The 67,258-nt window shown below is 42.9% G+C and overlaps 1 protein-coding gene across 2 annotated transcripts; it reads left to right on the forward strand.

The window, feature by feature from the left end:
• Positions 1–1,265: 1,265 nt before the first annotated feature.
• LOC139557778 (carbohydrate sulfotransferase 11-like) lies at positions 1,266–22,108 on the forward strand. 2 transcript variants are annotated; one of them, XM_071372952.1, is made up of 3 exons: positions 1,266–1,792; positions 15,585–15,667; positions 18,178–22,108. In XM_071372952.1, the coding sequence occupies exons 1-3, from the start codon at positions 1,699–1,701 to the stop codon at positions 19,021–19,023; spliced, it is 1,023 nt and encodes a 340-aa protein (XP_071229053.1). In that variant the 5' UTR covers positions 1,266–1,698; the 3' UTR covers positions 19,024–22,108. The 2 variants fall into 2 exon arrangements, with proteins under 2 accessions (XP_071229053.1, XP_071229054.1); XM_071372953.1 differs by lacking the exon at positions 15,585–15,667.
• The last annotated feature ends 45,150 nt before the right edge of the window (positions 22,109–67,258 follow it).

Here is a 67,258-nt window from a genome sequence, read left to right on the forward strand (position 1 = left end):
GAGCGTTCATGTGTAAAGGATTAGCATTTCAATTAATATAATTATCAACTGTGTAGTGATTCCTTTTTTGTCTTTCCCGCTGTTCTCAGTCCACACCCACTTCCCTTTGTCCACCAAGCCGTCATATCGACTTAGCCCACTAGGGAACCTCCCCTATCATTTCCTTGTAACCATATCTACTGTGCTGTTTGCTTATGCATTTCTGTGATTATTTAGTTAGTAAATAAATGATTAAGAGAATTGATGTATGGGTGATTCATAGTAAAGGCTGGGTTCGTGCAGATAACCAACAATTTACGATGTTTGGAATGAGACTAACACGAGGTAAAGAATAATTCATCCATTAGAAGACTAATTGATCAGATATTCAAATATCTGAAGAGTTATATTAGGAAAATTATAACTTTGTAATCTGAAGATTTTCCTTGGTGCCTCAACTTCCTAGTTAATTACATTTACATGATTAGTTTAATGATGCCAAAGACACGACAAACTATAGAATGACTAATCATACTAGACAAGTGCTTCAATGGTAAAATTGAAAAAAGATACAACTTGAAAAAGACAAAAAGGTAGATACCTCACCATCTTGCTCCATAATGGGACTACCTCCCACCTGCCTCCCTGACCCTGCCACCCCATTGCCAGAACCACAGATCAGGCCTGGGACTCTGAAGAGGATCAGCCTTACAGGTAAGAGACAGTGGCCACAAGGCCATGAGATGCACATTCTATCACCTACTGTGATAAACATGTCAAATGGAATTAATGGAAGTGAATGTGTTACACAGCCTAGAGTGGCTTCAACATTCTAACGGGGTAATATGGTATATGTACTTACTTCATTAAAGATGTGTGTACAGTGTCAACAGACAGTGTTTCTGTGTGCTAAAGTCCTATTGTAGGTTCCGGATGTCTCACCTCTCTCTCCCCCCGGGGAGATGATCAATGATCAATTACATGTGCTTTTCTTTCAAAAACAAGGACATTTCTAAGTGACCCAAAACTTTTGACTGGTATATATATATATATATATATATATATATATATATTTCTCAGATTACCAGTTGGGGAACCCTGACCTATATTATTGGATACATTTGTCAGGGAAGATTGGGGTCATCACTAGTTACCACAGCCACAAAGTCATCATCATGGCTAAACCCCACCTATTATACAATTTTGACTTTGTGGCTGTAGTAACTAGTGACAACCTTCAGATGGGTGACGGTGACAGTCACCGCAAGAAAGTATTAGGGGTGGGTGTGACGTCATAGCACAGTGCCGCTGACCATGTTTCGGGAAGTTTGACTGGGTTGAATAAATTGACGAAACGAAAACTGTTGAACGATGGGGATTATCAGAGAACTCCGAAACAATCTGTCTTTCTCGGGACTTGTATGCGATGAGAGATTTCAGCGCAACGTAAAATATGATTGAAATATATAATTGATCTGAACTCCAACAAAGGCAACCGACTTTCGCGCGTTCCAATATTTTCGCGGCTATTCATAGGCATTTTTTTCCGGCGAATAGAATAATTGAGAAGTAGACTGATATAACGGTGCCACTGCCAAGTTATTCCACGTGAAGGTCCATTCTTTCCCTTCTATCGTTAAGTCGCATCAGACGAGCTGCCTCGCATGAGACACCTCGGGGAGAGGGTTCTGCTCTACTCTGCCAGCTCGGGGAATCAGGATGACAAAACCCAAAGTTGGACGAATTTTTCTGGCGACATGCGTTGGGTCACTTTTCATGGTCATATTGTACTTTCAGAACATCACAAGGCCAGGTAAGTGTGTCGACCATCATCTGTCGACCATCATCATACATCAGCCATGGATGGTGTCCCTGATGCACCTGTAGAGGGACGTTTTGGGGGTATTAAGTATAACACGTTGTAAGCTGTTGTTCATTAGCCTAGTTGTCTAGATCACAAACATCATGTCTAACTGAAACGAACTGTAGGTTTGTGCCACGATGCTACCAAAGAGGACCAATAAAGGACCCAGGAGTGATGCAAAACTCTACCCTGCCTGTTGCACAGTGTCCCCCTCTGAATAATGGTGTGGTGTCTAAATTAGCATGTGTGTTGAGTTGGGACACAATGAAAGGGGTAAATGGCAGGGCATGAATAAGACCACTGTGAGTGTGAACCATGGAATGTTGTGATAGCCCCCTCTGAGAGACCCTGCTGCATTCCTGCTCCTTTTGGACCAGTCTCAGCTCTCATGTTCTCCACTGGGCAGAGACAGAGGAAGAGGAAGCATTTACCCTTAGTGGAGTGATACGGAGGGACATCAAAAATAGGAGAGAAGTGAAAAGAGTGGTCAACCTAACCTAGCCTCCCTCCTGGGTAATGTCTTACATTTTATTAGAGAGAGAATTCAAAATGAACTATACATTTGTATGTCACAGTGTGTATGCTGTTGTTTTACCATAGAAATGGGAAAGCAACGACGTAATAAGTCCAGGTTCTTCATTTTACAGAGCCTCCAAGACTAAGTGCAACCGAGGAAGGGACACTACTATGCTATTACATTATGTCATAAGATACTTTCTGTTTAAACATTAAAAGGTTTAAACAGAATACAATCAGAACAGAATCATCCTACCTCCAACCGTCTCCTCTTAATACCTGCACTGTCTGGGCTTGTCTATCTGCTTTACGGCAGGGCTCATACACATGTACGGTTCAATGCCAGAGGCACAGCACTGTCCGGGCTTGTCTAATTATTATTTATCCTGTACTGTAGATCTATTTTAGCCCTGCCAAATGTGACAGTCAATAGCAGGCGTCTCGTCAGAGAAGAGGCCCATGTCAGGGCTTTGCTCTTTCTCTGACCACATACTGTCGACAACATATAGTCTGTGACAGTCCTTCCTTTCCTCCCAAACCCTCATGTTATCAGAGAAGTTACACGAAGATACTCTATGTGATATGAGTAAAACATATGAGGAAGTCAGAAGGGTTAACTTCTAAAACCATATACGTTTCCTTATTTGTGGCTGACTTGCATAGCCGATATGTATTTCAACGCTGATGGCATTAACATGAAACCCATATGGACTGGATGATGTACGTCAATTGAGAACACACTACCCCTCTCGTAAAACACACACATGCCCTCGTTCAGCACATCACACATATCCACCTGCTCCACACACACACACACACACACACACACACACACACACACACACACACACACACACACACACACACACACACACACACACACACACACACACACACACACACACACACACACAGGAGTCCCAGTGTGTTAGTAGACAGGAAGAGAAATAGAGCTTATTGTTCTGACCCCATTGTGCATTTTGCTGAGCCTCCAACACCCAGGGAAGCACATTAGTTAGTCATTGCTTACAATAGAGTTATTATGAAAGTTGAGAATGAACAGAAGTGTGTATTTTCGTATAGCCAGCAGATGTGGGCAGATGTATTCACACCTCTGACCTAACAGTACTACCCCAGTTTGAGAGAGCTGACTCAACACGTGGGTGGGTGTCAGTACTGAAAGGTGCTAGATGCACCAAGCAGACTTTACAATTCAGCTCAATGTGACAGGTGAAAATACTGTTACGTTGAGGGTACTTTTCATACGGAACCTTCAGATATTATTTTTTATTTTTTATACTCCCTCCTGACGGTCTTCGGCTGAAGTCCAGACGTCATTTTAGGTGGAGTGGCATGAGCCCAGCACCACATGCTGAGCAGACTTTCTCAACTCTTTGGCATTTTGATTTCTTCTGGCCTTCTGGTCTTAAAAACTTCACTGTCAGATATCGTTTCTAATTATTTTGTTCTATCTAACGCCGCCACCAGACATCAGCTAAGAAAGAGGGATTTAACTATCACTAACACACACACACACACACACACACACACACACACACACACACACACACACACACACACACACACACACACACACACACACACACACACACACGTCTTCTTACTGTGGCATCATGTGGGTCTTGTCAAGTAAACAAACGAGGTTGGCATACTGTACCCTGAGTGTACAAAACATTAAGAACACCTGCTCTTTCCACGACATGGACTGACCAACATCCCTTACTGATGTCACTTGTTAAATCCACTTCAGTCAGAGTAGGCTCCCGAGTGGGGCAGCGGTCTAAGGCACTGCATCTCAGTGCATCTTGATTCCAGGCTGTATCACATCCGGCCGTGATTGGGAGTCCCATAGGGCGGCGCACAATTGGCCCAGCGTCGTCCGGGTTTGGCCCGGGTAGGCCGTCATTTTAAATAAGAATTTGTTCTTAACTGACTTGCCTAGTTCAATAAAGGTTAAATGTAAAAATGAGGAGGAGGAGACAGGTTAAAGAAGGATTTTTAAGCCTTGAGACAATTGAGCCAAGGATTGTGTGTGTGTGCCGTTCAGAGGGTGAATGGGCAAGACAAAATATTTTAAGTGCCTTTGAACGGGGTTTGGTAGTAGGTGCCATGAGCACCACTGGCGTAACTCAGTATTAGGAAGGTGTTCCTAACGTTTGGTGTACTCCGTGTATGTCCCAAACATACCCCATTCCCACGCTGGCATAGAGCTGAGTCAGCCATGCCTACACCTGCTGGCTTTGTGTTCTTGCTTAGAAGCAATTACAAGTAAATTGCTCACTATTTTCATTACATTTATATCCTGCTTACTCAGTACCTGGGGTGCATGCTATACAGATATGGTCACGAACATTACAGTGAATAATGAAACGTACATCCTGTGATCTCCACAGATATGGTCACTAACATTACAGTGAGTAATGAAACGTACATCCTGTGATCTCCACAGATATGGTCACTAACATTACAGTGAGTAATGCAACGTGCATCCTGTGATCTCCACAGATATGGTCACTAACATTACAGTGAGTAATGAAACGTGCATCCTGTGATCTCCACAGATATGGTCACTAACATTACAGTGAGTAATGAAACGTGCATCCTGTGATCTCCACAGATATGGTCACTAACATTACAGTGAGTAATGAAACGTGCATCCTGTGATCTCCACAGATATGGTCACTAACATTACAGTGAATAATGAAACGTGCATCCTGTGATCTCCACAGATATGGTCACTAACATTACAGTGAGTAATGAAACGTACATCCTGTGATCTCCACAGATATGGTCACTAACATTACAGTGAGTAATGAAACGTGCATCCTGTGATCTCCACAGATATGGTCACTAACATTACAGTGAGTAATGCAACGTGCATCCTGTGATCTCCACAGATATGGTCACTAACATTACAGTGAGTAATGCAACGTGCATCCTGTGATCTCCACAGATATGGTCACTAACATTACAGTGAGTAATGCAACGTGCATCCTGTGATCTCCACAGATATGGTCACTAACATTACAGTGAGTAATGAAACGTGCATCCTGTGATCTCCACAGATATGGTCACTAACATTACAGTGAGTAATGCAACGTGCATCCTGTGATCTCCACAGATATGGTCACTAACATTACAGTGAATAATGAAACGTGCATCCTGTGATCTCCACAGATATGGTCACTAACATTACAGTGAGTAATGAAACGTACATCCTGTGATCTCCACAGATATGGTCACTAACATTACAGTGAGTAATGAAACGTGCATCCTGTGATCTCCACAGATATGGTCACTAACATTACAGTGAGTAATGCAACGTGCATCCTGTGATCTCCACAGATATGGTCACTAACATTACAGTGAGTAATGAAACGTACATCCTGTGATCTCCACAATGAGAGGAGATACTAAAAGATTGTTATTTTTTCAAAAGCAGAAATCTTCTGATTTCAAATAAAATAATATTTGTCACATACGCCGAATACAACAGGTACCTTAATGTAAAATGCTTACTTACAAGCCCTTAACCAACAATGGAGTTCAAGAAATAGCGTTAAGAAAATAATTACTAAATAAATTAAAGTAAAAAAGAAAAGTAACACAATAAAATGACATAACAATAACGAGGCTATATACAGGGGTACCGGTACCAAGTCAATGTGGAGGCTATATACAGGGGGTACCGGTACCGAGTCAATGTGGAGGCTATATACAGGGGGTATCGGTACAGAGTCAATGTGGAGGCTATATACAGGGGGTATCGGTACAGAGTCAATGTGGAGGCTATATACAGGGGGTACCGGTACCGAGTCAATGTGGAGGCTATATACAGGGGGTATCGGTACAGAGTCAATGTGGAGGCTATATACAGGGGGTACCGGTACCGAGTCAATGTGGAGGCTATATACAGGGGGTACCGGTACCGAGTCAATGTGGAGGCTATATACAGGGGGTATCGGTACAGAGTCAATGTGGAGGCTATATACAGGGGGTACCGGTACCGAGTCAATGTGGAGGCTATATACAGGGGGTACCGGTACCGAGTCAATGTGGAGGCTATATACAGGGGTTACGGTACCGAGTCAATGTGGAGGCTATATACAGGGGGTACCGGTACCGAGTCAATGTGGAGGCTATATACAGGGGTACCGGTACCGAGTCAATGTGGAGGCTATATACAGGGGTACCGGTACCGAGTCAATGTGGAGGCTATATACAGGGGTTACGGTACCGAGTCAATGTGGAGGCTATATACATGGGGTTACGGTACCGAGTCAATGTGGAGGCTATATACAGGGGGTACCGGTACCGAGTCAATGTGGAGGCTATATACAGGGGTACCGGTACCGAGTCAATGTGGAGGCTATATACAGGGGTACCGGTACCGAGTCAGTGTGCGGGGATACAGGGGTGGGCATTTGATTAATTGTTCAACAGTCTTATAGCTTGGGGGAAGAAGTTGTTAAGGAGCCTTTTGGTCCTAGACTTGGCACTCTGGTACCGCTTGCCGTGCGGTAGTAGAGAGAACAGTCTATGACTTGGGTGACTGGAGTTTTGGGGCCTTTCCTCTGACACTGCCTAGTATATAGGTCCTGGATGGCAGGAAGATTGGCCCCAGTGATGTACTGGGATGTATTTATCTTTGGCTAGTGCATAGGCAAGGGTTTAATTTGGAATCTTGACGTTGTTTTGTAACACTGAAACTTCCCCCTCTGCACGGTGCAATTCCTCCAAAGCGGAAGTCACAGTCATTGTCACAGATATGTAGAGCAGATGAGCTGACAGAGATGTCGAAGGGGGAAGTTTTTTTTACCACTAAAATACTTAGTGAGACTGCTTTAACAAGCTGATTCATGAACTGAATTAGGATAAACTTGTTGACCTCTCTAATGCTCTGGCGTAGTGAAAGGTTGATTTCATCAAGATATGATCCTCTCTCACACATAATTGTAATGTTTATTCAGGCTGTTGGTTATTTGCTGTTGCGCCACCATGTTTGTTATGTTGAGAGTGCCTCAGCTTCAGCAGTTTACTGAGTGTGTGTATATGTATACCTCAAATGAGGCAGGAGTTGTGTTGTGGTTGTCGGCTAGAAGACCTTCCCCTTTTCCTCACCCCACCTGGTCCTCTTCTCCTTCTGTGTCTCTCTCTCTCTCTCTCTCTCTCTCTCTCTCTCTCTCTCTCTCTCTCTCTCTCTCTCTCTCTCTCTCTCTCTCTCTCTCTGTCTCTGTCTCTGTCTCTGTCTCTGTCTCTCTCTCTATCTCTCTCTCTCTCCAATCAGTTTCCTCTCACTAGTGAGGAGGGCCCGACCGCTGACATGTCTCCAGCTCTGAGGCACTGTGGCTAGGGGTGGGGGCTGGTGGGAGGGGAGGACTGGGATTCTTGAAAGGAACAGGATGTTCCTATAGAAAATGTAAATCTAGGGGAAAGGGAAGGCATTTTATGGGTGATCATCATCACATCCTGATAGATGCAGGAAAGTTGGCTCATGCATTTTTACCCAAACCTTTGGGCCTCTACAGTATAATAATTCACCCGAGATGCCAGTATCCCTGCACATTGTCAATATGGTACTGGAACTGACCCTGCATATAGTGTGATTACCCCTATACATATCTACCTCTATCACTCCAGTATCCCTGCACATTGTCAATATGGTACTGGAACTGACCCTGTATATAGTGTGATTACCCCTATACATATCTACCTCTATCACTCCAGTATCCCTGCACATTGTCAACATGGTACTGAACTCACCCTGTATATAGTATGATTACCTCTATACATATCTACCTCTATCACTCCAGTATCCCTGCACATTGTCAACATGGTACTGAACTCACCCTGTATATAGTATGATTACCCCTATACATATCTACCTCCATCACTCCAGTATCCCTGCACATTATAAACATGGTACTGGAACTGACCCTGTATATAGTATGATTATCCCTATACATATCTACCTCCATCACTCCAGTATCCCTGCACATTGTCAACATGGTACTGAACTGACCCTGTATATAGTATGATTACCCCTATACATATCTACCTCTATCACTCCAGTATCCCTGCACATTGTCAACATGGTACTGAACTGACCCTGTATATAGTATGATTACCCCTATACATATCTACCTCTATCACTCCAGTATCCCTGCACATTGTCAACATGGTACTGAACTCACCCTGTATATAGTATGATTACCCCTATACATATCTACCTCTATCACTCCAGTATCCCTGCACATTATAAACATGGTACTGAACTGACCCTGTATATAGTATGATTACCCCTATACATATCTACCTCTATCACTCCAGTATCCCTGCACATTGTCAACATGGTACTGGAACTCACCCTGTTAATTTACTTCTCCTGTTCTTCTTATTTCTTTGTGTTTTTGTTCTACTTTATGTTATTTTTTAGATCTACATCGATATTGATTACTGCCTTGTTGGGTTTAGAGCTAGCAAGAAAGGCAGTTTACTGTACTTGTGCACGTGACATTGAAACTAGAAATCTATTAGAGATGTGTTACTCATGTGAGATCGTGCACCATACAGTTAAACAGACTGACATGAGAACTAGATGGGCTACAGCAGCACTATAGCAACATATATGTTCTATATAGAGCAGGGTAAACGCTGTTCAGAACAGCTCAACCAGTAACATATATGTTCTATATAGAGCAGGGTAAACGCTGTTCAGAACAGCTCAACCAGTAACATATATGTTCTATATAGAGCAGGGTAAACGCTGTTCAGAACAGCTCAACCAGTAACATATATGTTCTATATAGAGCAGGGTAAACGCTGTACTGAACAGCTCAACCAGTAACATATATGTTCCATATAGAGCAGGGTAAACGCTGTTCAGAACAGCTCAACCAGTAACATATATGTTCTATATAGAGCAGTGTAAACGCTGTTCAGAACAGCTCAACCAGTAACATATATGTTCTATATAGAGCAGGGTAAACGCTGTTCAGAACAGCTCAACCAGTAACATATATGTTCTATATAGAGCAGGGTAAACACTGTTCAGAACAGCTCAACCAGTAACATATATGTTCTATATAGAGCAGGGTAAACGCTGTTCAGAACAGCTCAACCAGTAACATATATGTTCTATATAGAGCAGGGTAAACGCTGTTCAGAACAGCTCAACCAGTAACATATACGTTCTATATAGAGCAGGGTAAACGCTGTTCAGAACAGCTCAACCAGTAACATATATGTTCTATATAGAGCAGGGTAAACGCTGTTCAGAACAGCTCAACCAGTAACATATATGTTCTATATAGAGCAGGGTAAACGCTGTTCAGAACAGCTCAACCAGTAACATATATGTTCTATATAGAGCAGGGTAAACGCTGTTCAGAACAGCTCAACCAGTAACATATATGTTCTATATAGAGCAGGGTAAACGCTGTTCAGAACAGCTCAACCAGTAACATATATGTTCTACATAGAGCAGGGTAAACGCTGTTCAGAACAGCTCAACCAGTAACATATATGTTCTATATAGAGGAGGGTAAACACTGTTCAGAACAGCTCAACCAGTAGCATATATGTTCTATATAGAGCAGGGTAAACGATGTTCAGAACAGCTCAACCAGTAACATATATGTTCTATATAGAGCAGGGTAAACGCTGTTCAGAACAGCTCAACCAGTAACATATATGTTCTATATAGAGCAGGGTAAACGCTGTTCAGAACAGCTCAACCAGTAACATATATGTTCTATATAGAGCAGGGTAAACACCGTTCAGAACAGCTCAACCAGTAACATATATGTTCTATATAGAGCAGGGTAAACGCTGTTCAGAACAGCTCAACCAGTAACATATATGTTCTATATAGAGCAGGATAAACGCTGTTCAGAACAGCTCAACCAGTAACATATATGTTCTATATAGAGCAGGGTAAACGCTGTTCAGAACAGCTCAACCAGTAACATATATGTTCTATATAGAGGAGGGTAAACACTGTTCAGAACAGCTCAACCAGTAACATATATGTTCTATATAGAGCAGGGTAAACGATGTTCAGAACAGCTCAACCAGTAACATATATGTTCTATATAGAGCAGGGTAAACGCTGTTCAGAACAGCTCAACCAGTAACATATATGTTCTATATAGAGCAGGGTAAACGCTGTTCAGAACAGCTCAACCAGTAACATATATGTTCTATATAGAGCAGGGTAAACGCTGTTCAGAACAGCTCAACCAGTAACATATATGTTCTATATAGAGCAGGGTAAACGCTGTTCAGAACAGCTCAACCAGTAACATATATGTTCTATATAGAGCAGGGTAAACGCTGTTCAGAACAGCTCAACCAGTAACATATATGTTCTATATAGAGCAGGGTAAACGCTGTACTGAACAGCTCAACCAGTAACAAATATGTTCCATATAGAGCAGGGTAAACGCTGTTCAGAACAGCTCAACCAGTAACATATATGTTCTATATAGAGCAGGGTAAACGCTGTTCAGAACAGCTCAACCAGTAACATATATGTTCTATATAGAGCAGGGTAAACGCTGTTCAGAACAGCTCAACCAGTAACATATATGTTCTATATAGAGCAGGGTAAACGCTGTTCAGAACAGCTCAACCAGTAACATATATGTTCTATATAGAGCAGGGTAAACGCTGTTCAGAACAGCTCAACCAGTAACATATATGTTCTATATAGAGCAGGGTAAACGCTGTTCAGAACAGCTCAACCAGTAACATATATGTTCTATATAGAGCAGGGTAAACGCTGTTCAGAACAGCTCAACCAGTAACATATATGTTCTATATAGAGCAGGGTAAACACTGTTCAGAACAGCTCAACCAGTAACATATATGTTCTATATAGAGCAGGGTAAACGCTGTTCAGAACAGCTCAACCAGTAACATATATGTTCTATATAGAGCAGGGTAAACGCTGTTCAGAACAGCTCAACCAGTAACATATATGTTCTATATAGAGCAGGGTAAACGCTGTTCAGAACAGCTCAACCAGTAACATATATGTTCTATATAGAGCAGGGTAAACGCTGTTCAGAACAGCTCAACCAGTAACATATATGTTCTATATAGAGCAGGGTAAACGCTGTTCAGAACAGCTCAACCAGTAACATATATGTTCTATATAGAGCAGGGTAAACGCTGTTCAGAACAGCTCAACCAGTAACATATATGTTCTATATAGAGCAGGGTAAACGCTGTTCAGAACAGCTCACCCAGTAACATATATGTTCTATATAGAGCAGGGTAAACGCTGTTCAGAACAGCTCAACCAGTAACATATATGTTCTATATAGAGCAGGGTAAACGCTGTTCAGAACAGCTCAACCAGTAACATATATGTTCTATATAGAGCAGGGTAAACACTGTTCAGAACAGCTCAACCAGTAACATATATGTTCTACATAGAGCAGGGTAAACGCTGTTCAGAACAGCTCAACCAGTAACATATATGTTCTATATAGAGGAGCGTAAACACTGTTCAGAACAGCTCAACCAGTAACATATATGTTCTATATAGAGCAGGGTAAACGATGTTCAGAACAGCTCAACCAGTAACATATATGTTCTATATAGAGCAGGGTAAACGCTGTTCAGAACAGCTCAACCAGTAACATATATGTTCTATATAGAGCAGGGTAAACGCTGTTCAGAACAGCTCAACCAGTAACATATATGTTCTATATAGAGCAGGGTAAACGCTGTTCAGAACAGCTCAACCAGTAACATATATGTTCTATATAGAGCAGGGTAAACACTGTTCAGAACAGCTCAACCAGTAACATATATGTTCTACATAGAGCAGGGTAAACGCTGTTCAGAACAGCTCAACCAGTAACATATATGTTCTATATAGAGCAGGGTAAACGCTGTTCAGAACAGCTCAACCAGTAACATACAGTGGGGAGAACAAGTATTTGACACACTGCCGATTTTACAGGTTTTCCTACTTACAAAGCATGTAGAGGTCTGTAATTTTTATCATAGGTACACTTCAACTGTGAGAGACGGAATCTAAAACAAAAATCCAGAAAATCACATTGTATGATTTTGAAGTGATTAATTTGCATTTTATTGCATGACATAAGTATTTGATCACCTATCAACCAGTAAGAATTCCGGCTCTCACAGACCTGTTAGTTTATCTTTAAGAAGCCCTCCTGTTCTCCACTCATTACCTGTATTAACTGCACCTGTTTGAAATCGTTACCTATATAAAAGACACCTGTGCACACACTCAATCAAACAGACTCCAACCTCTCCACAATGGCCAAGACCAGAGAGCTGTGTAAGGACATCAGGGATAAAATTGTAGACCTGCACAAGGCTGGGATGGGCTACAGGACAATAGGCAAGCAGCTTGGTGAGAAGGCAATAACTGTTGGCGCAATTATTAGAAAATGGAAGAAGTTCAAGATGACGGTCAATCACCCTCGATCTGGGGCTTCATGCAAGATCTCACCTCGTGGGGCATCAATGATCATGAGGAAGGTAAGGGATCAGCCCAGAACTACACGACAGGACCTGGTCAATGACCTGAAGAGAGCTGGGACCACAGTCTCAAAGAAAACCATTAGTAACACACTACGCCGTCATGGATTAAAATCCTGCAGCGCACGCAAGGTCCCCCTGCTCAAGCCAGCGCATGTCCAGGCCCGTCTGAAGTTTGCCAATGACCATCTGGATGATCCAGAGGAGGAATGGGAGAAGGTCATGTGGTCTGATGAGACAAAAATAGAGCTTTTTGGTCTAAACTCCACTCGCCATGTTTGGAGGAAGAATAAGGATAAGTACAACCCCAAGAACACCATCCCAACCGTGAAGCATGGAGGTGGAAACATCATTCTTTGGGGATGCTTTTCTGCAAAAGGGACAGGACGACTGCACCGTATTGAGGGGGGGAAGGATGGGGTCATGTATCGCGAGATCTTGGCCAACAACCTCCTTCCCTCAGTAAGAGCCTTGAAGATGGGTCGTGGCTGGGTCTTCCAGCATGACAATGACCCGAAACACACAGCCAGGGCAACTAAGGAGTGGCTCCGTAAGAAGCATCTCAAGGTCCTGGAGTGGCCTAGCCAGTCTCGAGACCTGAACCCAATAGAAAATCTTTGGAGGGAGCTGAAAGTCCGTATTGCCCAGCGATAGCCCCAAAACCTGAAGGATCTGGAGACGGTCTGTATGGAGGAGTGGGCCAAAATCCCTGCTGTAGTGTGTGCAAACCTGGTCAAGAACTAAAGGAAACGTATGATCTCTGTAATTGCAAACAAAGGTTTCTGTACCAAATATTAAGTTCTGCTTTTCTGATGTATCAAATACTTATGTCATGCAATAAAATGCAAATTAATTACTTAAAAATCATACAATGTGATTTTCTGGATTTTTGTTTTAGATTCCGTCTCTCACAGTTGAAGTGTACCTATGATAAAAATTACAGACCTCTACATGCTTTGTAAGTAGGAAAACCTGCAAAATCGGCAGTGTATCAAATACTTGTTCTCCCCACTGTATATGTTCTATATAGAGCAGGGTAAACACTGTTCAGAACAGCTCAACCAGTAACATATATGTTCTATATAGAGCAGGGTAAACACCGTTCAGAACAGCTCAACCAGTAACATATATGTTCTATATAGAGCAGGGTAAACGCCGTTCAGAACAGCTCAACCAGTAACATATATGTTCTATATAGAGCAGGATAAACGCTGTTCAGAACAGCTCAACCAGTAACATATATGTTCTATATAGAGCAGGGTAAACGCTGTTCAGAACAGCTCAACCAGTAACATATATGTTCTATATAGAGCAGGGTAAACGCTGTTCAGAACAGCTCAACCAGTAACATATATGTTCTATATAGAGCAGGGTAAACACTGTTCAGAACAGCTCAACCAGTAACATATATGTTCTATATAGAGCAGGGTAAACGCTGTTCAGAACAGCTCAACCAGTAACATATATGTTCTATATAGAGGAGGGTAAACACTGTTCAGAACAGCTCAACCAGTAACATATATGTTCTATATAGAGCAGGGTAAACGATGTTCAGAACAGCTCAACCAGTAACATATATGTTCTATATAGAGCAGGGTAAACGCCGTTCAGAACAGCTCAACCAGTAACATATATGTTCTATATAGAGCAGGGTAAACGCTGTTCAGAACAGCTCAACCAGTAACATATATGTTCTATATAGAGCAGGGTAAACGCTGTTCAGAACAGCTCAACCAGTAACATATATGTTCTATATAGAGCAGGGTAAACGCTGTTCAGAACAGCTCAACCAGTAACATATATGTTCTATATAGAGCAGGGTAAACGCTGTTCAGAACAGCTCAACCAGTAACATATATGTTCTATATAGAGCAGGGTAAACGCTGTACTGAACAGCTCAACCAGTAACAAATATGTTCCATATAGAGCAGGGTAAACTTTGTTCAGAACAGCTCAACCAGTAACATATATGTTCTATATAGAGCAGGGTAAACGCTGTTCAGAACAGCTCAACCAGTAACATATATGTTCTATATAGAGCAGGGTAAACGCTGTTCAGAACAGCTCAACCAGTAACATATATGTTCTATATAGAGCAGGGTAAACGCTGTTCAGAACAGCTCAACCAGTAACATATATGTTCTATATAGAGCAGGGTAAACGCTGTTCAGAACAGCTCAACCAGTAACATATATGTTCTATATAGAGCAGGGTAAACGCTGTTCAGAACAGCTCAACCAGTAACATATATGTTCTATATAGAGCAGGGTAAACGCTGTTCAGAACAGCTCAACCAGTAACATATATGTTCTATATAGAGGAGGGTAAACACTTTTCAGAACAGCTCAACCAGTAACATATATGTTCTATATAGAGCAGGGTAAACGATGTTCAGAACAGCTCAACCAGTAACATATATGTTCTATATAGAGCAGGGTAAACGCTGTTCAGAACAGCTCAACCAGTAACATATATATTCTATATAGAGCAGGGTAAACGCTGTTCAGAACAGCTCAACCAGTAACATATATGTTGTTGAAATCCAAAGGCTTCCACAATGAGGCCAACGTTCCATGAACACCGAGCACCGTCACTGAACACTACAGAAAACAGCCAATACTGCCCTTTCAGATGATTCATCTGTTTCCCCTTTTCTCCCTCTCTGCCCTTGTTTCTGTAGCCGTGGAGCAGCCTGGGGGGAAGGGCATGGGCCCGGGGAAGACAAGGAGAAGTCCACTACAGACCCTCTACAACGCAGACCAGGTGACTAGTTTTAAAATGGCCCCATTCCATCATGTCTTGAGTGTGAGAACACTCGCGGTTTATACTATTTATGCGTTAGTGTTTCCAGATGTGTCACACACAGGACATGTCATTTGACAAAGTATTGATCTTCGAGAGCCACTTTGACTAATTTAATTTGCTCTACACATAGTTGATTTCTCAAACAATATTGTTTTTGGGTCGCCTTTGGTCTCTCAACTGAATGACTGCTGCTTTACATGAAATGTTATATCACACTACGTACCTTTACCTTCCTCAAAGGTCATGGCTTTAGCATCACACTACGTACCTTTACCTTCCTCAGAGGTCATGGCTTTAGCATCACACTACGTACCTTTACCTTCCTCAGAGGTCATGGCTTTAGCATCACACTACGTACCTTTACCTTCCTCAGAGGTCATGGCTTTAGCATCACACTACGTACCTTTACCTTCCTCAGAGGTCATGGCTTTAGCATCACACTACGTACCTTTACCTTCCTCAGAGGTCATGGCTTTAGCATCACACTACGTACCTTTACCTTCCTCAGAGGTCATGGCTTTAGCATCACACTACGTACCTTTACCTTCCTCAGAGGTCATGGCTTTAGCATCACACTACGTACCTTTACCTTCCTCAGAGGTCATGGCTTTAGCATCACACTACGTACCTTTACCTTCCTCAGAGGTCATGGCTTTAGCATCACACTACGTACCTTTACCTTCCTCAGAGGTCATGGCTTTAGCATCACACTACGTACCTTTACCTTCCTCAGAGGTCATGGCTTTAGCATCACACTACGTACCTTTACCTTCCTCAGAGGTCATGGCTTTAGCATCACACTACGTACCTTTACCTTCCTCAGAGGTCATGGCTTTAGCATCACACTACGTACCTTTACCTTCCTCAGAGGTCATGGCTTTAGCATCACACTACGTACCTTTACCTTCCTCAGAGGTCATGGCTTTAGCATCACACTACGTACCTTTACCTTCCTCAGAGGTCATGGCTTTAGCATCACACTACGTACCTTTACCTTCCTCAGAGGTCATGGCTTTAGCATCACACTACGTACCTTTACCTTCCTCAGAGGTCATGGCTTAAGCAATACTTCAAAGCTGAGTTGAGCTCATTTGATTTGACTTAGAAGTTAGGACTCAGATTCTTAGTGGTTACTATAAAAAATACTACCCCCTCTTCCGCAGAAAGACAAAGCTCTCATTTCCAGCTCCAATATCTCAGGAATCCAGTGAATGCTGAGTGATCTCTCCCTTTGTCTGCATCGTGCTCTCTCTCTCTCTCTCCATGTGTGTTTTCTGTGTAATCATGCTTTCTCAATGACACTGAGGATAGTCGTTTGGTGCTGCTGATGTAACTAGTCTTCTCAGTTTTGTTCTTCTCTTTGACCCAGTCCACCTGGCACTGCCTCTCTTGATCCATTTTTTTCAGGCTCAACCAGATCGGGTCAGAAACAAAGCACCATGTCCAATTAGAGGAAGTCAGAGGAAGGCCCTAAAAATGGTCAAAGACTCCAGCCACTCTAGTCATAGACTCTGCTACCGCACGGCAAGCGTTACCGGAGCGCCAAGTCTAGGTCCAAAAGGCTTCTTAACAGCTTCTACCCCCAAGCCATAAGACTCCTGAACAGCTAATCAAATGGCTACCCAGACTATTTGCATTGCCCCCCCCGCACACACACACACACCCTCTTCTACACTGCTGCTACTCTCTGTTGTCATCTATGCATAGTTACTTTAATAACTCTACCTACATGTACATATTACCTCAATTACCTCGACTAACCGGTGCCCCCTGTAAACAGCCTCGCTATTGTTATTTTACTGTTGCTCTGTAATTATTTGTTACTTTTATTTCCCTTAGCCAACTGCATTGCTGGTTAAGGGCTTGTAAGTAAGCGTTTAACTGTAAGGTCAACCTACACCTGTTGTATTCAGCATTTAACTGTAAGGTCTACCTACACCTGTTGTATTCAGCATTTAACTGTAAGGTCTACCTACACCTGTTGTATTCAGCATTTAACTGTAAGGTCTACCTACACCTGTTGTATTCAGCGTTTAACTGTAAGGTCTACCTACACCTGTTGTATTCAGCATTTAACTGTAAGGTCTACCTACACCTGTTGTATTCGGCGCATGTGACAAATAAACTTGGATTTGATTTGATTTGAATCCCTTTAGTGCTTCCTCAAACTTCAGATCAAGCCGTGTCTTCATTACAATGTGAAACACTGTTTTGCCTCTTGCAGCCTGTCTACTGGAAAACACAGTGGTTGGCCTTGATGTTATCACACCAATTCCGTTTAATCTGACTCATCCGACAAGATAGATTCAAACACTGACTGTTGGGCACAATTGTCTTAGTCAGAGGATGTGGCTAGACATTAACACTTGGATAGATGTAAATGTTATCACTTGGATAGATTGAATATTTCATCACTAATAAGTGTTTAATTGTAAATGTGAGTATTGTCTCCTTCTCTCTGTCTGTAGTTGGACATGTCTGCTGTGCAGGCGTCTCTGCGGGGTCGGCGGGAGCTGCTGGAGGAGGCGTGTCTCACCCACACCAGGAAGCGGCGGGTGTTAACCCCAGACGACCTCCGCCACCTCATAGTGGACGATAAGCACAGTCTGCTGTACTGCTACGTCCCCAAGGTGGCCTGCACAAACTGGAAACGGGTCCTCATGGTCCTGACGGGGGACGGACGCTACCACGAGCCCCTAGCCATCCCCGCCAATGAGGCCCACGTGGCAGGCAACCTGCGCACGCTGTCAGAGTACTCCACCAGCGAGATAAACCACCGCCTCCGCAGATACCTGAAGTTCCTCTTTGTTCGGGAGCCCTTCGAGAGGCTGGTGTCGGCCTACCGCAACAAGTTCACCCGCAGCTACAACACGGCCTTCCACAAGCGCTACGGCACCAAGATCATCCGCCGGCACCGGCCCCACCCTGAGCCGGAGGCGTTGGAGCAGGGCAACGACGTCTCCTTCCAGGAGTTTGTGCAGTACCTGGTTGATCCCCGCACACAGAGAGAGGAGCCCTTCAACGAGCACTGGGAGAGGATCCACTCACTGTGCCACCCCTGCTTCATCCACTACGACGTGGTGGGGAAGTATGAGACTCTGGAGCAGGACTCCCGCTCTGTGCTGCGGCTGGCCGGCGCTGACGGGGAGGTCCGCTTCCCCACCTCAGGCAAGAGCACCAGGACCAACGGGGACATGGCGGCTCAGTTCTTCCACAACATCAGTCCCTTCTACCAGAAGAAGCTGTACAACCTTTACCGCATGGACTTCCTGCTCTTCAACTACTCCAACCCAGAGTACTTGAAGTTTAGGTGAGCGCGGCTCTCTCCATGTCAACTGTGATTAAGTAATCGATCTGTTTTGGCTCTGGAATTTGTAATCAATCTGGGTAGGTGTGTAGTGGTGTTCAGATGTTATTTCTAAGTGCCTTGCCAGTGGAGGAATCCCTGTATTGTTAGATGTATGAACTGTATTATCATGGGTGACTTTGGGGGCACTGTTCATTCCTAGTACTCTTCATGTGGCCTATATAAGATAGAAGCAGGCTCTTCTTGTTGAGGGTTGTGAAGAACTGGTTGTGTGTATCACAGAATCCCCCTCCTACACCTTCCTCTTTATTTATACAATTGTAAGAGTATTTATTGTAATTATAGAGTCATGGGAGTGCGAACTGTGGGAGAACTGTGGGAGAACATTCAATTTATGCATTTCTCTCTGCTTGCACATACAGCGTGTTTTCTTGACTCTTGCACATCTTATGTAGCCAAAATGTTCCTCTGGGGACAAAGGGTGTTGTAGAACTTACATAAACCAACAAACAAAAGAAAGCAGTCTACACATTAAAAATCATGAAAAATCTGCCATTTACTCACAGAATTATGAGGTTTGCAAAGACCCAAAGTGAATGCATTTTTTAAACTAATTTAAATGGAAATGAGGTGATAAATCTAACACGATGGTAACAAATAATTGCCTCTATCTTGGTGGCCACCTGTTCGTTGATGTTATGCAAGCCACAGTTTGATAGTAAAAATGTACTGATAAACAATGTATGCTGGATATAGGAAGCCTGGCAGGCGTGATGACTTCAGATAGGAAGTTGATGACAGAAATGCCACATGCTCTGTTTGGCAGAGGCACCTCTTTATTTAGCTCACGGCAGACTGAGCAAACAGCACATAGCTGTGGTTTGGTCCAAGGCTGCCCTTCGTCAGAGAGTTCCTTGTTGAACTGTGGACAGCCACGTAGGGCTAACTATCTACACGGGCACTACAGGTTCAAACCAGGTAAGCCTTCTGGTCAAAGACAAATATTCTATTGAATTTACACCATGCTTACAAGTGCAATATTTTTCATGACTTGATATGAGCTGTATATAAAGACATTTAATATCACATGTTCATGCCTGTTGATGTTGTGCCTCAACAGTTTGCCCATAAAAATTGTATATTTACTAAAAACTGCTACAACAACATTAATTTGCATCAATTGATGCTATAGTTAAGGGTTACCCAACTGGTGGCCTGTGAGCTGAATTTGGCCCGAGGGTGATTTTATTTGGCTCCCCAAGTTTGAGCAAAAAAATAACAATAGTTTAAACAAAAAAATGTAAATAATTTGCTGAACACAAAGAAACTGTAAAAACACAAGCAAATCAGCTCCAAGTGATTTTAATTTTGGAAATCTGTTCCCAAGTATTCCCACGCATAGTAGAGAGATATATGTGATCGTCTAAAAATGTAAGCAAGGTTTGAAATGATTATGTTTTAGTCAAATATTATATTCTACAAATGATTTGTAATGATGTTCCGCCCCGCTGACCAGCCGCTCCAGAAAAGATCAGCCATTGGCTGAATCTAGTGGATGACCCCTGCTTATAGGTCATGTGTTGAGGTAGCAGTGGTGTGGAGGAAATGGTCTTTGTGTTGGAAACAACCAAATACTTTACAACTTTCAAATTGTTGCCTTGAAGTAGAAGTAGACTCTCGTCTGAATGAATTTGCTCCTAATGTTAACGAGCCATAATCAAGTTGTGTACAGCCTGTTTCAGACAAACACCCGTAGACTGTGAATCATGTCTGGAGAGAACACAGGTGTCGACCAATAGAGTTGTCTCAGTTCATGAACTCCTCTCAGCTGGGAAGTGGCTGCTCTAGAACATCCAGATACAACATTTCACCGTTGTGACAAGTCGTCTGGAAGACCTGGTGTTTAGCCTACAGAGAAGTGGGTATTTATTATACCAGTACTACAGTCTGGTTCCTGTTCTCTTAGTTTTGTCTGATATGAGAGTACTTTTATCTTTATTTTGCAAATTGTATTTTATAGTAATAATATCCACCATTTAATATAAATTATATTTTTTACACTAATTTCTCAACAACCAAGCACCCAGTAGACAGTTATGTCAGCGTGTATTGTCATTACTGTTATACTTCAAAACCGTCATAGAAGTTTCCTTTTTTTCAAGTTTCCTTCCTGATTTGCCTAGTTAAATAAATGTTAAATATTTTTTTTTTTATCCATTATGAATGACTGTTGTTCTGTGACAGAAATCTATTTTGCGGCTATGAAACTATTGCGAAGAAATTCAAGTTTGCTCCACTTTTGAAAAGTACAAAGCCCAATCTGCAATTTCTGCATGACTCATTCATTGGAGAACATTTAACACCCGCTTTAAAATGCTCTCTATGTGCTCATCATGTGATACCAACTTACTGTGAAATCATACCAACAAATGAGCTGGTACAGACCAGCGGTCAGATGTAAACCAATGGGACTGACTGACTGCTGGACAATGAGAGCTGAGAGAGAAAGAGGACAGTTTATGTTGTCACATACTTGTTTAGCATTTGTCATTACAATAGGACTGACCAGAGCCACAGAAAACAGTGATGCTTGTACATTTATCAAGTATTTGATATCATGATTTGTAAATGTCTACGAAAGGTTATTTAAATTATACAATAGTTCTGCAATTGTGTAGAAAAAGGCATGTTTAGATATGTTTAGATAACCAATGAGCAGGCAGTGAGGACACCACAGTCGTAACATACAGAAGGCATGTGAACGGGAACATTGCTGTCTAAAATAAAGCTACCTTCTCTTTGTGATTATACGCAACACAACCCGACATGTAACTTTTGCATTTAAGATTGCTGCTGAACATTAAGATGTGAAAAACATTAGTGCAACTTATACTCTATCAGGCATTTTGCAATAATATTGTTGCTCCTGTCCTGTCGTAAGATGTGGACGCCTACACCTTAAATCTGATTTCAGAACAGTTCCAATGCTTTGCCCTTACCGCATTTCACATTACTGATGCTATGTCAATGGTAACGTCATTCAAGATTCATTACGGTTTAAAATCTCCTTTAATAAAAGTAATTGAACTTAACACTGTGACAGTATGTCATGTTTTGTCTTTGATCATCATGTCTTGTCCCTGTGCTTCCCTCTGCTGGTCTTATTAGGTTCTTTCCCTCTTTCTATCCCTCTCTCTCCTCCTCCCTCTCTCCCTCTCCCGCTCTCTCTATCGTTCCGTTCCTGCTCCCAGCTGTTTCTCATTCTCCTAACGACCTCATTTACTCTTTCACACCTGTCCCCTATTTTGCCCTCTGATTAGAGTCCCTATTTCTCCCTCTGTTTTCCGCTTCTGTCCTTGTCGGATTCTTGTTTGATGTTTGCTGTTCTGTGTCCTTGTTCCGCCCTGTCGTGTTTTTGCCTTCTTCAGATGCTGCGTGTGAGCAGGTGTCTATGTCAGCTTCGGCCTGTGCCTTCCTGAAGCGACCTGCAGTCTGTGGTCGCGTCTCCAGTCGTTCCTCTCTACTGACGAGAGGATTTCAGTTTCCTGTTTTGGATTTACCTTTGATAATATCCAGGAGAATCATTGTTTGTTTAATACTGGAATAAAGACTCTGTTTCTATTACGTCGCTTTTGGGTCCTCATTCACCAGCATAACACAGTAAGCTGCTCTATCAACAGTACTAATGAATACTGATGTCCTTCAAATATGTTCCATCATTGATACATTCGCAGGTCAAGTTCTCTTCCACACCTTGGTGGTGATGTACACTACCGGTCAAAAGTTTTAGAACACCTACTCATTCAAGGGTTTTTCTTTATTTTTTACTATTTTCTACATTGTAGAATAATAGTGAAGACATCAACACTATGAAATAACACATATGGAATTATGTAGTAACCAAAAAAGTGTATTTTATATTTGAGATTCTTCAAATAGCCACCCTTTGCCTTAATGACAGCTTTGCACACTCTTGACGTTCTCTCATCCAGCTTCATGAGGTAGTCACCTGAATGCATTTCAATTAACAGGTGTGCCTTGTTAATTTGGGGATTTTCTTTTCCTTCTTAATGCATTTGAGTCAATCAGTTGTGTTGTGACAAGGTAGGGGTGGTATACAGAAGATAGCTCTATTTGGTAAAAGACCAAGTCCATATTATGGCAATAACAGCTCGAATAAGCAAAGAGAAATTACAGTCCATCATTACTTTAACTTCTTATGGCTGCAGAGGCAGTATTGAGTAGCTTGGATGAAAGGTGCACAGAGGTGCCCATAGTAAACTGCCTGCTCCTCAGTCCCAGTTGCTAATATATGCATATTATTATTCGTATTGGATAGAAAACACTCCGAAGTTTCTAAAACTGTTTGAATGATGTCTGTGAGTATAACAGAACTCATATGGCAGGCAAAAACCTGAGAAAATATCCAAATAGGAAGTGGGAATTCTGAGGTTGGTAGATTTTCCAACACAGCCCCTATTGAACAAACAGTGGGATATGGATGAGTTTGCACTTCCTACGGCTTCCACTAGATGTCAACAGTCTGTAGAACCTTGTCTGATGCCTCTACTGTGAAGAGGGGCCGAAGGAGACAGGAAATAGTCAGGTCTACCATGACCTGGCCATGCTCTGACCATGCGCGTTCACATGAGAGGGAGCTCTGTTCCATCGCATATCTGAAGTCAATGTAATTCTCCGGTTGGAACGTTACTGAAGATTTATGTTAAAAACATTCTAAAGATTGATTCAATACATCGTTTGACATGTTTCTACTGACTGTTATGGAACTTTTTGACATTTCGTCAGCTTTTAGTGAACGCGCTTTCTGACTTTGGATTTGTTTACCAAACACGCTTACAAAAATAGCTATTTGGACATAAATGATGGACATTACTGAACAAAACGAACATTTCTTGTGGAAGTGGGAGTCCTCGGAGTGCATTCCGACGAAGATCAGCAAAGGTAAGTGAAGATCTATAATGCTTTTTATGAGTTTTGTTGACTGCACAATTTGGCGGGTAACTGTATGGCTTCCTTTTGTGGCTGAACGCTGTTCTCAGATTATTGAATATTGTACTTTTGCCGTAAAGCTTTTTGAAATCTGACACAGCGGTTGCATTAAGAACAAGTGTATCTTTAATTCTTGGTAAAACATGTATCTTTCATCAAAGTTTATGATGAGTATTTATGTTTTTTGACGTGGCTCTCTGCAATTTCTCCGGATATTTTGGAGGCATTTCTGAACATGGCGCCAATGTAAACTGAGGTTTTTGGATATAAATATGAGCTTTATCGAACAAAACATATATGTATTGTGTAACATGAAGTCCTATGAGTGTCATCTGATGAAGATCATCAAAGGTTAGTGATTAATTTTATCTCTATTTCTGCTTTTTGTGACTCCTGTCTTTGGCTGGAAAAATGACTGTGTTTTCTGTGATTTTGCGGTGACCTAACATAATCATTTGTGGTGCTTTCGCTGTAAAGCCTATTTGAAATCGGACACTTTGGTGGGATTAACAACAAGATTACCTTTAAAATGGTATAAGATACATGTAATTGATTGATTATGAGATTTCTGTTGTTTGAATTTGGCGCCCTGCACGTTCACTGGCTGTCATATCATCCCGTTAACGGGATTGCAGCCATAAGAAGTTTTAAGACATGAAGGTCAGTCAATCCGGAAAATTTCAAGAACTTTGAAAGTTTCTTCAAGTGTAGTCGCAAAAACCATCAAACGCTATGATGAAACTGGCTCTCATGAGGACTGCCACAGGAAAGGAAGACTCAGCGTTACCTCTGCTGCAGAGGATAAGTTCATTAGCGTTACCAGCCTTAGAAATTGCAGCCCAAATAAATGCTTCACAGAGTTCAAGTAACAGACACATCTCAACATCAACTGTTCAGAGGAGACTGTGCGAATCAGGCCTTCATGGTCAAATTTCTGCAAGAAACTAAAACTAAAGGACACCAATAATAAGAAGAGACTTGCTTGGGCCAAGAAATGATGAGTCCAAATTGGAGATTTTTTGTTCCAACTGTCGTGTCTTTGTGAGACGTGGTGTGGGTGAACGGATGATCTCCGCATGTGTATTTCCGACCGTAAAGCATGGAGGAGGTGGTGTTATGGTGTGGGGGTGCTTTGTTGGTGACACTGTCTGTGATTTATTTAGAATTCAAAGTACACTTAACCAGCATGGCTACTGTACCACAGCATTCTGCAGCGATACGCCATCCCGTCTAGTTTGGACTTAGTGGGATTATCATTTGTTTTTCAACAGTACAATGACCAAACACACCTTCAGGCTGTTCAAGGGCTATTTGACCAATAAGGAGAGTGATGGAGTGCTGCATCAGAGGACCTGGCCTCCACAATCTCTGACCTCAACCCAATTGAGATGGTTTGGTTTGAGTTGGACCGCAGAGTGAAGGAAAAGCAGCCAACAAGTGCTCAGCATATGTGGGAACTCCGTCAAGACTGTTGGAAAAGCATTCCAGGTGAAGCTGGTTGTGAGAATGCCAAGAGTGTGCAAAGCTGTCCTCAATGCAAAGGGTGACTATTTGAAGAATTTAAAATATATTTTGATTTGTTAAAAACTTTTTGGGTTTACAAACATGATTTCATAGTTTTGATGTCTTCACTATTATTCTACAATGTAGAAAATAGTAAAAATAAAGAAAAACTCTTGAATGAGTAGGTGTTCTAAAACTTTTGCATGAAGGTGCTTCTACTTTGGTTTTTAACAGAAGGTTCCAGTAATTACCTGTCAAGTAAGTTTAAAAAAAGTCCTGTCTATGATGAGAGGGATATTGCCAAGCCCCACTATGCATCCTGCATCCAGAAATACTGTAAACAAATTCAAATTCATATTCATTCACCAACATACAATTCAAACGTTCGTGATCAATAACCGTTCCCTAATTTCAGAAAAGTTCCATTTAGTGTGTTGAGTTTGCCCCATCATCCATACCTTCTGAGGTTTTAAACATGAGGGTTTTAAACAGCTGAGTGAGTGTGTATTCAGTGAGTCATACTGCCATCCCCACGCCCAGTAGAGTAACTAACTCCCCTCCCCTCCAGTGGTGAAGTCAGAGGAGAGGCAGGGCAGGGAGACGATACAAAACCATGGTCTGGGAATACACAGCACAGGGAGGTCCGTAGGAGACCGATAACCCCCTTCCACTCAGAGTCCCAGCCCCTCCATGAGTGAGACGGAGCGGAAGACCAGAGACAGGAAGCCGGTCTCCCACGGCTGTCAGGTAGGGTATGGAGAAGTTGTCTGGGTCCAGACTCCTCCACATCAGATGGACTTTCAGATCAGCCACATAGAGAAGGATGCCCACCTAGTGGAACATCATAATCAATCAACCAATCACACCGCCGATCTGAATGAGAAGTCCTTGTAAGTCAATAATGGCCCGTATCAGACTTAGGAAATGGAAATCTTTCCTACTCATGCCTTCGTTACGCACTTCTCAGTAGTTGGTATTCAGACTTCCCTTATGCAGGTGTGTAACGGCCTTTGCAGGCGTGGTTTCCTTGCGCGCGCTGAATAAATGTAATTCAACCGCTGAAAACCCTCCCACTTGCTGACCAACAGAATTTCTTGTGATGTTTGCATTCAATAGGGTTTTCAGTACATTTATCTTAAAGCCATCCCTTTAAATTTGGTGCACCTTTAATTAGAATTTTGTCGACAGACTCCATAGAATACATGGAGAGAACGGGGATCAATGAAAGAAATCCATCTAAATATGCATATTCGTCTCAGTTTCAGCACCAACTGGTAGATTTAAAAATACTCTGATCTTGTAGATTATTTGGGAACATTTTTGGGTTAGAAAGTATGTATGAATCATAAAAAACTGTGTTGGAGAGCCTTTATGCACAAAATACATTGATTCATCAAAAATACTGTGATTTGATTCATCCTGAAAGTTGCCTTGTTCAAGTTCAATGCATGAAATATTGGAAGGTATAAAATAGGGGTTAAACAATAGTCTTATAAATCTACCCTAATCATGGAACTGTATGACAACGGTCCAGTTGTTGTGAACCGTGTGCCAGGCCAAAAGGTTTAAACTGCTATGTGTGGTCTGAGTTCCATAATGATCCTAGCCTAATGCTAGCGACCCTCAGGAACAACTACACCTATTTGACAAAGGAAAGAAAGGTAAACGGAATGGAATGATGCAAAATGTAGGCGACAAACGGAAGGAAACAAACACTACAGTGACAGTTATAAATGTAGGCGACAAACTGAAGGAAACAAACACTAAAGTGACAGTTATAAATGTAGGCTACAAACGGAAGGAAACAAACACTACAGTGACAGTTATAAATGTAGGCGACAAACTGAAGGAAACAAACACTACAGTGACAGTTATAAATGTAGGTGACAAACTGAAGGAAACAAACACTAAAGTGACAGTTATAAATGTAGGCTACAAACGGAAGGAAACAAACACTACAGTGACAGTTATAAATGTAGGCGACAAACGGAAGGAAACAAACATTAAAGTGACAGTTATAAATGTAGGCTACAAACTGAAGGAAACAAACACTAAAGTGACAGTTATAAATGTAGGCGACAAACTGAAGGAAACAAACACTAAAGTGACAGTTATAAATGTAGGCTACAAACTGAAGGAAACAAACACTAAAGTGACAGTTATAAATGTAGGCTACAAACTGAAGGAAACAAACACTAAAGTGACAGTTATAAATGTAGGCTACAAACTGAAGGAAACAAACACTAAAGTGACAGTTATAAATGTAGGCTACAAACTGAAGGAAACAAACACTAAAGTGACAGTTATAAATGTAGGCTACAAACTGAAGGAAACAAACACTAAAGTGACAGTTATAAATGTAGGCTACAAACTGAAGGAAACAAACACTAAAGTGACAGTTATTTACATTTACATTTAAGTCATTTAGCAGACGCTCTTATCCAGAGCGACTTACAAATTATAAATGTAGGCTACAAACTGAAGGAAACAAACACTAAAGTGACAGTTATAAATGTAGGCTACAAACTGAAGGAAACAAACACTAAAGTGACAGTTATAAATGTAGGCTACAAACTGAAGGAAACAAACACTACAGTGACAGTTATAAATGTAGGCTACAAACAGAAGGAAACAAACACTAAAGTGACAGTTATAAATGTAGGCGACAAACTGAAGGAAACAAACACTAAAGTGACAGTTATAAATGTAGGCGACAAACTGAAGGAAACAAACACTAAAGTGACAGTTATAAATGTAGGCTACAAACTGAAGGAAACAAACACTACAGTGACAGTTATAAATGTAGTCTACAAACGGAAGGAAACAAACACTAAAGTGACAGTTATAAATGTAGGCTACAAACGGAAGGAAACAAACACTAAAGTGACAGTTATAAATGTAGGCGACAAACTGAAGGAAACAAACACTAAAGTGACAGTTATAAATGTAGGCTACAAACTGAAGGAAACAAACACTAAAGTGACAGTTATAAATGTAGGCTACAAACTGAAGGAAACAAACACTAAAGTGACAGTTATAAATGTAGGCTACAAACTGAAGGAAACAAACACTAAAGTGACAGTTATAAATGTAGGCTACAAACTGAAGGAAACAAACACTAAAGTGACAGTTATAAATGTAGGCTACAAACTGAAGGAAACAAACACTAAAGTGACAGTTATAAATGTAGGCTACAAACTGAAGGAAACAAACACTAAAGTGACAGTTATAAATGTAGGCTACAAACTGAAGGAAACAAACACTAAAGTGACAGTTATAAATGTAGGCTACAAACTGAAGGAAACAAACACTAAAGTGACAGTTATAAATGTAGGCTACAAACTGAAGGAAACAAACACTACAGTGACAGTTATAAATGTAGGCTACAAACTGAAGGAAACAAACACTAAAGTGACAGTTATAAATGTAGGCGACAAACTGAAGGAAACAAACACTAAAGTGACAGTTATAAATGTAGGCTACAAACGGAAGGAAACAAACACTACAGTGACAGTTATAAATGTAGGCGACAAACGGAAGGAAACAAACATTAAAGTGACAGTTATAAATGTACGCTACAAACTGAAGGAAACAAACACTAAAGTGACAGTTATAAATGTAGGCTACAAACTGAAGGAAACAAACACTAAAGTGACAGTTATAAATGTAGGCTACAAACTGAAGGAAACAAACACTAAAGTGACAGTTATAAATGTAGGCTACAAACTGAAGGAAACAAACACTACAGTGACAGTTATAAATGTAGGCTACAAACTGAAGGAAACAAACACTAAAGTGACAGTTATAAATGTAGGCGACAAACTGAAGGAAACAAACACTAAAGTGACAGTTATAAATGTAGGCTACAAACGGAAGGAAACAAACACTACAGTGACAGTTATAAATGTAGGCGACAAACGGAAGGAAACAAACATTAAAGTGACAGTTATAAATGTAGGCTACAAACTGAAGGAAACAAACACTAAAGTGACAGTTATAAATGTAGGCTACAAACTGAAGGAAACAAACACTAAAGTGACAGTTATAAATGTAGGCTACAAACTGAAGGAAACAAACACTAAAGTGACAGTTATAAATGTAGGCTACAAACTGAAGGAAACAAACACTAAAGTGACAGTTATAAATGTAGGCTACAAACTGAAGGAAACAAACACTAAAGTGACAGTTATTTACATTTACATTTAAGTCATTTAGCAGACGCTCATATCCAGAGCGACTTACAAATTATAAATGTAGGCTACAAACTGAAGGAAACAAACACTAAAGTGACAGTTATAAATGTAGGCTACAAACTGAAGGAAACAAACACTAAAGTGACAGTTATAAATGTAGGCTACAAACTGAAGGAAACAAACACTACAGTGACAGTTATAAATGTAGGCTACAAACAGAAGGAAACAAACACTAAAGTGACAGTTATAAATGTAGGCGACAAACTGAAGGAAACAAACACTAAAGTGACAGTTATAAATGTAGGCTACAAACTGAAGGAAACAAACACTACAGTGACAGTTATAAATGTAGGCTACAAACGGAAGGAAACAAACACTAAAGTGACAGTTATAAATGTAGGCTACAAACGGAAGGAAACAAACACTACAGTGACAGTTATAAATGTAGGTGACAAACTGAAGGAAACAAACACTAAAATGACAGTTATAAATGTAGGCTACAAACTGAAGGAAACAAACACTACAGTGAAGGTTATAAATGTAGGCGACAAACTGAAGGAAACAAACACTAAAGTGACAGTTATAAATGTAGGTGACAAACTGAAGGAAACAAACACTACAGTGACAGTTATAAATGTAGGTGACAAACTGAAGGAAACAAACACTACAGTAACAGTTATAAATGTAGGTGACAAACTGAAGGAAACAAACACTACAGTGACAGTTATAAATGTAGGTGACAAACTGAAGGAAACAAACACTAAAGTGACAGTTATAAATGTAGGCGACAAACTGAAGGAAACAAACACTACAGTGACAGTTATTTACATTTACATTTAAGTCATTTAGCAGACGCTCTTATCCAGAGCGACTTACAAATTATAAATGTAGGCTACAAACTGAAGGAAACAAACACTAAAGTGACAGTTATAAATGTAGGCTACAAACTGAAGGAAACAAACACTACAGTGACAGTTATAAATGTAGGCTACAAACTGAAGGAAACAAACACTACAGTGACAGTTATAAATGTAGGCTACAAACAGAAGGAAACAAACACTAAAGTGACAGTTATAAATGTAGGCGACAAACTGAAGGAAACAAACACTAAAGTGACAGTTATAAATGTAGGCTACAAACTGAAGGAAACAAACACTACAGTGACAGTTATAAATGTAGGCTACAAACGGAAGGAAACAAACACTAAAGTGACAGTTATAAATGTAGGCTACAAACGGAAGGAAACAAACACTACAGTGACAGTTATAAATGTAGGTGACAAACTGAAGGAAACAAACACTAAAATGACAGTTATAAATGTAGGCTACAAACTGAAGGAAACAAACACTACAGTGAAGGTTATAAATGTAGGCGACAAACTGAAGGAAACAAACACTAAAGTGACAGTTATAAATGTAGGTGACAAACTGAAGGAAACAAACACTACAGTGACAGTTATAAATGTAGGTGACAAACTGAAGGAAACAAACACTACAGTAACAGTTATAAATGTAGGTGACAAACTGAAGGAAACAAACACTACAGTGACAGTTATAAATGTAGGTGACAAACTGAAGGAAACAAACACTAAAGTGACAGTTATAAATGTAGGCGACAAACTGAAGGAAACAAACACTACAGTGACAGTTATAAATGTAGGCGACAAACTGAAGGAAACAAACACTAAAGTGACAGTTATAAATGTAGGCTACAAACTGAAGGAAACAAACACTACAGTGACAGTTATAAATGTAGGCTACAAACGGAAGGAAACAAACACTACAGTGACAGTTATAAATGTAGGCTACAAACTGAAGGAAACAAACACTAAAGTGACAGTTATAAATGTAGGCTACAAACGGAAGGAAACAAACACTAAAGTGACAGTTATAAATGTAGGCTACAAACTGAAGGAAACAAACACTACAGTGACAGTTATAAATGTAGGCTACAAACAGAAGGAAACAAACACTAAAGTGACAGTTATAAATGTAGGCGACAAACTGAAGGAAACAAACACTAAAGTGACAGTTATAAATGTAGGCTACAAACTGAAGGAAACAAACACTACAGTGACAGTTATAAATGTAGGCTACAAACGGAAGGAAACAAACACTAAAGTGACAGTTATAAATGTAGGCTACAAACGGAAGGAAACAAACACTACAGTGACAGTTATAAATGTAGGTGACAAACTGAAGGAAACAAACACTAAAATGACAGTTATAAATGTAGGCTACAAACTGAAGGAAACAAACACTACAGTGAAGGTTATAAATGTAGGCGACAAACTGAAGGAAACAAACACTAAAGTGACAGTTATAAATGTAGGTGACAAACTGAAGGAAACAAACACTACAGTGACAGTTATAAATGTAGGTGACAAACTGAAGGAAACAAACACTACAGTAACAGTTATAAATGTAGGTGACAAACTGAAGGAAACAAACACTACAGTGACAGTTATAAATGTAGGTGACAAACTGAAGGAAACAAACACTAAAGTGACAGTTATAAATGTAGGCGACAAACTGAAGGAAACAAACACTACAGTGACAGTTATTTACATTTACATTTAAGTCATTTAGCAGACGCTCTTATCCAGAGCGACTTACAAATTATAAATGTAGGCTACAAACTGAAGGAAACAAACACTAAAGTGACAGTTATAAATGTAGGCTACAAACTGAAGGAAACAAACACTAAAGTGACAGTTATAAATGTAGGCTACAAACTGAAGGAAACAAACACTACAGTGACAGTTATAAATGTAGGCTACAAACAGAAGGAAACAAACACTAAAGTGACAGTTATAAATGTAGGCGACAAACTGAAGGAAACAAACACTAAAGTGACAGTTATAAATGTAGGCTACAAACTGAAGGAAACAAACACTACAGTGACAGTTATAAATGTAGGCTACAAACGGAAGGAAACAAACACTAAAGTGACAGTTATAAATGTAGGCTACAAACGGAAGGAAACAAACACTACAGTGACAGTTATAAATGTAGGTGACAAACTGAAGGAAACAAACACTAAAATGACAGTTATAAATGTAGGCTACAAACTGAAGGAAACAAACACTACAGTGACAGTTATAAATGTAGGCTACAAACTGAAGGAAACAAACACTACAGTGAAGGTTATAAATGTAGGCGACAAACTGAAGGAAACAAACACTAAAGTGACAGTTATAAATGTAGGTGACAAACTGAAGGAAACAAACACTACAGTGACAGTTATAAATGTAGGTGACAAACTGAAGGAAACAAACACTACAGTAACAGTTATAAATGTAGGTGACAAACTGAAGGAAACAAACACTACAGTGACAGTTATAAATGTAGGTGACAAACTGAAGGAAACAAACACTAAAGTGACAGTTATAAATGTAGGCGACAAACTGAAGGAAACAAACACTACAGTGACAGTTATAAATGTAGGCGACAAACTGAAGGAAACAAACACTAAAGTGACAGTTATAAATGTAGGCTACAAACTGAAGGAAACAAACACTACAGTGACAGTTATAAATGTAGGCTACAAACGGAAGGAAACAAACACTACAGTGACAGTTATAAATGTAGGCTACAAACTGAAGGAAACAAACACTAAAGTGACAGTTATAAATGTAGGCTACAAACGGAAGGAAACAAACACTACAGTGACAGTTATAAATGTAGGCGACAAACTGAAGGAAACAAACACTAAAGTGACAGTTATAAATGTAGGCTACAAACTGAAGGAAACAAACACTACAGTGACAGTTATAAATGTAGGCTACAAACGGAAGGAAACAAACACTACAGTGACAGTTATAAATGTAGGCTACAAACTGAAGGAAACAAACACTACAGTGACAGTTATAAATGTAGGCTACAAACTGAAGGAAACAAACACTACAGTGACAGTTATAAGTGTAGGCTACAAACTGAAGGAAACAAACACTACAGTGACAGTTATAAATGTAGGCTACAAACTGAAGGAAACAAACACTACAGTGACAGTTATAAATGTAGGCTACAAACTGAAGGAAACAAACACTAAAGTGACAGTTATAAATGTAGGCTACAAACTGAAGAAAAACAAACACTACAGTGACAGTTATAAATGTAGGCTACAAACTGAAGGAAACAAACACTACAGTGACAGTTATAAATGTAGGCTACAAACGGAAGGAAACAAACACTACAGTGACAGTTATAAATGTAGGCTACAAACTGAAGGAAACAAACACTACAGTGACAGTTATAAATGTAGGCTACAAACGGAAGGAAACAAACACTAAAGTGACAGTTATAAATGTAGGCTACAAACGGAAGGAAACAAACACTAAAGTGACAGTTATAAATGTAGGCTACAAACTGAAGGAAACAAACACTAAAGTGACAGTTATAAATGTAGGCTACAAACGGAAGGAAACAAACACTACAGTGACAGTTATAAATGTAGGCTACAAACTGAAGGAAACAAACACTAAAGTGACAGTTATAAATGTAGGCTACAAACGGAAGGAAACAATGACTACAGTGACAGTTATAAATGTAGGCGACAAACTGAAGGAAACAAACACTACAGTAACAGTTATAAATGTAGGCGACAAACTGAAGGAAACAAACACTACAGTGACAGTTATAAATGTAGGCTACAAACGGAAGGAAACAAACACTAAAGTGACAGTTATAAATGTAGGCGACAAACGGAAGGAAACAAACACTAAAGTGACAGTTATAAATGTAGGCAACAAACTGAAGGAAACAAACACTAAAGTGACAGTTATAAATGTAGGCTACAAACTGAAGGAAACAAACACTACAGTGACAGTTATAAATGTAGGCTACAAACTGAAGGAAACAAACACTAAAGTGACAGTTATAAATGTAGGCGACAAACTGAAGGAAACAAACACTAAAGTGACAGTTATAAATGTAGGCTACAAACTGAAGGAAACAAACACTACAGTGACAGTTATAAATGTAGGCTACAAACTGAAGGAAACAAACACTACAGTGACAGTTATAAATGTAGGCTACAAACGGAAGGAAACAAACACTAAAGTGACAGTTATAAATGTAGGCGACAAACTGAAGGAAACAAACACTAAAGTGACAGTTATAAATGTAGGCTACAAACTGAAGGAAACAAACACTAAAGTGACAGTTATAAATGTAGGCTACAAACTGAAGGAAACAAACACTACAGTGACAGTTATAAATGTAGGCTACAAACGGAAGGAAACAAACACTACAGTGACAGTTATAAATGTAGGCTACAAACTGAAGGAAACAAACACTACAGTGACAGTTATAAATGTAGGTGACAAACTGAAGGAAACAAACACTACAGTAACAGTTATAAATGTAGGTGACAAACTGAAGGAAACAAACACTACAGTGACAGTTATAAATGTAGGTGACAAACTGAAGGAAACAAACACTAAAGTGACAGTTATAAATGTAGGCGACAAACTGAAGGAAACAAACACTACAGTGACAGTTATAAATGTAGGCGACAAACTGAAGGAAACAAACACTAAAGTGACAGTTATAAATGTAGGCTACAAACTGAAGGAAACAAACACTACAGTGACAGTTATAAATGTAGGCTACAAACGGAAGGAAACAAACACTACAGTGACAGTTATAAATGTAGGCTACAAACTGAAGGAAACAAACACTAAAGTGACAGTTATAAATGTAGGCTACAAACGGAAGGAAACAAACACTACAGTGACAGTTATAAATGTAGGCGACAAACTGAAGGAAACAAACACTAAAGTGACAGTTATAAATGTAGGCTACAAACTGAAGGAAACAAACACTACAGTGACAGTTATAAATGTAGGCTACAAACGGAAGGAAACAAACACTACAGTGACAGTTATAAATGTAGGCTACAAACTGAAGGAAACAAACACTACAGTGACAGTTATAAATGTAGGCTAAAAACTGAAGGAAACAAACACTACAGTGACAGTTATAAGTGTAGGCTACAAACTGAAGGAAACAAACACTACAGTGACAGTTATAAATGTAGGCTACAAACTGAAGGAAACAAACACTACAGTGACAGTTATAAATGTAGGCTACAAACTGAAGGAAACAAACACTAAAGTGACAGTTATAAATGTAGGCTACAAACTGAAGAAAAACAAACACTACAGTGACAGTTATAAATGTAGGCTACAAACTGAAGGAAACAAACACTACAGTGACAGTTATAAATGTAGGCTACAAACGGAAGGAAACAAACACTACAGTGACAGTTATAAATGTAGGCTACAAACTGAAGGAAACAAACACTACAGTGACAGTTATAAATGTAGGCTACAAACGGAAGGAAACAAACACTAAAGTGACAGTTATAAATGTAGGCTACAAACGGAAGGAAACAAACACTAAAGTGACAGTTATAAATGTAGGCTACAAACTGAAGGAAACAAACACTAAAGTGACAGTTATAAATGTAGGCTACAAACGGAAGGAAACAAACACTACAGTGACAGTTATAAATGTAGGCTACAAACTGAAGGAAACAAACACTAAAGTGACAGTTATAAATGTAGGCTACAAACGGAAGGAAACAATGACTACAGTGACAGTTATAAATGTAGGCGACAAACTGAAGGAAACAAACACTACAGTAACAGTTATAAATGTAGGCGACAAACTGAAGGAAACAAACACTACAGTGACAGTTATAAATGTAGGCTACAAACGGAAGGAAACAAACACTAAAGTGACAGTTATAAATGTAGGCGACAAACGGAAGGAAACAAACACTAAAGTGACAGTTATAAATGTAGGCAACAAACTGAAGGAAACAAACACTAAAGTGACAGTTATAAATGTAGGCTACAAACTGAAGGAAACAAACACTACAGTGACAGTTATAAATGTAGGCTACAAACTGAAGGAAACAAACACTAAAGTGACAGTTATAAATGTAGGCGACAAACTGAAGGAAACAAACACTAAAGTGACAGTTATAAATGTAGGCTACAAACTGAAGGAAACAAACACTACAGTGACAGTTATAAATGTAGGCTACAAACTGAAGGAAACAAACACTACAGTGACAGTTATAAATGTAGGCTACAAACGGAAGGAAACAAACACTAAAGTGACAGTTATAAATGTAGGCGACAAACTGAAGGAAACAAACACTAAAGTGACAGTTATAAATGTAGGCGACAAACTGAAGGAAACAAACACTACAGTGACAGTTATAAATGTAGGCGACAAACGGAAGGAAACAAACACTACAGTGACAGTTATAAATGTAGGCTACAAACTGAAGGAAACAAACACTACAGTGACAGTTATAAATGTAGGCGACAAACTGAAGGAAACAAACACTACAGTAACAGTTATAAATGTAGGTGACAAACTGAAGGAAACAAACACTACAGTGACAGTTATAAATGTAGGTGACAAACTGAAGGAAACAAACACTAAAGTGACAGTTATAAATGTAGGCGACAAACTGAAGGAAACAAACACTACAGTGACAGTTATAAATGTAGGCGACAAACTGAAGGAAACAAACACTAAAGTGACAGTTATAAATGTAGGCTACAAACTGAAGGAAACAAACACTACAGTGACAGTTATAAATGTAGGCTACAAACGGAAGGAAACAAACACTACAGTGACAGTTATAAATGTAGGCTACAAACTGAAGGAAACAAACACTAAAGTGACAGTTATAAATGTAGGCTACAAACGGAAGGAAACAAACACTACAGTGACAGTTATAAATGTAGGCGACAAACTGAAGGAAACAAACACTAAAGTGACAGTTATAAATGTAGGCTACAAACTGAAGGAAACAAACACTACAGTGACAGTTATAAATGTAGGCTACAAACTGAAGGAAACAAACACTACAGTGACAGTTATAAATGTAGGCGACAAACTGAAGGAAACAAACACTAAAGTGACAGTTATAAATGTAGGCTACAAACTGAAGGAAACAAACACTACAGTGACAGTTATAAATGTAGGCTACAAACGGAAGGAAACAAACACTACAGTGACAGTTATAAATGTAGACTACAAACTGAAGGAAACAAACACTACAGTGACAGTTATAAATGTAGGCTACAAACTGAAGGAAACAAACACTACAGTGAAGGTTATAAATGTAGGCGACAAACTGAAGGAAACAAACACTAAAGTGACAGTTATAAATGTAGGCTACAAACGGAAGGAAACAAACACTACAGTGACAGTTATAAATGTAGGCGACAAACTGAAGGAAACAAACACTAAAGTGACAGTTATAAATGTAGGCTACAAACTGAAGGAAACAAACACTAAAGTGACAGTTATAAATGTAGGCTACAAACGGAAGGAAACAAACACTACAGTGACAGTTATAAATGTAGGCTACAAACTGAAGGAAACAAACACTAAAGTGACAGTTATAAATGTAGGCTACAAACGGAAGGAAACAATGACTACAGTGACAGTTATAAATGTAGGCGACAAACTGAAGGAAACAAACACTACAGTAACAGTTATAAATGTAGGCGACAAACTGAAGGAAACAAACACTACAGTGACAGTTATAAATGTAGGCTACAAACGGAAGGAAACAAACACTAAAGTGACAGTTATAAATGTAGGCGACAAACGGAAGGAAACAAACACTAAAGTGACAGTTATAAATGTAGGCAACAAACTGAAGGAAACAAACACTAAAGTGACAGTTATAAATGTAGGCTACAAACTGAAGGAAACAAACACTACAGTGACAGTTATAAATGTAGGCTACAAACTGAAGGAAACAAACACTAAAGTGACAGTTATAAATGTAGGCGACAAACTGAAGGAAACAAACACTAAAGTGACAGTTATAAATGTAGGCTACAAACTGAAGGAAACAAACACTACAGTGACAGTTATAAATGTAGGCTACAAACTGAAGGAAACAAACACTACAGTGACAGTTATAAATGTAGGCTACAAACGGAAGGAAACAAACACTAAAGTGACAGTTATAAATGTAGGCGACAAACTGAAGGAAACAAACACTAAAGTGACAGTTATAAATGTAGGCGACAAACTGAAGGAAACAAACACTACAGTGACAGTTATAAATGTAGGCGACAAACGGAAGGAAACAAACACTACAGTGACAGTTATAAATGTAGGCTACAAACTGAAGGAAACAAACACTACAGTGACAGTTATAAATGTAGGCGACAAACTGAAGGAAACAAACACTACAGTAACAGTTATAAATGTAGGTGACAAACTGAAGGAAACAAACACTACAGTGACAGTTATAAATGTAGGTGACAAACTGAAGGAAACAAACACTAAAGTGACAGTTATAAATGTAGGCGACAAACTGAAGGAAACAAACACTACAGTGACAGTTATAAATGTAGGCGACAAACTGAAGGAAACAAACACTAAAGTGACAGTTATAAATGTAGGCTACAAACTGAAGGAAACAAACACTACAGTGACAGTTATAAATGTAGGCTACAAACGGAAGGAAACAAACACTACAGTGACAGTTATAAATGTAGGCTACAAACTGAAGGAAACAAACACTAAAGTGACAGTTATAAATGTAGGCTACAAACGGAAGGAAACAAACACTACAGTGACAGTTATAAATGTAGGCGACAAACTGAAGGAAACAAACACTAAAGTGACAGTTATAAATGTAGGCTACAAACTGAAGGAAACAAACACTACAGTGACAGTTATAAATGTAGGCTACAAACTGAAGGAAACAAACACTACAGTGACAGTTATAAATGTAGGCGACAAACTGAAGGAAACAAACACTAAAGTGACAGTTATAAATGTAGGCTACAAACTGAAGGAAACAAACACTACAGTGACAGTTATAAATGTAGGCTACAAACGGAAGGAAACAAACACTACAGTGACAGTTATAAATGTAGACTACAAACTGAAGGAAACAAACACTACAGTGACAGTTATAAATGTAGGCTACAAACTGAAGGAAACAAACACTACAGTGAAGGTTATAAATGTAGGCGACAAACTGAAGGAAACAAACACTAAAGTGACAGTTATAAATGTAGGCTACAAACGGAAGGAAACAAACACTACAGTGACAGTTATAAATGTAGGCGACAAACTGAAGGAAACAAACACTAAAGTGACAGTTATAAATGTAGGCTACAAACGGAAGGAAACAATGACTACAGTGACAGTTATAAATGTAGGCGACAAACTGAAGGAAACAAACACTACAGTAACAGTTATAAATGTAGGCGACAAACTGAAGGAAACAAACACTACAGTGACAGTTATAAATGTAGGCTACAAACGGAAGGAAACAAACACTAAAGTGACAGTTATAAATGTAAGCGACAAACGGAAGGAAACAAACACTAAAGTGACAGTTATAAATGTAGGCAACAAACTGAAGGAAACAAACACTAAAGTGACAGTTATAAATGTAGGCGACAAACTGAAGGAAACAAACACTACAGTGACAGTTATAAATGTAGGCAACAAACTGAAGGAAACAAACACTAAAGTGACAGTTATAAATGTAGGCTACAAACGGAAGGAAACAAACACTAAAGTGACAGTTATAAATGTAGGCGACAAACTGAAGGAAACAAACACTAAAGTGACAGTTATAAATGTAGGCAACAAACTGAAGGAAACAAACACTAAAGTGACAGTTATAAATGTAGGCAACAAACTGAAGGAAACAAACACTAAAGTGACAGTTATAAATGTAGGCTACAAACTGAAGGAAACAAACACTACAGTGACAGTTATAAATGTAGGCTACAAACTGAAGGAAACAAACACTAAAGTGACAGTTATAAATGTAGGCGACAAACTGAAGGAAACAAACACTAAAGTGACAGTTATAAATGTAGGCTACAAACTGAAGGAAACAAACACTACAGTGACAGTTATAAATGTAGGCTACAAACTGAAGGAAACAAACACTACAGTGACAGTTATAAATGTAGGCTACAAACGGAAGGAAACAAACACTAAAGTGACAGTTATAAATGTAGGCGACAAACTGAAGGAAACAAACACTAAAGTGACAGTTATAAATGTAGGCGACAAACTGAAGGAAACAAACACTACAGTGACAGTTATAAATGTAGGCGACAAACGGAAGGAAACAAACACTACAGTGACAGTTATAAATGTAGGCTACAAACTGAAGGAAACAAACACTACAGTGACAGTTATAAATGTAGGCGACAAACTGAAGGAAACAAACACTACAGTAACAGTTATAAATGTAGGCGACAAACTGAAGGAAACAAACACTAAAGTGACAGTTATAAATGTAGGCGACAAACTGAAGGAAACAAACACTACAGTGACAGTTATAAATGTAGGCGACAAACGGAAGGAAACAAACACTACAGTGACAGTTATAAATGTAGGCTACAAACTGAAGGAAACAAACACTACAGTGACAGTTATAAATGTAGGCGACAAACTGAAGGAAACAAACACTACAGTAACAGTTATAAATGTAGGTGACAAACTGAAGGAAACAAACACTACAGTGACAGTTATAAATGTAGGTGACAAACTGAAGGAAACAAACACTAAAGTGACAGTTATAAATGTAGGCGACAAACTGAAGGAAACAAACACTACAGTGACAGTTATAAATGTAGGCGACAAACTGAAGGAAACAAACACTAAAGTGACAGTTATAAATGTAGGCTACAAACTGAAGGAAACAAACACTACAGTGACAGTTATAAATGTAGGCTACAAACGGAAGGAAACAAACACTACAGTGACAGTTATAAATGTAGGCTACAAACTGAAGGAAACAAACACTAAAGTGACAGTTATAAATGTAGGCTACAAACGGAAGGAAACAAACACTACAGTGACAGTTATAAATGTAGGCGACAAACTGAAGGAAACAAACACTAAAGTGACAGTTATAAATGTAGGCTACAAACTGAAGGAAACAAACACTACAGTGACAGTTATAAATGTAGGCTACAAACTGAAGGAAACAAACACTACAGTGACAGTTATAAATGTAGGCGACAAACTGAAGGAAACAAACACTAAAGTGACAGTTATAAATGTAGGCTACAAACTGAAGGAAACAAACACTACAGTGACAGTTATAAATGTAGGCTACAAACGGAAGGAAACAAACACTACAGTGACAGTTATAAATGTAGGCTACAAACTGAAGGAAACAAACACTACAGTGACAGTTATAAATGTAGGCTACAAACTGAAGGAAACAAACACTACAGTGACAGTTATAAATGTAGGCTACAAACTGAAGGAAACAAACACTACAGTGACAGTTATAAATGTAGGCTACAAACTGAAGGAAACAAACACTAAAGTGACAGTTATAAATGTAGGCTACAAACTGAAGAAAAACAAACACTACAGTGACAGTTATAAATGTAGGCTACAAACTGAAGGAAACAAACACTACAGTGACAGTTATAAATGTAGGCTACAAACGGAAGGAAACAAACACTACAGTGACAGTTATAAATGTAGGCTACAAACTGAAGGAAACAAACACTACAGTGACAGTTATAAATGTAGGCTACAAACGGAAGGAAACAAACACTAAAGTGACAGTTATAAATGTAGGCTACAAACGGAAGGAAACAAACACTAAAGTGACAGTTATAAATGTAGGCTACAAACTGAAGGAAACAAACACTAAAGTGACAGTTATAAATGTAGGCTACAAACGGAAGGAAACAAACACTACAGTGACAGTTATAAATGTAGGCTACAAACTGAAGGAAACAAACACTAAAGTGACAGTTATAAATGTAGGCTACAAACGGAAGGAAACAATGACTACAGTGACAGTTATAAATGTAGGCGACAAACTGAAGGAAACAAACACTACAGTAACAGTTATAAATGTAGGCGACAAACTGAAGGAAACAAACACTACAGTGACAGTTATAAATGTAGGCTACAAACGGAAGGAAACAAACACTAAAGTGACAGTTATAAATGTAGGCGACAAACGGAAGGAAACAAACACTAAAGTGACAGTTATAAATGTAGGCAACAAACTGAAGGAAACAAACACTAAAGTGACAGTTATAAATGTAGGCGACAAACTGAAGGAAACAAACACTACAGTGACAGTTATAAATGTAGGCAACAAACTGAAGGAAACAAACACTAAAGTGACAGTTATAAATGTAGGCTACAAACGGAAGGAAACAAACACTAAAGTGACAGTTATAAATGTAGGCGACAAACACTAAAGTGACAGTTATAAATGTAGGCAACAAACTGAAGGAAACAAACACTAAAGTGACAGTTATAAATGTAGGCAACAAACTGAAGGAAACAAACACTAAAGTGACAGTTATAAATGTAGGCTACAAACTGAAGGAAACAAACACTACAGTGACAGTTATAAATGTAGGCTACAAACTGAAGGAAACAAACACTAAAGTGACAGTTATAAATGTAGGCAACAAACTGAAGGAAACAAACACTAAAGTGACAGTTATAAATGTAGGCTACAAACTGAAGGAAACAAACACTACAGTGACAGTTATAAATGTAGGCTACAAACTGAAGGAAACAAACACTACAGTGACAGTTATAAATGTAGGCGACAAACTGAAGGAAACAAACACTAAAGTGACAGTTATAAATGTAGGCGACAAACTGAAGGAAACAAACACTACAGTGACAGTTATAAATGTAGGCGACAAACGGAAGGAAACAAACACTACAGTGACAGTTATAAATGTAGGCTACAAACTGAAGGAAACAAACACTACAGTGACAGTTATAAATGTAGGCTACAAACGGAAGGAAACAAACACTAAAGTGACAGTTATAAATGTAGGCTACAAACGGAAGGAAACTAACACTACAGTGACAGTTTTATGAATTTATGTGGGTATTACTGACTGTGGCTCCCAATAGTGGCTAATATTTAACATGATTCAAATAAAACTGAGAAAAGCCTGGGTTTTCCAAATTTCATCCATGCAAATATGAGGACATATCATAAAAATTCAGAATAATGGCACAGCTATTTGTAGCCTAAGTCACTGTGGACGAGGGGCCGCAATACAGCACTTCCATATGACTTGTCTTCCATATGACTGGAAAAATCATGTAAAATAATTGCAATGTGTATTTACAATCCCCTTCTCGAAATGGATTACTCATTTACCTAACTCTTATCGCTAGCTCTTATCGATTTATAAATTACAGTGTATGGAAATTCTATCAGAACAAAGAAACTTGGAACTGGTAAGTTCGCTCGACATTCATGGTTTCCTGGCGCGTAAAGGTGGTGGAATTATGAGGGAATTAAATCAAGGTCAGAATATCTGTAGACACACCTCCACCACACCTTCATTTATTCAATCTCCACCCCAAACGAATAGCTGGTGAATATCATGCTATTCTCATGCTAAAGTTCAAGGTCAGAATACGTGTAGAGAGAAAAGTGCATAAAAAGGGAATTACGCTCCATTTATGTGCTCTTAACTCAGGTCGGAATTCCCCCTTAGTACTTATAGGTCTATAACACTATAATTATAATTAGACACTATAATTAGAAGTCCTTATAAGTCTGTAGGAGACTTGACCAAACTCCATCTGTGGACCAGTGACCGAGGTGGCAGGCGAGGTGGCTGGCGAGGTGGCAGGCGAGGTGGCAGGGCGTACCTGGAGGAGGGTGTCACACTGGTAGCAGATGATAAAGGAGTCAGTGAGGGCGGAGTGGTCTCCTGGAGCAGAGAGATGAAGGAGGCAGTGTGGTCTACTGGAGCAGAGAGATGGAGGATACAGTGAGGTCTCCTGGAGCAGAGAGGTGGAGAAGACAGTGTGGTCTACTGGAGCAGAGAGATGGAGGATACAATGAGGTCTCCTGGAGCAGAGAGGTGGAGGAGACAGTGTGGTCTCCTGGAGCAGAGAGGCGGAGGAGACAGTGAGGTCTCCTGGAGCAGAGAGGTGGAGAAGACAGTGTGGTCTCCTGGAGAAGAGAGATGGAGGAGACAGTGTGGTCTCCTGGAGCAGAGAGGTGGAGGAGACAGTGTGGTCTCCTGGAGCAGAGAGGTGGAGGAGACAGTGAGGTCTCCTGGAGCAGAGAGGTGGAGGAGACAGTGTGGTCTCCTGGAGCAGAGAGGTGGAGGAGACAGTGAGATCTCCTGGAGAAGAGAGATGGAGGAGACAGTGAGGTCTCCTGGAGCAGAGAGGTGGAGGAGACAGTGTGGTCTCCTGGAGAAGAGAGATGGAGGAGACAGTGAGGTCTCCTGGAGAAGAGAGGTGGAGGAGACAGTGAGGGCAGTGTGGTCTCCTGGAGCAGAGAGATGGCAGAGGAACACCAGGTGACCAGGCACCACCAGTAGGAACAACACCCTCGCTGACTTGGAGTTTACACCTGGAGAGACAAACAGAGGCAACTAATAGATACTGCAGGTAGCTTTTCTCTCGTTAGTTAAGCACTGGCCGAAAAGTACATCTGTACAAATCCCATGACAAAATTAAGAGAGGATAAATAGAAGAGAAATGCCAAGAGTGGAGTTCCTATTTGCTAAATCACAAAGAGAGAGGAAGTCCCAAGTGTATATATATATATATATATATATATATATATATATATATATATAAAGACATACAGTATCTACGTGCAATCCCACGGACAGCCATGACCCCCCATAGAAAGACAGAGTGGACAAGCCTTACCTGAGATGAAGAAGGTGCTGAAGGGGTTGGGCCATCTCATCTTCTGGGGTAAGACTCCATCACGCTCCAGAAGCGCAGGTAGGTAGAGATCCGACTGACCTGGATGGGCACCAAGTTCCCTCTGACAACTGAGAGGAAGCACCAAGAAATGTATGGAGAGAGTATCACCACACAAGTCTCATATTATATAGTCATATGCTTTCCTTTGAAATGTTCACCACTTGCTTTTGACATAAGGATATACTCTTAGAAATGTTAGATTTATATAGTTTCTTAATTGATGTATTAATTCCACATTGACAGATTCTACTTTGTGGTTCTGCTACGGTTGCCATGGAATGGAGGAACTCTAATAAAACTAAGCTTACAATCTAATATACAGTTTTTGTCATATCTTAATCAAAACCCAATACAGCTGTGTATCTCAGACTTGCAGAGACTCGAGGGGACAGTGGTAAAAACACAAAAGTGCTACGTTATAGTCACAGAACCAGTAGAGGGGAAATTCAAACCAGATTGGACAACGTTAACATTCACTGCAAGCGATATTTCACAGAGGTCCAATGGTTATTCAATGCACTACATCAGGCTGCCAATATCAGCCTGGGACACTGCCATTTGTGACTAAGAACATCTGGTTGTGTGCTCTTAAACAGGCTCATTTTGAAAGGATCCCTCAGCATGTGCCATTTAAACACAGCTAACTGACTCTCAGCCAGACACGATAGTCTCTCAGTCTCTCTGAGTGTGGAACCTCTCTCCCCAGCATCCTCTTCACATCACACCCTCACTCAGAGGAAGAGAGTCATGCATGTTCCATGGGACAGTTAATAACTCACTCTCCCATTTCCATCCTTGTATAGTGTGTTGATAGACCATTTCACCATGAGTAGTCCACCAGTGATGACGAGTGTAATACAGCCATTCCCTTAAAGATAGGGTCGCTAACAGTCTTGTCCAAAAGTTGTCCCCCGAAACTGAACAAGGTCATGATGAAATTACCCAGTAACACATCTACTGATCAGGAACACGTATTGAATGCTAAGGTGTCCTGTGTGTCGTACCCATAGAGAGAGTTAGATAGTTCTTATGATGTAAAATGGTGAAAGTCATCAATGGCGCTGCCCATGCCAAAATGGGCTTTTGGGTGAGTTGTCTATTTACCTGCTGATGGACATGACTACAATGACAGGCTGCTAGCTAGACACGAGGACCTTCTTGTTTTGAGGGCTCTTTCGGGCCACCACCACCCACAGAGGAATCAGAGCCAGGAAGAACATACACACCAGACACAGGTACCAGACGTCTACAGTACACAGAGAAAACACAGGTTAGAATGGTCTACAATATATACAATAATACCACTATCCCACACATAGAGAATACAATTCATCTGACATAAGAGCACCTCCGAACTTGCACTGAAATTAATCAAGATATTTCCCAAACATGTTTGATATTCATTAGATATTGAAGCCATTTTACTTCTGCATGTACACATTGAGCTTCGTAGAAGTAACTAATTGTAGTCAGTGCTGACAACAGGCAACAGATGAGTTGGAACCTAACTTCTGCCTCCCTCTGCTGGTTCTGAATATTATTACCACAAAGTGGAGGTCTTCATTGGCTTAAATAGGGAGAGAGAGAGAGAGAGAGAGAAAGTGAGGGAGGGAGGGAGGGAGGGAGGGAGAGAGAGAGAGAGAGAGAGAGAGAGAGAGAGAGAGAGAGAGAGAGAGAGAGAGAGAGAGAGAGAGAGAGAGAGAGAGAGAGAGAGAGAGGGAGGGGGAGCAAAACTTAACAGATACTACTATTGAGACACTTGGCATCTCAATCCAATAAAGGGTGAACTCACCTAGAGTCAGTGCTGCCATGAATGCAGTGATGATGCTGCTGGCACAGACTACAGCAGCCTGGGTCAGCTCTACCCCACCTCTAGGCATGGACCCCAGTGCTATACCTGCAACTGCAACCAGGAAGTGGACCACTGTGGCCTGAACCTTGGGAGAGAATGGACCTTCACAACCCCTGGGTCCATCTATCCATCACATCTACTGTACCTTATGGGCTTAGCATACCTACATGATCATGCCTTGGATAATGTGTGACCAAGCGCTATCTTGACTTCCTAACCCTGGACTACTCCAACACCTGTTTTTACTGTGATCCGTTTCTCCAGTAAAGGTCAAGTTAGCCTCGGGCTTCAGTTAGTGTTGCTATCTGTCTTTCAGGCTGGGAAATTAAAGGAGAAGTTGTGGTGTGTGGCAGGTGACCTAGTTGTTAAGAGTGTTGGGCCAATAACCAAAAGGTCACTGGTTTGAGTCCCCAAGCTGACTAGGTGAAAAATCTGTCGATGTGCCCTTTAACAAGGCACTTAAGCTGAATTGCTCCTGTAAGTCACTCTGGATAAGAACATCTGCTAAATGACTAAACATAAAACATGTAAAATGCTGTGGAAGACTTGTTATCAAGAGCACATAAAGAGACCAGGCTACTTGCCTCCTACTTTGGCTAATACTACATATACAATAGGATGCTGAAGATGTGGACTCATTGCGGTGGAGTGGCGAGCAGCCACGATTTTCCCTTCAGCCCCACCAGAGCTGGGACCAGGATGAAGATCTCTGTGATGACACTTCCCAGTGCTGAAACACACAGAGATCATCTTCAACAGGAATAAACATGTACAGTGGTTCTTCCTTAAAAAGTTGCGTCGTACTGCAGCACACGTTGCGGGCTGCCGCAGATTTCTATGGCATGTCATTTATGTGTCAGCCATTGTTGCCATTAATGCTAGTTAGTGCTAGTTTGACCACCAGAGGGCAACTTTGAGAAGCGTTTGACTGTCATCAGACACAGCCATCATCCCAAAGCTCAACAATCATCTAACACCTATCTTGGGAAGTGTCCCAGTTCCTTCTGCCTCCTCTGGTGGATGGTCCAGAACCTTAGCTCCAGCTCAGAACCTTGTCTCTCTCGCTACCAGCCTTACTCATCAATCCTCCCTCTGTTACCCACACGTCCATTCTCTCTCGATTCAATTAGAGCCTCCCCAGACCACCCTTCCCTCCCCAGACCACCCTTCCCTCCCCAGTCCACCCTTCCCTCCCCAGACCACCCTTCCCTCCCCAGACCACCCTTCCCTCCCCAGTCCACCCTTCCCTCCCCAGACCACCCTTCCCTCCCCAGACCACCCTTCCCTCCCCAGTCCACCCTTCCCTCCCCAGACCACCCTTCCCTCCCCAGACCACCCTTCCCTCCCCAGTCCACCCTTCCCTCCCCAGACCACCCTTCCCTCCCCAGACCACCCTTCCCTCCCCAGTCCACCCTTCCCTCCCCAGACCACCCTTCCCTCCCCAGACCACCCTTCCCTCCCCAGTCCACCCTTCCCTCCCCAGACCACCCTTCCCTCCCCAGACCACCCTTCCCTCCCCAGACCACCCTTCCCTCCCCAGACCACCCTTCCCTCCCCAGACCACCCTTCCCTCCCCAGTCCACCCTTCCCTCCCCAGACCACCCTTCCCTCCCCAGACCACCCTTCCCTCCCCAGTCCACCCTTCCCTCCCCAGACCACCCTTCCCTCCCCAGACCACCCTTCCCTCCCCAGACCACCCTTCCCTCCCCAGTCCACCCTTCCCTCCCCAGACCACCCTTCCCTCCCCAGACCACCCTTCCCTCCCCAGTCCACCCTTCCCTCCCCAGACCACCCTTCCCTCCCCAGACCACCCTTCCCTCCCCAGACCACCCTTCCCTCCCCAGACCACCCTTCCCTCCCCAGACCACCCTTCCCTCCCCAGTCCACCCTTCCCTCCCCAGACCACCCTTCCCTCCCCAGACCACCCTTCCCTCCCCAGACCACCCTTCCCTCCCCAGACCACCTTTCCCTCCCCAGACCACCCTTTCCTCCCCAGACCACCCTTTCCTCCCCAGACCACCCTTTCCTCCCCAGAACACCCTTTCCTCCCCAGACCACCCTTCCCTCCCCAGACCACCCTTCCCTCCCCAGACCACCCTTTCCTCCCCAGACCACCCTTTCCTCCCCAGACCACCCTTTCCTCCCCAGACCACCCTTTCCTCCCCAGACCACCCTTTCCTCCCCAGACCACCCTTCCCTCCCCAGACCACCCTTTCCTCCCCAGACCACCCTTTCCTCCCCAGACCACCCTTCCCTCCCCAGACCACCCTTTCCTCCCCAGAACACCCTTTCCTCCCCAGACCACCCTTTCCTCCCCAGAACACCCTTTCCTCCCCAGACCACCCTTTCCTCCCCAGAACACCCTTTCCTCCCCAGACCACCCTTCCCTCCCCAGACCACCCTTTCCTCCCCAGACCACCCTTTCCTCCCCAGACCACCCTTCCCTCCCCAGACCACCCTTTCCTCCCCAGACCACCCTTTCCTCCCCAGAACACCCTTTCCTCCCCAGACCACCCTTTCCTCCCCAGACCACCCTTTCCTCCCCAGACCACCCTTTCCTCCCCAGACCACCCTTTCCTCCCCAGACCACCCTTTCCTCCCCAGACCACCTTTTCCTCCCCAGACCACCCTTCCCTCCCCAGACCACCCTTTCCCACATCCACATCTGATTTGTATGGAAAGAGGATAAAGGGTTAAAAATTGACATTGTAAAGAGAGAGGACATAAACAGAAACCCATTTTGGATTATCATCAAACAAACTGATTAGCCTCTGAGGAAATATAATCCATGGTGACTCCCCTGTTTCAAGTCATTGTCCATGTTTCCAACGCCCCGGTTACTAGAATGCTTTGCAAATGTCCAGAGAGTTTCAAACAGGAGAAAACCAAGTCTCAAAACCAGGTCTAACCAGGTAAGTGCTCCTGTCCCTTTTGGCCATAAATGACCTGACCATTTTGATTCCCATCAATCTTCATCAAATAGGCATATAATATGTTATACAAATGCAAGTCACACCACTCCACACTCCACACTCCATCCCACCCCATCCCACCACACCACACCATATCCCACCACACCACTCCCGATCCCATTCCACCACACCCCACCCCATCCCACCCCACCCCACCCCATCCCACCCCACCCCATCCCATCCCACCCCATCCCACCACACCACACCCCATCCCACCCCATCCCCATCCCCCCACCCCACCCCACCCCATCCCATCCCACCACCACACCCCATCCCATCCCATCCCATCCCACCACCCCACCCCACCCCACCCCACCCCACCCCATCCCATCCCATCCCACCCCATCCCACATTCACACCCCACCCCATCCCTCAGCCTCCCTCTCTCCCCTTCCATCCCACCCCATCCACACCCCATCCCATCCCACCCCATCCCACTACCACATTTCTTCGCCAGTAACCACCTCGAGCTAGTGTATATGCTGCCTACCTCACAGCTGGGAGCTCGACTTTACTACAGTGTTGCTTTTCGTGGTTCATGAAATGTCATGACAACAAAGCCGGTTACAATAAAGACGTAACAATGGACCGTTGTGCTGAAAAGTGGGTGAACTTGATTAAAGTCCTCTTGAACATGTTGTTCTTTTGCTGTCCTAGCCATATCCTTTTCCCAATAATAAATTAGGGAGATTGGAACAAACACAGAAAACCACAACAGTTGTGTTGTCCTGTGATGAATCAGTCCTGGTGAGGGGTCCAGACGTCACTAGAGTTTTCCCTCTCTCTGTCATATGATACAACCACAGCTGTTGACCACACTGCTAACAGGCTCTATCTTACTGGCACACAAACTACTCTACCAAGAGGCTTTCTCTCAATCCCTGGTCCTTGACTCGGTACCGGTACCCCCTGTATATAGCCTCGTTATTGTTATTTTATTGTTGCTCTTTAATTAAATTTTTTACTTTAGTTTATTTAGTAAATATTTTTCTTAACTCTTATTTTTCTTAGAACTGCATTGTTGGTTAAGGGCTTGTAAGTAAGCATTTCACGGTAAGGCCTATACCTGCGGCGCATAAAATGTGATTTGAGAATAGAAAGAGGCAGCAGGTACAGTTGATCCAATTAGAATCTCCTTGTTGCTCCCGTTCCATTGGTTTGATTGATTCCATGGCCCTTTGCTGGCTCACTGACAGGAGACGTGTCTCTGTGCCCTCTGAGAAAACAGAAGTGAAGAATGACTCATTCGCCGTCAGGGTAGGCCTCTGCAGGAGGTATTTTTCTTTTAAAGAATCGATATTTCAGTGTCAAGACACTTTAATTATTTTGGAAGTATGAATTATGCCCTCAAATACTAAGATAAAACACCAAGATTTTGGCATTATTATTTGATAGATGATCCAACAGAGTAAGCGTCAGTGATTGTCTATATAAGCCAGTCTACTTCATAGACTTCTAATGTATTCACTCGAACATGAGAAGGCTGGATATCAGGGTTCAAAGCAACATGGAGCACTCACTGTCCAGCACCATGGGGCGGCATTCTGTCATTCTGCCCTTGAACAAGGCAGTTAACTCACTGTCCAGCACCATGGGGCGGCATTCTGTCCTTCTGCCCCTGAACAAGGCAGTTAACTCACTGTCCAGCACCATGGGGCGGCATTCTGTCCTTCTGCCCCTGAACAAGGCAGTTAACTCACTGTCCAGCACCATGGGGCGGCATTCTGTCCTTCTGCCCCTGAACAAGGCAGTTAACTCACTGTCCAGCACCATGGGGCGGCATTCTGTCCTTCTGCCCCTGAACAAGGCAGTTAACTCACTGTCCAGCACCATGGGGCGGCATTCTGTCCTTCTGCCCCTGAACAAGGCAGTTAACCCACTGTCCAGCACCATGGGGCGGCATTCTGTCATTCTGCCCCTGAACAAGGCAGTTAACTCACTGTCCAGCACCATGGGGCGGCATTCTGTCCTTCTGCCCCTGAACAAGGCAGTTAACCCACTGTCCAGCACCATGGGGCGGCATTCTGTCATTCTGCCCCTGAACAAGGCAGTTAACTCACTGTCCAGCACCATGGGGCGGCATTCTGTCCTTCTGCCCCTGAACAAGGCAGTTAACTCACTGTCCAGCACCATGGGGCGGCATTCTGTCCATCTGCCCCTGAACAAGGCAGTTAACTCACTGTCCAGCACCATGGGGCGGCATTCTGTCCTTCTGCCACTGAACAAGGCAGTTAACTCACTGTCCAGCACCATGGGGCGGCATTCTGTCCTTCTGCTCCTGAACAAGGCAGTTAACTCACTGTCCAGCACCATGGGGCGGCATTCTGTCATTCTGCCCCTGAACAAGGCAGTTAACTCACTGTCCAGCACCATGGGGCGGCATTCTGTCCTTCTGCCCCTGAACAAGGCAGTTAACTCACTGTCCAGCACCATGGGGCGGCATTCTGTCATTCTGCCCCTGAACAAGGCAGTTAACTCACTGTCCAGGACCATGGGGCTGCATCCTGTCCTTCTGCCCCTGAACAAGGCAGTTAACTCACTGTCCAGGACCATGGGGCGGCATTCTGTCCTTCTGCCCCTGAACAAGGCAGTTAACTCACTGTCCAGGACCATGGGGCTGCATTCTGTCCTTCTGCCCCTGAACAAGGCAGTTAACTCACTGTCCAGCACCATGGGGCGGCATTCTGTCCTTCTGCCCCTGAACAAGGCAGTTAACTCACTGTCCAGCACCATGGGGCGGCATTCTGTCATTCTGCCCCTGAACAAGGCAGTTAACTCACTGTCCAGCACCATGGGGCGGCATTCTGTCATTCTGCCCCTGAACAAGGCAGTTAACTCACTGTCCAGCACCATGGGGCGGCATTCTGTCCTTCTGCCCCTGAACAAGGCAGTTAACCCACTGTTCCTAGGCTGTCATTGAAAATAAGAATTTGTTCTTAACTGACTTGTCTTGCCTAATGGTTAGAGCGTTGGACTTGTAACCGAAAGGTTGCAAGTACGAATCCCCGAGTTGACAAGGTAAAAACCTGTCATTCTGCCCCTGAACAAGGCAGTTAACCCACTGTTCCTAGGCTGTCATTGAAAATAAGAATTTGTTCTTAACTGATTTGTCTAGTTAAATAAAGGTAAAACAAAAATCCCTGTCCCAGCCAGCAGGTAGGTAGGTAGGGAAACAGCACCTGGAGACCTATGAACATGTTAGACTCCTCTTCCACCATAGCCATTGACACCTTCTTGATGAGCTGGACGGGGGGCAATAATGTCAGCTCATCTTGCACATCTAAGGTGTACGCCTTGGGGTTGGCACTGCCACCTTGGCCTGTCCCCTTGGTCTTCCCCTTCCTCTGGCATGCCTCCCCTTCTGGCGTGGTGGTGGATGTGGTGTCTTATACTGAACACGTTCCACACAAAGGTAATCAATAGTCTTACATAACACGCACCAAACCAACAACCAACCTGCTTGCTACACTAATAGGTCTTGCACTGGCATGCTCCAGCATGACAGGAACTGTCAACCCTGCGAAACATAAAACCTGATTCCTTGCCTGGTTGATAATATTGTAGCCATCTGGCTATTCAGAATCACAACAACACAGACTTTTGCTTTGTAACTGGCTATACTTATTTCCCCACTTACCATAATGATACCCAAGTTTCAATTATACTTACCACAACCAATGTTTGACCATTCTTGAAACACACGGTAAATCTGTTGAGCGTGAAAAACCCAGCAGCGTTGCAATTCTTGCCACAAATCGGTGCGCCTGGCACCTACTACCATACCCTTCTTTAACCTGTCTCCTCCCCTTCATCTACACTGATTGAAGTGGATTTAACAAGTGACATTAATACGGTTTCAGCTGGATTCACCTGGTCAATCTATGTCATGGAAAGAGCAGGTGTTGTTAATGTTTTGTACTCTCAGTGTGCATTGAGTGTTCCCACTAGGTGGTGTCATGGAATAACGAAACAGACACAACATACTGGAAAAGGAAAACCTTAAATGTCTTTATTATGCCTCAGTCAGCCATGCATGTAAACATTGATTTGAGAAGTTGTATCACTCACCACATTGCGACCAAATTCTTCGCTGACAGTTGGCTGGCAACTACAACAGTTACTAATCTCTAACAACCTACAGTTGTGCTGTTTTACAGCTGTAGGAGACACATACGGAAATGTACAACGGTATGTTGATGTATTTCAAAGGATGGCTTGCAGTAGTTTCTATCCATATTTATATTCCTGTCCAAACACCATGACTGTATGGTTTGTAGCAGTAGCAGAAGCTGTAGTACAGGGATTATTATTGTTCCCATAATCCTTGTTCATGATGTAGATTTGAGTGTAAACCCCCGAGAGGTGGAAAGCCCCAGGAGATGTCTGGGTTTTGGTTGACGGTCCACTGATGTTTACATTTACATTTACATTTAAGTCATTTAGCAGACGCTCTTATCCAGAGCGACTTACAAATTGGTGCATTCACCTTATGATATCCAGTGGATCAACCACTTTACAATAGTGCATCTAACTCTTTTAAGGGGGGGGGGGGGTTAGAAGGATTACTTTATCCTATCCTAGGTATTCCTTAAAGAGGTGGGGTGCACTATTTTTAACATCACATTTAATCAAAACCAGCAATATGCCAATACTACACCTTTTAAATGTTTTACATTTTCTTTTACTACTTTCTTTTTTAGCGTTGGGAGTTTTGGCAGCCATTCAGCCGTCTACATGAGCGGAAGTGTTTTCATCACCTCGGTAACACCTCCATGCAGACATCATACCGTTCACTATGGGCTCCACAGGAGGGCCTAGGGGGCAGAGCTGTGGGTTCCACAGGAGGACCTAGGGGGCAGCGCTGTGGGTTCCACAGGAGGGCCTAGGGGGCAGAGCTGTGGGTTCCACAGGAGGGCCTAGGGGGCAGCGCTGTGGGTTCCACAGGAGGGCCTAGGGGGCAGCGCTGTGGGTTCCACAGGAGGGCCTAGGGGGCAGCGCTGTGGGTTCCACAGGAGGGCCTAGGGGGCAGCGCTGTGGGTTCCACAGGAGGGCCTAGGGGGCAGCGCTGTGGGCTCCACAGGAGGGCCTAGGGGGCAGCGCTGTGGGTTCCACAGGAGGGCCTAGGGGGCAGCGCTGTGGGTTCCACAGGAGGGCCTAGGGGGCAGCGCTGTGGGCTCCACAGGAGGGCCTAGGGGGCAGCGCTGTGGGTTCCACAGGAGGGCCTAGGGGGCAGCGCTGTGGGTTCCACAGGAGGGCCTAGGGGGCAGCGCTGTGGGTTCCACAGGAGGGCCTAGGGGGCAGCGCTGTGGGTTCCACAGGAGGGCCTAGGGGGCAGCGCTGTGGGTTCCACAGGAGGGCCTAGGGGGCAGCGCTGTGGGTTCCACAGGAGGGCCTAGGGGGCAGCGCTGTGGGTTCCACAGGAGGGCCTAGGGGGCAGCGCTGTGGGTTCCACAGGAGGGCCTAGGGGGCAGCGCTGTGGGTTCCACAGGAGGGCCTAGGGGGCAGCGCTGTGGGTTCCACAGGAGGGCCTAGGGGGCAGCGCTGTGGGTTCCACAGGAGGGCCTAGGGGGCAGCGCTGTGGGTTCCACAGGAGGGCCTAGGGGGCAGCGCTGTGGGCTCCACAGGAGGGCCTAGGGGGCAGCGCTGTGGGCTCCACAGGAGGGCCTAGGGGGCAGCGCTGTGGGCTCCACAGGAGGGCCTAGGGGGCAGCGCTGTGGGTTCCACAGGAGGGCCTAGGGGGCAGCGCTGTGGGCTCCACAGGAGGGCCTAGGGGGCAGCGCTGTGGGCTCCACAGGAGGGCCTAGGGGGCAGCGCTGTGGGTTCCACAGGAGGGCCTAGGGGGCAGCGCTGTGGGTTCCACAGGAGGGCCTAGGGGGCAGCGCTGTGGGTTCGGGAGCTGTCAAAGGGGGGAAACAGTCCCCTCTAGCTAAAGCTGGTACATCTGTGACGTGACAAGCCGACAATTTTGCTATTCACTGTGGAAGTTTTATTGCATTTTCCTTTCTTAGACATGTTTGGAATATGAGATATGGGAGACGATTTGATCAACTGTGGTCTGGATCTTTGGAGTGTCTTGAGTCAGAGTGTCTCAACTCAACAGAGGGGAAGACTGAGGACTGTCCTATATCCTCTCTGAACCTGAGGATGGGTATTTCCAGACCCTCTGGCTAGCATTGTGGAAACTCTCATGGCTAAAAATACATGTCCCTGTCCCTCTGGGCCTGGGCTGTCTGTCAGGGACACCTGTTGCCAGCCCACCAACAGACAGCTGTTGGCCTCACGCTACTTTCACTTTTCCCTTCCCCAACACCCCTGCAGCACCTCGGTGTGTGATCTCTGTCACTGTCACTACCAACGTCATAGGCACAACCCATGAGAAGAGGAGGACAATGGCCTGACTCGGAGTATGCCAATGAAATCATGTGGGTACCACTGCCATTCAAGGACTTTCATTAAAACAGTGTGATTGTTGCAGGTACACTCGTCTGTGGTTATGCCTGAACTGGTTTGCATTCATTCATTTGTAATTTTCCCACACTCTCTATCTTACAGTTTTAGCATGACTTACAATTGCTTTTAGTCTGCCTATTATTCCATGAGTAAACTCCAGAAGTATATCTGGGACAACAACAACAAAAAATGCTTGAAAAACAGACAGTTATCTACTGTATGTAGGCCTACAGACAGTTATCTACTGTATGTAGAACTACTGACAGTTATCTACTGTATGTAGAACTACTGACAGTTATCTACTGTATGTAGGCCTACTGACAGTTATCTACTGTATGTAGAACTACTGACAGTTATCTACTGTATGTAGGCCTACTGACAGTTATCTACTGTATGTAGAACTACTGACAGTTATCTACTGTATGTAGGCCTACTGACAGTTATCTACTGTATGTAGAACTACTGACAGTTATCTACTGTATGTAGGCCTACTGACAGTTATCTACTGTATGTAGAACTACTGACAGTTATCTACTGTATGTAGGCCTACTGACAGTTATCTACTGTATGTAGGCCTACTGACAGTTATCTACTGTATGTAGGCCCACTGACAGTTATCTACTGTATGTAGGCCTACTGACAGTTATCTACTGTATGTAGGCCTACTGACAGTTATCTACTGTATGTAGGCCTACTGACAGTTATCTACTGTATGTAGAACTACTGACAGTCATCTACTGTATGTAGGCCTACTGACAGTCATCTACTGTATGTAGAACTACTGACAGTCATCTACTGTATGTAGAACTACTGACAGTTATCTACTGTATGTAGGCCTACTGACAGTTATCTACTGTATGTAGAACTACTGACAGTCATCTACTGTATGTAGGCCTACTGACAGTCATCTACTGTATGTAGAACTACTGACAGTCATCTACTGTATGTAGAACTACTGACAGTTATCTACTGTATGTAGGCCTACTGACAGTCATCTACTGTATGTAGGCCTACTGACAGTTATCTACTGTATGTAGAACTACTGACAGTCATCTACTGTATGTAGGCCTACTGACAGTTATCTACTGTATGTAGGCCTACTGACAGGTATCTACTGTATGTAGGTCTACTGACAGTTATCTACTGTATGTAGGCCTACTGACAGTTATCTACTGTATGTAGAACTACTGACAGTCATCTACTGTATGTAGGCCTACTGACAGTCATCTACTGTATGTAGAACTACTGACAGTCATCTACTGTATGTAGGCCTACTGACAGTCATCTACTGTATGTAGGCCTACTGACAGTTATCTACTGTATGTAGGCCTACTGACAGTTATCTACTGTATGTAGAACTACTGACAGTCATCTACTGTATGTAGGCCTACTGACAGTCATCTACTGTATGTAGAACTACTGACAGTCATCTACTGTATGTAGAACTACTGACAGTTATCTACTGTATGTAGGCCTACTGACAGTCATCTACTGTATGTAGGCCTACTGACAGTTATCTACTGTATGTAGAACTACTGACAGTCATCTACTGTATGTAGGCCTACTGACAGTTATCTACTGTATGTAGGCCTACTGACAGTTATCTACTGTATGTAGGCCTACTGACAGTTATCTACTGTATGTAGGCCTACTGACAGTTATCTACTGTATGTAGGCCTACTGACAGTTATCTACTGTATGTAGAACTACTGACAGTCATCTACTGTATGTAGGCCTACTGACAGTCATCTACTGTATGTAGAACTACTGACAGTCATCTACTGTATGTAGAACTACTGACAGTTATCTACTGTATGTAGGCCTACTGACAGTCATCTACTGTATGTAGGCCTACTGACAGTTATCTACTGTATGTAGGCCTACTGACAGTCATCTACTGTATGTAGAACTACTGACAGTCATCTACTGTATGTAGAACTACTGACAGTTATCTACTGTATGTAGGCCTACGGACAGTCATCTACTGTATGTAGGCCTACTGACAGTTATCTACTGTATATAGGTCCTACTGACAGTCATCCTCTTTATGTGGGACTACTGACAGTCATCTGCTTTATGTAGGCCTACTGGTAGTTTTCTACTGTTTATAGGCCTACTGACAGTTATCTACTGTATGTACAACTACTGACAGTTACTACCGTATGTAGGTCTACTGACAATTAGATACTGTATGTAGGACTACTGACAGTTATATACTGTATGTAGGCCTACTGACAGTTACTACTCTATGTAGAACTACTGACAGTTATCGACTGTATGTAGGCCTACTGACAGTTTTCTACTGCATGTAGGCCTACTAACAGTTATCTAATGTATGTAGGCCTACTGACAGTTATCTACTGTATGTAGACCTACTGACAGTTATATACTATATGTAGGTCTACTGACAGTTATCTAATGTATGTAGGCTTACTGACAGTCATCTTCTTATGTCGGCTTACCGACAATCATCTATTGTATGTAGACCTACTGACAGTCATATTCTTTTTGTACGCCTACTGGCAGTCTTTTTATAGGCCTACTGACAGTCATCTTCTTTTTGTAGGGCTACTGAGAGCTATCTACTGTATGTAGGCCTACTGACAGTCATCCTCCTTTTGTAGGCCTTCTGACTGTCATCTTCTTTATGTGGGACTACTGACAGTTATATACTGTATGTAGGCCTACTGACAGTTATCTACTGTTTATAGGCATACTGACAGTTATCTTTTGTTTATAGGCCTATTGACAGTCATCTCCTTTATGTAGGCCTACTGACAGTCATCTACTGTTTATAGGCCTACTGACAGTCATCTACTGTTTATAGACCTACTGACAGTTATTTACTGTTTATAGGCCTACTGACAGTTATCTACTGTTTATAGACCTACTGACAGTCATCTGCTTTATGTAGGCCTACTGACCATTATCTACTGTTTATAGACCTACTGACAGTCATCTACTGTTTATAGGCCTACTGACAGTCATCTACTGTTTATAGGCCTACTGACAGTTATCTACTGTATGTAGGTCTACTGACAATTATAGTTATCTACTTTATGTGTTTGGTCAAATTGAATTCAACTAGTCGTAGGTAGGAGCCATGCTCACTGTGATGTCATCCCATGTTGACACGCTGAGCCCATTTCCCTTGGTAAGATTCTCAAAGCCTCATCCAACGACCTGTGACACTGACAGGAATCAACTGTGGTGCTCACAAGGACACTAGTATTCATTCACACCAGTCTCACTGGAGCTGGGAATGTATCTTACTGTATTTCTTACCTGATGAGTTGGTGCATCACGTACGTCACGTTCTGTCGGTATTCAAGTAATGTAGAACATGATCCTCTACAGGACTGTTTATTTATTTTATTTAACATTTATTTAACTAGGCAAGTTAGTTAAGAACAAATTCTTATTTTACAATTGAGTCCTACCCCAACCAAACCCTCCCCTAACCCGGACAACGCTGGGCCAATTGTGAGCCACGCCATGGAACTCATGATCACGGCCGGTTGCGATACAGCCCGGGATCGAACCTGGGTCTGTAGTGACGCATCTAGAACTGCGATGCAATGTCTTAGACCGCTGCGCCACTCAGGATCCCAAAAAGACGTGGCAGCCATTCAAAGGGGTTGCTTGATATGGATAGCTGTTCCTCTTTTCCACTAGTTCCTGCCTCCTCCAGCCTGGTCCAAACAAAGTCTCCATCTGTTTCCCCCGTACTGTGTTCTCCATCTGTTTCCCCATGCTGTGTGTTTTGACTGCGTTGGCAAGGGGAGCTGTGATTCCTGCAGGATGAAGTCACGACCGACCGTGAGACTGACTGTGGAGGGTTGAAAGCTCATGCAGTGAAATATGCTTCATCCACTTACTGCCGCAAAGCATGTCCTTTTTTTTGGTCACAAATCTTCAAAAAAGTTATCTTTCACCATAAATTCTCTAGGTTCAGCATAAATTGTGTGACGTGTCCCTGTATTATTATATATTTTTTTGTGGTAATTTCAACCAAAAGCTTTAAACAAATACTTATTCCACTTTATTCTGACTGTCTCCCATTCGGAAGTGGTAGAACTCAGTCCACCACACTCAACCACACTCTCTTCAAGACATCCTTGTGTCATATCAAATCTAAAAAAAAAAGTAAAATAGTTTAATGTGTTCCACCGCTGTGTGTCTTAGTTTTTTACCTCGGTGGGTAGATATCAGTCAGGGAGCTGATTTTACCAGCAACTGAGCGCTGCGTCAGTGTCTACTGGTTATGATTTCTGGACAAGGGGAAGATATAAAGGACATTTCAGTCCAGAGGGAGTGATAACTGCACAGTCATTCCGTCTAATAAGTATGCATTACACATATGGCCTGAGAGATTCAATGTCTACTTCAGAAACAGGGGGAAATAGGGGCTTATTTTACCCTTTGTCTCATGGCAATAACATTTACTGCTCAATCCAGCCTTGGTGCAACCTGATCAGAGTAAAACAGATGTGTGTGTTTGATAGGCTTGAATGTGTTCAGATCCACCATGTGTTATTACGCTGCACTCCGACCCTTTCATTAAAAAGTACATTACATACATTTACCAAATTTGATTGATGATGGCTTCGTTTTAGAGCTACTCTGTGCCAGTACCTCTTCTCTGTCTGTATTTTCAGCCCCTCTTTTCTCCTCCCAGTCCTATCAGATTAAATCCCTCCTTTCTCTTCCCAGTCCTATCAGATTAAATCCCTCCTTTCTCTTCCCAGTCCTGTCAGATTAAATCCCTCCTTTCTCTCCCCAGTCCTATCAGATTAAATCCCTCCTTTCTCTTCCCAGTCCTATCAGATTAAATCCCTCCTTTCTCTTCCCAGTCCTATCAGATAATCCCCTGCTTTCTCTTCCCAGTCCTATCAGATTTAATCCCCTGCTTTCTCTTCCCAGTCCTATCAGATTTAATCCCCTGCTTTCTCTTCCCAGTCCTATCAGATTAAATCCCTCCTTTCTCTTCCCAGTCCTATCAGATTAATCCCTCCTTTCTCTTCCCAGTCCTATCAGATTAATCCCCTGCTTTCTCTTCCCAGTCCTATCAGATTAAACCCCTGCTTTCTCTTCCCAGTCCTATCAGATTAATCCCCTGCTTTCTCTTCCCAGTCCTATCAGATTAAACCCCTGCTTTCTCTTCCCAGTCCTATCAGATTAATCCCCTGCTTTCTCTTCCCAGTCCTATCAGATTAAACCCATGCTTTCTCTTCCCAGTCCTATCAGATTAATCCCCTGCTTTCTCTTCCCAGTCCTATCAGATTAATCCTCTGCTTTCTCTTCCCAGTCCTATCAGATTAAACCCCTGCTTTCTCTTCCCAGTCCTATCAGATGAAACCCCTGCTTTCTCTTCCCAGTCCTATCAGATTAAACCCCTGCTTTCTCTTCCCAGTCCTATCAGATTAAACCCCTGCTTTCTCTCCCCAGTCCTATCAGATTAAATCCCTGCTTTCTCTTCCCAGTCCTATCAGATGAGGGAAAACAGAGAGCCCAATACAAGAAGAAAACATAGGGAACCTGCTATGTTCAGGTGATTGAGGAAGTGCACAATTATTTTTTTCTCAAAAAAGAAAAAGTACATTTTTTTGTCCAATTTTTTAAATAAAGATGAATGTGTAAAGATTGACTTTTGATAAGACTAAAATGGGTCCACAGTGGTGAAGTCAGGGCGTAATGCTGGGGGGAGCAGCGGCAGCCCGTAGTTTTAAAACTAGAATGGGTCCACAGTGGTGAAGTCAGGGCGTAATGCTGGGGGGAGCAGCGGCAGCCTGTAGTTTTAAAACTAGAGTGGGTCCACAGTGGTGAAGTCAGGGAGTAATGCTGGGGGGAGCAGCGGCAACCTGTAGTTTTAAAACTAGAATGGGTCCACAGTGGTGAAGTCAGGGCGTAATGCTGGGGGGAGCAGCGGCAGCCTGTAGTTTTAAAACTAGAGTGGGTCCACAGTGGTGAAGTCAGGGAGTAATGCTGGGGGGAGCAGCGGCAGCCTGTAGTTTTAAAACTAGAGTGGGTCCACAGTGGTGAAGTCAGGGAGTAATGCTGGGGGGAGCAGCGGCAGCCTGTACTTTTAAAACTAGAATGGGTCCACAGTGGTGAAGTCATGGCGTAATGCTGGGGGGAGCAGCGGCAGCCTGTAGTTTTAAAACTAGAGTGGGTCCACAGTGGTGAAGTCAGGGAGTAATGCTGGGGGGAGCAGCGGCAGCCTGTAGTTTTAAAACTAGAGTGGGTCCACAGTGGTGTAGTCAGGGCGTAATGCTGGGGGGAGCAGCGGCAGCCTGTAGTTTTAAAACTAGAGTGGGTCCACAGTGGTGAAGTCAGGGCGTAATGCTGGGGGGAGCAGCGGCAGCCTGTAGTTTTAAAACTAGAGTGGGTCCACAGTGGTGAAGTCAGGGAGTAATGCTGGGGGGAGCAGCGGCAGCCTGTAGTTTTAAAACTAGAGTGGGTCCACAGTGGTGAAGTCAGGGCGTAATGCTGGGGGGAGCAGCGGCAACCTGTAGTTTTAAAACTAGAATCGGTCCACAGTGGTGAAGTCAGGGCGTAATGCTGGGGGGAGCAGCGGCAGCCTGTAGTTTTAAAACTAGAGTGGGTCCACAGTGGTGAAGTCAGGGAGTAATGCTGGGGGGAGCAGCGGCAGCCTGTAGTTTTAAAACTAGAGTGGGTCCACAGTGGTGAAGTCAGGGCGTAATGCTGGGGGGAGCAGCGGCAGCCTGTAGTTTTAAAACTAGATTGGGTCCACAGTGGTGAAGTCAGGGAGTAATGCTGGGGGGAGCAGCGGCAGCCTGTAGTTTTAAAACTAGAGTGGGTCCACAGTGGTGAAGTCAGGGAGTAATGCTGGGGGGAGCAGCGGCAGCCTGTAGTTTTAAAACTAGAGTGGGTCCACAGTGGTGAAGTCAGGGCGTAATGCTGGGGGGAGCAGCGGCAGCCTGTAGTTTTAAAACTAGAGTGGGTCCACAGTGGTGAAGTCAGGGCGTAATGCTGGGGGGAGCAGCGGCAGCCTGTAGTTTTAAAACTAGAGTGTGTCCACAGTGGTGAAGTCAGGGCGTAATGCTGGGGGGAGCAGCGGCAGCCTGTAGTTTTAAAACTAGAGTGGGTTCACAGTGGTGAAGTCAGGGAGTAATGCTGGGGGGAGCAGCGGCAGCCTGTAGTTTTAAAACTAGAGTTGGTCCACAGTGGTGAAGTCAGGGAGTAATTCTGGGGGGAGCAGCGGCAGCCTGTAGTTTTAAAACTAGAGTGGGTCCACAGTGGTGAAGTCAGGGCGTAATGCTGGGGGGAGCAGCGGCAGCCTGTAGTTTTAAAACTAGAGTGGGTCCACAGTGGTGAAGTCAGGGAGTAATTCTGGGGGGAGCAGCGGCAGCCTGTAGTTTTAAAACTAGAGTGGGTCCACAGTGGTGAAGTCAGGGAGCAATGCTGGGGGGAGCAGCGGCAGCCTGTAGTTTTAAAACTAGAGTGGGTCCACAGTGGTGAAGTCAGGGAGTAATGCTGGGGGGAGCAGCGGCAGCCTGTAGTTTTAAAACTAGAATGGGTCCACAGTGGTGAAGTCAGGGCGTAATGTTGGGGGGAGCAGCGGCAGCCTGTAGTTTTAAAACTAGAATGGGTCCACAGTGGTGAAGTCAGGGCGTAATGCTGGGGGGAGCAGCGGCAGCCTGTAGTTTTAAAACTAGAGTGGGTCCACAGTGGTGAAGTCAGGGAGTAATGCTGGGGGGAGCAGCGGCAGCCTGTAGTTTTAAAACTAGAGTGGGTCCACTATGGTGAAGTCAGGGCGTAATGCTGGGGGGAGCAGCGGCAACCTGTAGTTTTAAAACTAGAGTGGGTCCACAGTGGTGAAGTCAGGGAGTAATGCTGGGGGGAGCAGCGGCAGCCTGTAGTTTTAAAACTAGAGTGGGTCCACAGTGGTGAAGTCAGGGCGTAATGCTGGGGGGAGCAGCGGCAGCCTGTAGTTTTAAAACTAGATTGGGTCCACAGTGGTGAAGTCAGGGAGTAATGCTGGGGGGAGCAGCGGCAGCCTGTAGTTTTAAAACTAGAGTGGGTCCACAGTGGTGAAGTCAGGGAGTAATGCTGGGGGGAGCAGCGGCAGCCTGTAGTTTTAAAACTAGAGTGGGTCCACAGTGGTGAAGTCAGGGCGTAATGCTGGGGGGAGCAGCGGCAGCCTGTAGTTTTAAAACTAGAGTGGGTCCACAGTGGTGAAGTCAGGGCGTAATGCTGGGGGGAGCAGCGGCAGCCTGTAGTTTTAAAACTAGAGTGTGTCCACAGTGGTGAAGTCAGGGCGTAATGCTGGGGGGAGCAGCGGCAGCCTGTAGTTTTAAAACTAGAGTGGGTTCACAGTGGTGAAGTCAGGGAGTAATGCTGGGGGGAGCAGCGGCAGCCTGTAGTTTTAAAACTAGAGTTGGTCCACAGTGGTGAAGTCAGGGAGTAATTCTGGGGGGAGCAGCGGCAGCCTGTAGTTTTAAAACTAGAGTGGGTCCACAGTGGTGAAGTCAGGGCGTAATGCTGGGGGGAGCAGCGGCAGCCTGTAGTTTTAAAACTAGAGTGGGTCCACAGTGGTGAAGTCAGGGAGTAATTCTGGGGGGAGCAGCGGCAGCCTGTAGTTTTAAAACTAGAGTGGGTCCACAGTGGTGAAGTCAGGGAGTAATGCTGGGGGGAGCAGCGGCAGCCTGTAGTTTTAAAACTAGAGTGGGTCCACAGTGGTGAAGTCAGGGAGTAATGCTGGGGGGAGCAGCGGCAGCCTGTAGTTTTAAAACTAGAATGGGTCCACAGTGGTGAAGTCAGGGCGTAATGTTGGGGGGAGCAGCGGCAGCCTGTAGTTTTAAAACTAGAATGGGTCCACAGTGGTGAAGTCAGGGCGTAATGCTGGGGGGAGCAGCGGCAGCCTGTAGTTTTAAAACTAGAGTGGGTCCACAGTGGTGAAGTCAGGGAGTAATGATGGGGGGAGCAGCGGCAGCCTGTAGTTTTAAAACTAGAGTGGGTCCACTATGGTGAAGTCAGGGCGTAATGCTGGGGGGAGCAGCGGCAACCTGTAGTTTTAAAACTAGAGTGGGTCCACTATGGTGAAGTCAGGGCGTAATGCTGGGGGGAGCAGCGGCAGCCTGTAGTTTTAAAACTAGAGTGGGTCCACAGTGGTGAAGTCAGGGAGTAATGCTGGGGGGAGCAGCGGCAGCCTGTAGTTTTAAAACTAGAATGGGTCCACAGTGGTGAAGTCAGGGCGTAATGTTGGGGGGAGCAGCGGCAGCCTGTAGTTTTAAAACTAGAATGGGTCCACAGTGGTGAAGTCAGGGCGTAATGCTGGGGGGAGCAGCGGCAGCCTGTAGTTTTAAAACTAGAGTGGGTCCACAGTGGTGAAGTCAGGGAGTAATGCTGGGGGGAGCAGCGGCAGCCTGTAGTTTTAAAACTAGAGTGGGTCCACTATGGTGAAGTCAGGGCGTAATGCTGGGGGGAGCAGCGGCAACCTGTAGTTTTAAAACTAGAGTGGGTCCACAGTGGTGAAGTCAGGGAGTAATGCTGGGGGGAGCAGCGGCAGCCTGTAGTTTTAAAACTAGAGTGGGTCCACAGTGGTGAAGTCAGGGCGTAATGCTGGGGGGAGCAGCGGCAGCCTGTAGTTTTAAAACTAGATTGGGTCCACAGTGGTGAAGTCAGGGAGTAATGCTGGGGGGAGCAGCGGCAGCCTGTAGTTTTAAAACTAGAGTGGGTCCACAGTGGTGAAGTCAGGGAGTAATGCTGGGGGGAGCAGCGGCAGCCTGTAGTTTTAAAACTAGAGTGGGTCCACAGTGGTGAAGTCAGGGCGTAATGCTGGGGGGAGCAGCGGCAGCCTGTAGTTTTAAAACTAGAGTGGGTCCACAGTGGTGAAGTCAGGGCGTAATGCTGGGGGGAGCAGCGGCAGCCTGTAGTTTTAAAACTAGAGTGTGTCCACAGTGGTGAAGTCAGGGCGTAATGCTGGGGGGAGCAGCGGCAGCCTGTAGTTTTAAAACTAGAGTGGGTTCACAGTGGTGAAGTCAGGGAGTAATGCTGGGGGGAGCAGCGGCAGCCTGTAGTTTTAAAACTAGAGTTGGTCCACAGTGGTGAAGTCAGGGAGTAATTCTGGGGGGAGCAGCGGCAGCCTGTAGTTTTAAAACTAGAGTGGGTCCACAGTGGTGAAGTCAGGGCGTAATGCTGGGGGGAGCAGCGGCAGCCTGTAGTTTTAAAACTAGAGTGGGTCCACAGTGGTGAAGTCAGGGAGTAATTCTGGGGGGAGCAGCGGCAGCCTGTAGTTTTAAAACTAGAGTGGGTCCACAGTGGTGAAGTCAGGGAGTAATGCTGGGGGGAGCAGCGGCAGCCTGTAGTTTTAAAACTAGAGTGGGTCCACAGTGGTGAAGTCAGGGAGTAATGCTGGGGGGAGCAGCGGCAGCCTGTAGTTTTAAAACTAGAATGGGTCCACAGTGGTGAAGTCAGGGCGTAATGTTGGGGGGAGCAGCGGCAGCCTGTAGTTTTAAAACTAGAATGGGTCCAC

Source organism: Salvelinus alpinus, chromosome 28, assembly GCF_045679555.1.
Source record: "Salvelinus alpinus chromosome 28, SLU_Salpinus.1, whole genome shotgun sequence".
Lineage (NCBI taxonomy): Eukaryota > Metazoa > Chordata > Actinopteri > Salmoniformes > Salmonidae > Salvelinus > Salvelinus alpinus.

Coding starts and splice junctions, on each gene's coding strand:
- LOC139557778 (XM_071372952.1), top strand. CDS start 1,699: ATGACAAAACCCAAAGTTGGACGAATTTTTCTGGCGACATGCGTTGGG. Junction 1,793..15,584: donor TCAGAACATCACAAGGCCAG/GTAAGTGTGTCG, acceptor TTGTTTCTGTAG/CCGTGGAGCAGCCTGGGGGG. Junction 15,668..18,177: donor CCCTCTACAACGCAGACCAG/GTGACTAGTTTT, acceptor CTCTGTCTGTAG/TTGGACATGTCTGCTGTGCA.